The 72,089-nt window shown below is 35.0% G+C and overlaps 3 protein-coding genes and 1 long non-coding RNA gene across 5 annotated transcripts; 1 reads left to right on the forward strand and 3 right to left on the reverse strand.

Annotated features, from left to right (window-relative positions):
* Positions 1 to 12,961: 12,961 nt before the first annotated feature.
* Positions 12,962 to 37,764, reverse strand: LOC126830348 (glutamate receptor ionotropic, kainate 2). The gene is made up of 12 exons (XM_050560723.2): positions 37,429 to 37,764; positions 35,145 to 35,276; positions 31,659 to 31,898; positions 30,243 to 30,421; positions 29,791 to 29,844; positions 28,919 to 29,122; positions 28,567 to 28,671; positions 22,667 to 22,795; positions 22,109 to 22,324; positions 19,412 to 20,235; positions 18,567 to 18,732; positions 12,962 to 14,447 (listed from the first exon to the last, which is right to left on the reverse strand). The coding sequence occupies exons 1-12, from the start codon at positions 37,541 to 37,543 to the stop codon at positions 14,268 to 14,270; spliced, it is 2,544 nt and encodes an 847-aa protein (XP_050416680.2). The 5' UTR covers positions 37,544 to 37,764; the 3' UTR covers positions 12,962 to 14,267.
* A 5,334-nt stretch (positions 37,765 to 43,098) lies between these two features.
* Positions 43,099 to 49,387, forward strand: LOC126830278 (carcinoembryonic antigen-related cell adhesion molecule 1). 2 transcript variants are annotated; one of them, XM_050560638.2, is made up of 8 exons: positions 43,099 to 43,213; positions 43,838 to 43,888; positions 44,743 to 45,060; positions 45,748 to 46,056; positions 46,499 to 46,813; positions 47,214 to 47,483; positions 48,041 to 48,298; positions 48,879 to 49,387. In XM_050560638.2, the coding sequence occupies exons 1-8, from the start codon at positions 43,135 to 43,137 to the stop codon at positions 49,211 to 49,213; spliced, it is 1,935 nt and encodes a 644-aa protein (XP_050416595.2). In that variant the 5' UTR covers positions 43,099 to 43,134; the 3' UTR covers positions 49,214 to 49,387. The 2 variants fall into 2 exon arrangements, with proteins under 2 accessions (XP_050416595.2, XP_050416596.2); XM_050560639.2 differs by lacking the exon at positions 44,743 to 45,060.
* A 3,008-nt stretch (positions 49,388 to 52,395) lies between these two features.
* Positions 52,396 to 61,315, reverse strand: LOC126830059 (uncharacterized). The gene is made up of 5 exons (XR_007683685.2): positions 60,832 to 61,315; positions 60,432 to 60,707; positions 54,930 to 55,062; positions 54,164 to 54,252; positions 52,396 to 53,722 (listed from the first exon to the last, which is right to left on the reverse strand). It is a non-coding gene; the product is annotated as an uncharacterized LOC126830059 (long non-coding RNA).
* A 1,508-nt stretch (positions 61,316 to 62,823) lies between these two features.
* On the reverse strand, positions 62,824 to 65,559 carry LOC126830058 (beta-1,3-galactosyltransferase 5). Its single transcript, XM_050560272.2, has 2 exons — positions 65,431 to 65,559; positions 62,824 to 64,392 (listed from the first exon to the last, which is right to left on the reverse strand). The coding sequence occupies exon 2, from the start codon at positions 64,234 to 64,236 to the stop codon at positions 63,130 to 63,132; it is 1,107 nt and encodes a 368-aa protein (XP_050416229.2). The 5' UTR covers positions 64,237 to 64,392; positions 65,431 to 65,559; the 3' UTR covers positions 62,824 to 63,129.
* Between the last annotated feature and the right edge of the window lie 6,530 nt (positions 65,560 to 72,089).

Below are 72,089 nucleotides of genomic sequence, written 5' to 3' on the forward strand. Positions count from 1 at the left end.
CATTTAATATTTTCATTATTTTAATTCTAATATGTTAGGCATTTAAAGTGTGACAATTCAACATTCAGCAAAAAGACCGGCATACCACTTAGGCATGGTACTTTGATCAGAAGTAAAAACAAGCCAACAGTGAGGCTGATGTCCCCCGCCAAAATCCCAAAATAAATAGATAACACATATTAATTAATCGCACATTTTATTTTTTTCAAAAGTATCAAGCAATCAAACTGATAATCAACTATACACTAAGTTTTATCACTCTCTATCAGATAGAATCAAAGTTATCTTGTCCTAAAGCATCGACCAATGAAATTTCTTAGCTCTGCTTAGCTTTAGCTCGAAATGTTAATCATTGAATTCAGTCAAGACATTCACCTAATGAACATCTACATCAAGTTTAAATATTCTACCTTCACTAAAAGCAGAGCTGTTATGTTCCACAGTCTTGACCAATTAAACTGCTTATCGCTCCTTAGTCTAAGCAGAAAATTCTCATCATCGAACTTAGTCAAGGTAATGATAAAATGAATCTTAATACTCAGGAATTTCATCACTCTCACTTAATCAAAACCAAAGCTATTGTGCAACAAAGCATCAACCAATCAGATTGCTTATCTCTGCTTACCATAAGCTGACAATGTTTATCATCAAACTCCATCAAGAGAGAAATGGGGTATAATGTCCACTCAACACAAACTAGGTCATTTCGAGACAAACATATGGTTCAATTTTATTTAAACAAGGCATTGACCTAATCAACACATACACCAAGTTTGAACATTCTAGCTCAATTAGGAAGAGAGTTATCGTGCCCCAAAGTATCAACCAATCAAATTGCTTATCTCTGCTTACCCTAAGCGGAAAATGCTCATCTTCGAACTCCATCAAGGCATTGACCTAAAAAACACATACACCAAGTTTGAACATTCTAGCTCAATTAAAAGTTATCGTGTCCCAAAGCATCAACCAATCAAATTGCTTATCTCTGCTTACCCTAAGCGGAAAATGCTCATCTTCGAACTCCATCAAGGCATTGACCTAATCAACACATACACCAAGTTTGAACATTCTAGCCCAATTAGGAAGAGAGTTATCGTGTCCCAAAGCATCAACCAATCAAATTGCTTATCTCTGCTTACCCTAAGCGGAAAATGCTCATCTTCGAACTCCATCAAGGCATTGACCTAATAAACACATACACCAAGTTTGAACATTCTAGCTCAATTAGGAAGAGAGTTATTGTGTCCCAAAAAGTGTGACGGACAGACAGACGGACAGACAGACAGACGGACGAACCCATTTTAATAGTCCCCTGCTTTCTTCGAAAGGCGGGGGACAACAAATATAGTCTTATAAAGGACTGGAGAACCAATCAAAGATGGTGACTTACAAAGTCAGTTACATGACAACTAGTTTTAAAAAAGAAAATATAACAATTGATAGGCTATACAGATATGTTGTAATAAAATTGAATTTGTCAGGAGATTATTGCCATTTTCTTCTTTATTTTGAACGACAGGTCAGTGGGTGAGGCTAGTTCGCTAATCAGAAGGTCTCGTGTTCCTAAGGATTTTCCGGCGTAGTTTCGTCTTGTCAGTGGTGCAGGCCGGAGGTTGTGACAAGGAACAGCCTGGGCCCATGGGCACGTGAATAAACCGTTGAAAGTTGTTGGAATTCGAAATATGACTAGGCCGTAAAGCCGCTGTTCGACCATGCCTGTCTTCATTATCCCAGTCGGCGCATAAAGTAGGACGCTTAAACCTATTTCATTTCATTCCTTCTTTATTTGTGAATTCCACGGAATGTCTCTTTGATTCATAACTTAAATAGTAATCAAATCGACCATGATTGAATTTAATTGCTTTTAGTGACAATTATCGTGTTTATAGAATACAGATTGTTGTCGTGTGGGATGTATACTTTTACATTCCTGGACATCCTTTTAATGACACTTTCACCTTTATCAACGTCACTCATCACACATTGGCGTCAATCACGTCACGCTACTGGGCAATTTTCTACCAATTTGTGTCCAATAAAATACGTTATTTGATAGCTTATGCTAACTGGTACAACATGACTTTTATCTTTGATTACCGAAGAACCACATGTTTGCTGCTAATCTTTCATAATATGCTATATGGGAATGATTTTTTACTCGGTGGAATATTATTATTATTGTTTATAAACGCTTAACAATTATTTAATTGAACCTTTAGCGTTTGTAATTTGTTTGTTTGTAAGAAAGAAAAGGAGAGCATTACTGTTCTAGAAGCGTTATCCTCGTGAACGACGTGTACCTTTTGCGTCTGGATTCAGAAGCGGGGTTACTCGGTGGGAAATGACCGCCAAGACAAGTGACCAGTCAATTAGTTTATGGTTTGGACAAATGCAAGTAAGTAAGGCGCTGGTTCGCTAAGGAGGGGGTCTCGGGTTTGCTCCCGGTGTTGGCCTCCCCTCGGGTATTCGATGTGGTTGCCCCTTGTCAATGGTACATGATGCAGGGAGCGGCGTCTAGTGGTTTTGAATGGTACAAAGACCGAGATCTCATATACACATTGGCGTAGGAATTCGAAATGAGAGCAGGCCAGAGCGCCGTTGACAATGAACATTTTCCTTCAAAGAACATTGCAAGGCCTATGCCCGTCTTCATTAGCACAGGAAAGCATGAAGCTAAACCCATCTCATTTCATTGTGAAATTCATAAAATTATATAAAATAATTGGATAACCGCGGGATGTTTAGTGATATATAAATAGTAATGAATTCTCAGGGTTATTATATGATTAATCTAGCCTTGCACTTGGTGAGGAAATCGCGTTATACAATGTGATATTTGTATTTTGAGATAACAAATGCACCCCTCCCACCGTCAGAATTTCTTCTGTTTGAGAAAAAATTCGCATTTGGAGGTCTTCTATCACGAAAGATGTTTCATCTGGTGTTAGAATTAATTATTGTCTCTGGCTATCTGTTTGATAGCTTTAATTATTGTTCCATTAGTTTCAAAAACCATTTATATGAAATAGTCCATGCTTTGAAAACAAATGTACACCTGTTCGCGTATTGGTTTTATTTAGAAACACTGCAATTTTAACCTAGCTGTAGACATAAGAATATAAACTCTAACTATGTGCCAAAGAAGAGAATAGTTCAGGGAAAATCACTACTATTTGTTTTTAAATTTCAAATATTTATCCAAACAAACTAACTGTAGACATAAGAATGTAAACCCTAAAGAAGAGAATAGTTCAGGAAAAATCATGATTATTTGTTTTTAAATTTCAAATATTTATCCAAATAAATATAAAAATAATGCTAAGCATCATTAGCATAGTGAATTTGAGACCCCAGTTGTTTTAATGTGGCTGTATATCGTCGTAACCTATGTTCGTCCGTAGGTACGACGCTTCATACATGTAGAATCTGTTTGTAATTTTGAACAATATTCACAAATGACACCCGGTGGTAGTTCCCGTGATTTACGAACAATTAATAACACTTTAGAAATCACAATATTGTCTTTAATCGTTTTGCAATTTTAGAATTTATTTAGCCTGTTGAAAGTAATATGCATTTTGGTATTGAACGAGTTACTCCCCCTGATTATGAAGCCTTGTAAGCACTATGAAGGTCACAGAATATGAAGTATTATTGGACATTGATGTAATTTTAGTAGATTCTCAACATGCCTATCCCAACAATACCCACAAAGTTACTTCCATTTATTTTAAAGTTTGCGGTTGTGGTGGGATTTTTAGAAATTTTAAAAGGCTTTTCAACTTATTGCCTCTTAAAACACACAATAATATTTCAACTGTCCCTTTATTAAAAAGTAATTAAGAAAAAATGTTTCATTAAATTATTTTAGAACAATATTGAATCGGTAACCAATTGTTACTGTAGTAGATGTTTCGTTGACTAGCAGTTAATGTATAATACTTTAAACATAATAACGTGAGTATGTAACATATGATTAACGTCAATTTGATATTGCATTATGGTTTTAACTCTTAATAGCGTTTTCTCCTGGATTTTCGTTATCGACTTAATACAAACACAGAGGTCGTATGCAAAGGGTATTTCTCTCTTGGGTCTTTCCATCGAAACCAACGTGTCTGTTGAAAGAATGCTTTTTACAGTTAACGATATAATCGCTCATACCCAAACTGGTCTTAGCTGGAATTTCACTCAGCTGACACGCATGCCATTTGTTACAAACTTATTCTACAATGCTGTATGACGTGGTCTTAAAGACCAAGCGAGATGCGCATGCTTACACCAATGGATGTCATTAGCATGCTGACTTTCACCGTGAAAGCACGGTGTCTGATTGTTTGAGGAAAAAACCTTAGCGTGTTCTGATACTTGACAAAATTGTCACTTGATTAACATAATTTTCGATAAATAATAAGCACACTAAGGTAGTAGAAAGTTTTAAGACTAAATAGTCTTATTTCATGGAAGAAATGGTCTCCACGCATGTTGTCATAAAAATTCAAGAAATATAAATTAAATGGCGTCAGTGGCTGTTGGGCCTATTGCGGAGAATTTTGATTTGGCAAGCCAGATATTTGATGAAAACGCTTAAAGGAAGAAAGAACCTAAACCTGGTCAAAATTGTAAAAGTGCAAAAACTACTTCTTCGTTAAATGAGAAGAAAGTAAATACAGTGAAAAATAATGAAAATGGCGCCACAACCGTCGTTTATGAAAACAACGATGACGGGCATACTTTGCAAAAAAGTAATCGTGAAGAAGAATGCGTCGATTACACGAAGAGTAACATATCTTAAATGATATTTTGGGTGTTAGTATTCAATTAAATAATATTCCAGAGCAGAATTTTATACCTTATCCATATAAGTTTGCACAAGACAAATGTCAAACCATATCTGAACAAATTTCAAAATTACTGAAACAGGGAATTATTGAGGAAACTGAACATAAAGAGAGAATGAATATATTTATAATATATTTACAAGGGGTAAAAAAGATGGATCTTTACGAATCATACTTGATTTAAAGCAGTTCAATGATGAGGTTGTATAGGCATTTTAAAATGGACACCTTACAACATGCTCTAAATTTGATAACACCTAATTGTTACATGGCATCATTAGATTGGTCAGATGCTTACTTTACTGTTAATATAAAGAAATCACACAGAAAATATCTCAAATTCATATGGAATAACAAACTCTTTCAATTTACTTGTTTACCCAATGGGTTAGGTTCGGCACCAAGATAATTTACAAAGATAACAAAGGTGCTATTTTCATATTTAAGAAAATTTGGACATTTAAATACTTCCTTTATCGATGATTGATTTTTGGTTGGAGACTCTTTACAAGACTTAGAACTAATGTTACGGATACAGTTATTTCTTCCTTGTTAGCTGGGTTCACAATTCACCCTGAGAAATCAGTGATTGACTATAAAATTAATACAAGCAAAAGCATTGCGTTTAAAACTGGCTTGTACTGAATTATTGGGAGAAAATACATTAACAAGGAAGTTGGCTCAAGTGATAGGCTATATGGTTTCTACTTTCCCAGCAGTACCTTATTCTCAGTTATATTACAGGATATGTGATAATTATAAAGCCAAAGTTCTTAAATTAAATAAAGGTAATTTTGAGGCCCATGTTGAAGTTCCCTTTGATTGCAAATCTGATATCTGCTGGTGGATGGCGAACATCGAAAAAGCTGAAAAGTCGTTGATATCTAGTAATCCCTCAATAACCCTAAAATCTGATGCAATTAAAAAGGGAGGCATTTATACTAGCAGTTCAGGTCAGGCAACAAAGGCCACTGGTGGTCATTGGTCAGATAATGAACAAATTTGTCATATTAATGAACTTGAGTTGTTAGCAGCCAAGTTTACACTGTTGATAATACTACGGCAGTGTCATATGTCAACAATCAAGGGGGGGGGGGAGGTTGTATACAATGAAATCATTAGACACATTTTTGAATGGTCTATAGATAGAAATATTAGCATTACAGCAGCTTATGTTTCTGGAGTCTTAAATATTGAAGCAGATACTCAAAGTCGTATGTCACACGATAATGTAGAATGGAAATAAGATTCTAATATTTTTCAAAAAATATGCCTCAAGTTTGAGTTTACCCCTGAAGTTGATTTATTTGCTTCACGCATAGCCATTGTATTACTCTTATAAGCCTGACCCTTTTGCTAAGGTCATTGACGCCTTTTCAGTCCCATGGAACACTTCTGAATTTTATGCTTTCCCAACTGAGTAGAGTATTGGCTAAAATCGAAATTGAAAACGCTAGTAGTATTTTGGTTATTCCATGGTGGAAACCCAGCACTGGTTTTCGAAACTAATCAGATTACTAATTGATTATCCTTTTATATTACCTAGGAAAAAATAATACTGAGTCACCCAAACAAATGTCCATTGAAAGATTTGCCGAAGATGAAATTACTGGCACTCAAAATATCGGGAGATTCTTCACTAATTACAAAATTTCAAAACAAGCTAAAGAGATCATTTCGTCCTCATGGAGAAAAAGTACAGAAAAACAGTATAACACATACATCAAAATATGGATACAGTACAGTGTTGAAAGGGAGGTTGATCCCTTTTCTCCACCTTTAGAAGTGGTTATAGAGTTTTTAACTAGTCTGAACAATCAAAATCTCAAATAGAGTGCTATTAATACGGCTAGATCTGCGCTGTCAACAATAATGATTATTGATAATTATGAAAGGTGTATTTAATTTGAGACCTTCGGTGCCAAGGAATAGGATCATTTGGGACACTAGCGTTGTGCTAAGTATTTGAGAATTTTGTCTCCAGTGAAGAAAATTACTTTAAAGATGTTGACATTTAAATTAGTTACTTTATTAGCACTTTTGACAGGGCAAAGGATTCAAGCTCTACATTTAATGGATGTTCGAAATATAACTGTTAATAATATTGTGGTATTAAAATTAGGCAAGGTGATTTTTTGAATCAAACAAGACGAGGGGATCAACAAGGAGAACTTGTGATTAAAGCATATGCTCCCGATAGGAGATTATGCATTATGACAGTGATTAATGAATATTTTAAGAGAACCGAGGAAGTTCGTTCAGAGAAAAACTTTTAAAAACTGAAATATGTTCTTAAAATGTATGTTATTGATACGAGAATTTTTGACCTTATAGTATTCGCTCAGCTGCATGTGCAGTAGCCAGTAAAGAGAAGGTTCATATTATATACAGCAGGTTGGTCAAATGATTCAACATTTAGACAGTATTATGATAAACCTTTAATGGATGAGGGGGTGTTCTCAGAAACTATTTTGAATAGAGTTACTATTTAAGTGTTTAATGTATGTTGTTGGATTATCTATGAAATAATAGTACAAGTAATTACTCGTCATTATAATTGTTGTTGTTCATGGTTACAACTTTAAAAATAAGGTTTATTAAAAAAAAAGGTGGGCACTTGATCTCTAAGATACGTCAACAGCAATGGTAGAATTACAATCAAACTTCACCTTACAAGTAAGTCGTTTAATTTATAAATTCGACCATGCTGTACGACGTATCTTAGAGATCAAGTTCCCACCTTTTTTTAATAAAGCTTCCCTTACTATAGGACTGTTAATTTGGGTTGTGTTTTAGTACATTGACATGCATGTTTTTGTAACCATTCACACTTTGAAATATGACATCATCTGGTCTAAGCATGCGCATCTCACTTGATCTCTAAGATACGTCAACAGCAATGGTAAAAGTACAATCAAGTCTCGTTTAATTTATAAATTATGTTTCAATATTAACGTTTCATTATGTTCAAATTAAATTTCAAGAGTCTCTAATAAATAAATGGATAAGATTGAAGTACACCTTCAACGTCCAAACAACAAAAACTAAAAGATCCAAAGTCAGTAAAGAATGTTTATAACCTTCATTGGGATGTTTTATAACTAGTTCATAAAGAAAGTGATGTGCTGAACGGTGTAAACGAGATAAATTGCCGTCGGAAAAACCCTTATCCATGACCCACCTAGAGTGCCCCACAATTTTTATAAGTGTCATAGTCTGCCCCACAGTGCCCCACAAGTTTTATGCGGGACCCATTGGGATCCATGACCAACCTAGAGTGCCCCACTATATCTATGCGTGGCCTAGCTGGACCCATTGCCCACCTAGAGTGTCCCCCACCTAGAATTCATACAATTTTTATGCGTGATCTGGCCTATCCCATGACCCACCCAACCTCGTGGGTTTTCTCCGGGTCCTCCGGTTTCCTCCCACTGCTAAAGACCCCTATGCGCAAGCGAATTATTGAAATAAAATTAAACCATATGTTAGTCCCGAAATGACCTAGTTTGTGTGGACGTTAAACTCCATTTCTCTCTCTCTCTCTCTCTCTCTCTCTCTCTCCCATGCCCCACCTAACAAGGTGTATGTGTTGCCTAGGGCTTTTTCGGTGATTAGTGTTGTTTTTCGGTGTTTAGTTATTTTCGGTATTTAGGATTTTCCATATTTTCTCAGTACTTTCGATTTTTTATTTCGGTATTTAATACAGCCCTAGATAATGGCTCTTTAAAATCTCCAAAACAGCATGTCCCCTGTCTGTATCTACTGCCACTAAATACTGTCTGTATCAATTCAGCGTTATTTCAGGAATAATGGGCGAATCTTTGAAAAGACAAACGCCAGATATTGTACACTGTTTGCACAACTTGAATGTTGTGAACTCTTCACAATACTTTTGATTTGATGAGTTCACAAAATCGACAAATAACTACAGAACCCCTTTTTATGTTAGTGCAACCTTTTACTGTCGTTGTTTGTCAATATATAGTTAATGTTGATTACTAGATAGAAATTGTCCCCACGGGTATCATGTAACCGACATGCCCAACATTAAATAAATATTTCTTTATTATATACTTCAGAACATTGGACTACGGTGGGCCATTAGGGTCAGCTTTAACTGCAAAATTGAATAGTTTTTTTTTATTGCGAACATAAATAGTAAGTAAAACTGAATAGTTATAAACTAAAGAGGATGTCTTGTTTCGTGACGTGAAATGAAGTGAAACGAAATGGGGGTTTAACGTCCTACTTTTAGGTTCCTGTGTACTAAGGTCAGGTGCGTTGGAAGCAATTTGGAGCAAGGTGGATGAGGGAGAGCAACTTTTCAGAAAGGCTAGTAACAAGCAGTTGCTCAATGGTCGCGAACAAAGCTGCTGGGGGCCTCGTGGCGCCAGACGCTTCCCCAGTGGATTGAAGGCAGGGGTCTTGTCGGGTTTTAGGGACAACATTAGAGCTAGAGAGGCTTAAAATTGGAGTCATTTTCATAATAGACTCATTAGTGTATACCTGAATATGATATAAGTATAAAACGTCCAGGGTATAAAGTTATAATTCATCCTGTTCTCCCTGCTGCATTTGTATGAATGGGCTTTTTGGGAATACAATTCTTTGGATTGTAATGCAAAGCTTACCTCACTACAAAATAGGCGTTTCCAACAAATCGGGAACCAAAATGTTCAGGACTGGAAATGAACAGAAAGAAATGAAATGGGGTTTAACGTCCTACCTTTCGGTACAAATCAGGTTAATGCATACACAATACAGTGTGCTATGGGGGGGGGGGCAGTTTAGGACATGGGCATTAAAAATCGTCTGAGTAGGTTTTTATTTAGTCAATAGTAACTATTGATTTCACGTTTTGTATTATTCATTACAGATACACAAACACACAAAATCAATAAATAATTTGAAAAATTATCCGCGACTTTTTTTTTTAAATATTTGCCTTTGATGATCAATAATTACTACACAATTCTTAGATAAATACATCTCACGATTTTTTTATTACACGAACAGGCTTAAAGTGTAAAAAAAAACCCATAACTTTAAATTTATATACAATTGAGAAAACCCCATCAACAATTATGGTCTTACATTTTTGCTTCCGATAATTGAGAAACGGAAAAAAGAGGTTTTAATTATACCTGTTTGCTGGAAACAGTTAAACGATTTTTTTTACGAAGTTGGGTTTTGTAGTCTCAGTATGTAATGTTTAAACAAAAGTACGGATAAATCTGCACATTTGCCTTTCGTGGAAGGCTACACGTGATTGAAACTTTAAAAACATATGCTTAACCTTTACTTTTAGCATAATCATACATTTATTTCGGCAAATGGCCGCCTTTAAAGGTATATTATTATGCTAATTATACCAAACTACCGAGGGAAATAAAACATTAGACGTCGCCTGTAAATTCATTATTTTGTGCGCTTTTAAACTTTATTGGCTACTAATATCAAATGGGAAACTTTAATCAAAACAATTGGTGTTCAGTTCAAAACTGTGTAATATTTATCTAATGAACTTATTTAATATATTTCAGTGGTTCGTATGTTTTAGAAGACAATACGTCGATTGTCAGTAGATCTTTATGGAATCTGTTTTCACATTTTGTTTTGTTATTGTCGGTGTTTGTCGACGGCTGTAATTAAGTTGACAAGTTAAAGCAATATACAAAAAGTGGTGGAATTGCGTTATTTTGATTAGATTACTACTGATCTTAATCGCCTGACTATTGGTAGTAGGCACGTCGATGGACCAAATCGTCAAACAAAAGCTCATATGTATCCTTGACCCTTGTGTGTATACAAGGGATAAACATATCCCTAACCATTGTGAGGAACTGGTTCATAATTGTCTAGCGAGAATTTTATACACTGACAGCTACTTAATGTCGAGTATAATGCTGCAAATAGAAGGGAAGTGAGGCAGTGGCAACATTCATCATTTGACAAGAGACCAGGAGTATTACATTATCGGAAACAAGCGGTCTTGTGGACCCCCTCCCCTTTCCTTTAAACATTTTGCTGTGAAATCTGTTCTGCGCTCAGTGCTAGCTTTGTATTTGGAATCTTTCTTACTCATGATATTGTGTTGGCCATTCTAGTAATCTAGATCTGAAAGCAAATCTAGGTACTCTACCAAACCCATCAAAAGACGATTCTACATGGAAACGACAATTAAGTTATTTGCAGATTTGTATAGTTTCACAAATACCCCATAATTGATATCGTTACTGTTAATACCTCAAATATTTTTATTGATTATTATTCAGTCTTTACATGAAGCTGTAGTTTGGTCGTATTTGAATCGACATTTGCTTTTTAGAATAAGAAAAACACAGCCTGTACAGATTGTTAAACAGTTATAACTCAGTAACTGTTAGAAATAGGTTTGTCCAAGTCTTACCAATATGAACAGTCAGTATATATTTCAACAGATCCAATAAGAAATTTACCCACCCGGTTGGCCACACTATTTTGCAACGTAATCAAGGACAATAATTCTGAAAGTCTTTCATTTGGGGGTTTCATCTCATAGGTGTAAACAGTGCATAATACATATTTTAATGCAATCTTTATATCTTGCGCACTGGATAATAACTAGAGTGCTTAAACAAAGGCGTACATTTATCGATTTTGTTTGGAGAAGGAGTGTGTGTGGGGGGGGGGGGGTAGCAAAAATGAGACAGATTGATGCACAGGCCCGTAATGCGAGTTACGCAGCCACCAGTCGCACCACAGGAATCGAGCTTTTTAGAGTTCCTTAAATGCCATGTCCTGGACTTTGGGGACAGATTTTGCAGAATTCTGGTGTTCAGAAAACACTTATAACATGAGTAAAATTAAATACTACCCATGGGTATTTATTAAGAATTTTGTAAGAATGCAAAGCCTGCCATGTTCCTAAACAATGACCGCGAGTTTTACAACATGTAGACGTTGCTACACTGGTCTACAATTCCCAAAGTTATAGCTACGTTATTTCCCTTTAACGATAGCGTCCAATCAGAGGTTATGACACAAACACGCTCAAATCAAACATGGCGACCTCCAAGGAATCATAGACATTGAACGAACCTTGAATTCTGCAACTCGATTATCACAGGTAAACATTTTAGCTTGAAAGCGCGAGACTTGGTCAGTAGCCAATCAAAATTAGTGCCGAAATATGCTGGGTATTACGTGAAGGGCTTGATAAGATGCCAGGTCTAAGAATTATCTCGAAAATTCTGATGTCCTCGGGGTTTATGATGAATATTTCTGGTAATGTGATTTAAGTGGGTATATACAACTCTTTAGTAACAAAAGTGTATCGTGTTACACACGTGTAAGTCTGAACATACTCGGCTCAACTTTGAATATTAAAATTCGCAGTATTTTAGTTTCGTTTAGTTTTAAACCTAAGGAATATAGAAACTAAACATATAAGAAACTTCAAAGAGTATCTAAATCGGGATTTATCACATTGTGGAGTCAGGAGTATAAAGTAATTGGGATTTTTCCCTTCTTTTTTGACATTCTTTCTTTACCTCATTAATTGACGATGAATACTTTGGAGACCAAATAGATTTATTTTGAGACGGACTATTTTTTTTCTTTTCAAAGTATTGTTTAGATAACTTTTTGTTTTCAATTATTGTTTAGATGACCTTTCTGTTTCATTTATTGGGACGATTTTGATTTCGAATGATGTTTAGATGCCCCCCCCCCCTCGCCCCAAAAGTATTGTTTTGATGACGACTTTTTTTCAAGTATTGTTTAGTTGACTTTCACATAGACATAAACATACCAGAAATTCCAGAATAATCTGACCGCTAGCATATACACAAAGATATTCTCAAATAGCAATATTGCATTCTAATTTTGAAAGCCAGATATGACCAGTTACTAATAGCTGGTATAAGATAACCCGGGTAAAACACATTCGATCGAACAGAACGAAGAAAAGTGAACACGATACTATGTAGTTCATTTATTCGCATTTAATTTTTGTACATAAAGATTTCACTTTTATATATAAGAACAATTACTATAGTTTAAAAATCTATTAAAACCCAAAATATTCTGATTTTAATGTACAAACATAAACACTATGGTGCATCTAGATTTTCAAAATATGAACAAAATATGTTTTGAAAAATAATTATAATACAACAATGAAACTGTATTTGGTTACTTACACCCTCAGCAGTTTTACATGATTGCATTGCAGTCTTTGAAAATAGAAACATGAAAATATTATGTGATGATCATGGTATGTTCCACAGATATATTACAATACGTTTGTTCTCTAGGTATTTTATGTATTAAGCAATGAAAATATTTTAGTCATGCAGGATGATTTTGATGACTGTATATACACTACATATTATACGCCTTCATTGATAGGCAAATTCGATTTGAAAGTATAATAACAAGCAGAACAAATATTTCAAAATAATGCTCCAAACTATATTACAACATTTCTACATTTCAAAATGTTATGCGCCGCAATAAAAGAAAACATTCGTAATACTCATGTGATGAATAAAATTCGAAACCGACTCTCAATTAACACAAAAAATGATCTTTTGCTTTTAAACATTCTGAGAAATATGATCCATTTAAATAATAATCTATATCATCAGGAAATATTTGCTAAGACATATATAATGGTCATACTTTTGTCAGCAGATTGTTAATATCAAGTATTTGTTAATCACATGAAACAACTTTTGTCAGCAGAATGTTAATATCAGGTATTTGTTAATCACAACCAATGTTATGATCTCTGTTATGGCAATTAGTTAGTATCCAGGCATTTGCTATGACATAATATGATATTAGCATTATGTTATTTGTTCAAACATTTGTTATGACACGACATGATATCAACAGTGTGTTATTTGTTCAAACATTTATTATGCTGTCAATATTATGTTACTTGTTCAAACATTTGTTATAAAAAGATATGATACCAACATTATGTGATATGGTATCAACTGATTTTCCCAAACCACTATGTGATATTGTATCAACTGATTTTCCCAAACCACTATGTGATATTGTATCAACTGATTTTCCCAGACTATTATGTGATATTGTATCAACTGATTTTCCCAAACTATTATGTGATATGGTATCAATTGATTTACCCAAACCATTAAGATATATGGTATCATCTAATTTTCCTGACCCATTATGTCACATGTTATCAGTAGATAATTGTCGATAAGTAATAGGCATGTGTTTTCACACACGTATCAACACAGTTGTTATTGCCACAAAACACCGAAATATATCAGCACCGGAGAGTTGTTATTAACTTGATGTTGTCATATTAAACACACATGGGATATAACCTGACAATGATTTCATCTTCTGACATTATCAAATATTATTTTACATTTATTATCACAAATATTTCATCAGGATATTTTATAATCAAAGTCTAGATTCATACTCTGAGTATCTTTTATAAGCATCGTGATTTTCCTGCGCATACGTAATATGATTTGAATACACTTGTATATCGCCCAACATATCTGGTGTATTGGCCTCATTTAAGTCACTATTTCTATTGTGGGTGTTGTTGGCTGGCGGCTCTCGTTTCTTACTCGGGTTCTGAAAAATATAAGAATGCCACATTTAGAAGTTCTAACCAATGTAGAAGAAACACAATTTCACCTATAAAGTTTGAATCTGAGATTTTGAGAGGTTTTAAAAAAGCTGTTCGAAATGGAATTTACCCCTACATTAATAAAATGCTTTATCGTGTGTGTTTAGAGGCATTCTTCTAACAAAATATGCCCAATATCTCTTTGTTAATCAAAATTAAGATACAAATTTCCGTTGCTGTACATATATCATTAAACATTAATGCGTGCTTTGAAGCCTTTTCAAACATAATTAAAAGAGGTATCTTTTATACAATTTTCTTTGCGGTTAATTTCAGTATGTCATTAAGCTGCTGATCTTCATTTGAAGAATCTTGAATGTCATGAAGAATACAGTGTTGTGAAACTTGAATCTCTAAAAATGGTTCAATTTTGTTCAGAGGCTGGGTAAGACGTTGGCCCGCTAACCTGGAGGTCCCATATTAGATCCCTGTGTTGACCGAGAACGTTCATCTGGATTTTCCGGCGTGGCTCCCGCTTGTCAGTGGTATAGGACGGAGGATCTGGTAATGACGTGTACACATTGACGTGCAGGTATAAGAACCCTTGACAGCTGGAATTCGATATATGAGTAGGCCGTAGTCCCTCTGTCCGGACAAAAGTTCCCTCATATAATAATGCATGGCACCGTCTTCATTAACCCAGTCAGTGCAAAACAGTAGGGCGCTAAACTGTATTTCATTCCATTAAATGTTATTATCCATGGGTATGATTATTGTTATAAATGTAAGGCTGTTAAAGACAAAGTATCCATATATGGGGTTGCTGTATTATTAGTTTGTGTATATTTTTACAGCCTACTGATTCGATTCATTTACAGCTAACCATATATAAATACATTCTCACACCATTACATTATTGATAATGCTAAGTTTTGCCATCTTTAAGGGCCACAAATGTATTTAGTGGAAATTAACTATTTTTTATTCAGGAAGAAACATCGTGTCTGAAGACAACTTTATTTTATCATTTTTATCAACTATAGTTCTAATGACATTTCAAATACCGGTGCTAATTTTTTCTGGTTTCGTTTTAATACTTTATTAGCTCTGTAACACAATGTAGCCCCTGCGCTAGATTAGTTAACACACTAATATATCATATTAACTACCGGGCCATATGCTATCAATAGTTGTTATTTAAAATATTTTATTCACCCATTAGCTATGTTAGGTTATTAGCTACGTGGATATATATTTCAATAATCCAATAAATAATTAATTTCTATCTATGCATTTGTATAAACATGTGGGCTGATTTTTATTTATTATAAATAATTAATGTCCATCTGTGCATTTGTATTGATGGTTTTGCTCTATATAGATCGATTTTATATCCATGTAATTGATTACATATTTTTCAAAATATTTCATGCTAAAATATTCATAATTCATAACATTGTTAATAGCTTCATTTCGCATACGATATAGTTACAAGATTAAACTACAAAGGCTAGAAAACCAATGCGTATACATTCCTTGATTACGTATTGACTAGATAAAGTAATCGATCTATTAAATTAAGTGATAAACTGAAACTCGACTTTGATAAATAATAAATATGTAATCACTGTTAGGGAGTATTAGAAGGTCACATACAAATATATAAATATATATATATTGGTGGTCCATAATGACGTATGTGTTAACAACTGCCCAAAAACCTAGTCTAGTTAGTCAGTGTTTCTTTCTAACATTGGTTTTGGCACCACCGGTTAATTCCAGCTAGGAAAAATGTCTTTACAATACAAAACTTTTCGACAAACTTCAGAATCATAAAAATTTATCCAAGTTATTGTAGTTTTTGAATACCCTCTATTTAATATAGATCAGTTTTTCGATCTAAGAATAGAACGATTAAATGATTAAATCGATTTATTATATGTAAAGGTGATGTACCACCCATGAAAGTCGTCACCATTGCAAACCCTCAAACGCTTATAGATAAAAGACAAAAGATGTAGGATATACTCGGTTTAGTTATAATTAGAATTTTAGATTAAACAATTGAGCCATCAGCTGGTATTGGTAATCAATATAACATGTATTGTATGTGGTTCACTTTAACCTTTCATATACAATCTGAGTATTTATCCAGAACGGATATTGCAATAATTGTCGTGTTAAATTTAGAGATGTGGTTGGACTTATCAAGGAATCGTTGACGTGACCAAATTAAGGTGGTCTTGGATACAAAGTAATACGCACATAGTATTTGTTTTAATGTAATGGAACCCTTTACATACTATTATTATTATAATACCATAAAGAGCTATTAAATTCAAAATTCACTGGTACAAAATACGAATTCAGTGTAATCATGGGTGAACAAAATCGAATTAGGAAATGGAATTATATGGGGTTAAACGTCCTACATGTCTGGACCCAAAGGTATATAGACGACCGGAATACAGTTTCCTCTTACTCTTCATCGAATTAAAACTGCCAGTTTGCTTACATGTGAACGACAACTTGTATACGGAGGCTCGAGATTTTGTATCACACGAAAAACTAGACTCAACTGACAAGGGTAAGCTAGGTTGGAAAATCCAGAGGAACTTTTTCGAACACCAATAGGATCATATCCGGGACCTACTAGTTTGTTAGTTAGTGCCTTACTTACTAAGCCACCGTGGTACAGTAGACACATATATTCCAGAAAGGTTAAACATAGCATACTAAAGTTCTATCGCTACATTGCCTTTCAAACAAGCCAACAGTGAGGCTGATGCCCCCCGCCGAAATCCCAAAATAAATCGATGACACATGCACACTTATCTTTTTCAAAAGTACTGAGCAACCAAACTGATTATCTATACTTACTCTAAGCATAAATTTTTCACGATCAAACTAAGTCAAGGTTTTTAAGTACCTGGCTGTGAAACTATACACTAAGTTTCATCACTCTCCATTAGTTAGAATCAAAGTTATCTTGTCCCAAAGCATCGACCAGGAAATTGCTTAGCTGTGCTTAGCTCTAGTGGAAATGTTAATCATTGAACTCGGTCATTCACATCTACATCAAGTTTAAACATTCTACCTCAATTACAAGCAGAGTTGTTATGTTCCAAAGTCTTGGCCAATCAAATTGCTTATTCTAAGCAGAAAATGCCCATTATCAAACTTAGTTGGTGTATTAATGTAATGACACTATACACCAAGTTTCATCACTCTCACTTAATTAGAAATAAAGTTATCGCGTCCCAAATCATCAACCAATCAAATTGCTTATTTCTGCTTACCCTAAGCAGAAAATGCTCATCTTCGCACTCCGTCAAGGCATGTACCTAATGATCGCCTACGCCAAGTTTGAACATTCTACCTCAATTAAAAGGAGAGATTTTGTGTTCCAAAGTCTCGACCAATCAAATTGCTTATCGCTCTGTTTACGCTGAGCAGAAAATGCTCATTATCGAACTTAATCAACCAATCAAATTGCTTATCTCTGCTTACCCTAAGCCGAAAATGCCCATCTTCGCACTTCATCAACGAATTCGCCGAATGAACGCCTACGCCAAGTATGAACATTGTACCTCAATTAAAAGGAGAGTTATTGTGTTCCAAAGTCTCGACCAATCAAACTGCTTATTGCTCTGCTTACGCTGAGCAGAAAATGCTTATTATCGAACTTGGTCAAGATATTGATGTACTGAAACTATATATCAAGTTTGATCACTCTCACTTACCGGTAATTAGAACTAAAGTTATCGTGTCCCAAGGCATCAACCAATCAAATTGCTTATCTCTGTTTACCCTGAGCAGAACATGTTCATCTTCGAATACTAAGTTTGAATATTCTAGATTATTTAGAAGGAGGGTTATAGTGTCCCAAAAAGTGTAACGGACAGACACAGGCGGGCGGACAGACAGGCAGGTGGACGGACAGATAGAAATACAGGCAGACACACCCATTTTAATAGTTCCCTGCTTTCTCCGAAAGGCGGGGGACCAAAAATGTACACAAAATGTATTATTTACTTTAGGAGAAACTAGAAGTTGTTAGTACAGACAGGCGTTCAGGAACACCCAATACTTACTAAAACACGATTGAACATTTTTGTACTTACTACTTTTGCTCGAAGTTTACCAACGATGTATTCTACAGCACATACTACCAGTGCTAAAATAATTCCTGCTGCTAAAATAATAAACATCCCTGCTACATTTTCAAAGTCAAGTGATTCTGTTTTGGCTTTTTGTCGTGGATCTGGACAATACTGTCGACGCCACCATCTGAAATTTGTAAATGTCATTCATCATGCTGAATTCTAGAAGGGTATATTATCCTAATCTCTCAAACAATAAAAAGTAATCTGGCAACAATCATTTTGCACCATATACGAATTTCTAACTTGAGTCTTTAAGAGTGTATTTTGGGTTAATAAAATAATTAGCGTCCTTATGTAGTTAAATATATGAACAGTATTTCTTCTATTCATGAAAAATAATTTGGGGGAGGGGGCAGAGACCTACATTACTACTTTTGCGCTCGACATATTTTCGTAAAACATGATGTCGGCGGTAATTGAAATTATATTAAGAGATATTCACGTATCTAGAAGAAACTAAATTTATAGATAATATACATACACAATCGTCCTTATTCAACCTAATATATTTTTCTCAAGTTTAAATGATTAGCCTAAACTAGATTCTAATGATAGACATATTTGTCTGTTTTTCATATTTACCGTTTTTTACAGGTTTTGATTACATGACCTAAACATAAAAGCATAGTGATATTAACGGGTGGCGGTAATTAATGGAATCTCAAGAAAACTAACAAGAATAGGAATTCCTGATTTTATGTTTAAGACTGACGATGGCAAAGGACATTAACACTATTTATACTGTTTTTCTCTTTAATGTAGGTGATAAGTGAGACCTATAAATTATGGTAATAGTGACTTACTTTCCCTCTAAACGGTATACCACCCCTTCATCAATAAGCTTCAGAATTGCCAGAGATATCTTCTCAAGATAAGGTGCATTCTTTCTGACTGCTAAACCGTAACCTTTTAAATCAAACGGTGTTCCTATCTCCATCAAACTGCAATCGGAAGCCACCAAATGTCTGATAGTTGGTGAGTCCCATATGAATGCATATCCTCCTTGCATAACCCTTTCAAACCCAATTTTGACAGTCCGTACCATCCAGCCGGGCTGGACAGACATCATGGCTTTCATTTTTTGAAAATGGTCCATTTTTGTATGATTAAAGAAGTACTCGATCTGACTACCATCTACGGTGCCATATTGTAAAATGTCTTGCTGTGCTAAATCCGCAGCTGAATTAATCCCTATAGATGAAATTGTTATTGTCAAAAAGGCGGCTAAGTTTGCCGTATATATAGATATTATAATTAAAGAGAAAAACCACCACGTACTACTTATTGTGCGGCTTGAAATAGCTTTTGGGGCTCCGCATAAGCTTCCGCGTAAAAGAGTTCCCCATATATACCAGAAACTGGCTCTTAAATTATGCGTGTATTTTGCTTGTCTATCTGTGTTAACACGACTCACTCCGAACAACACTAAACTAACTATCACAAACGCCACAAATATAGCTATCCACACATATTTGGAAAGAGGTCGAAGGAACTGGAAGTGACCAACTTTAAATTCTGGTCTTCGGACCATCACCGTGGTGCCTTTAGTCATGAAAGGCTTGGTAAAATCAACAACAGCAGATCTACCAGGTGTTATCTGGAATGGTGCTAATGCTACATCGGCTTTCTGAAAACAGAAATGAATCAAATGTGAAAAAACCGGCATCAAACATACAAGTACTTTGTACTAAAAAATTAAAGCGTAATCTCTGATTTATTTCTTTATAACGCAATGAGCAAAAAAAAACAAACTTAAAGCGTTTGCCTTATCTACACGTGTATTAGTCTTACCAGCATTCGTTGACCCTAATTAGGTTCTGGAAATAGGTCAATAGCGAACAAAGTTATCGTGTATCTTTGATTGAACCTATGAATTATAAGCACATACAGATTAATGTTTGAAGGCATTCTAGACCCACCATGACTCCAATCAGAAATAGTTAGTTCCTTTCTATGACATACATATCATAGTAGATTGGATTTAGAGATATATTAATGGAATAGCATTTTCGTATCTTCAGACAAATTAAAGAACCTTTGAACGTTATACATCTCTTAAATGGTTATCATTTTATATAAAATAAAATTAATCCATAGTTACAATATTTCCTCAAAGTGTGTCAGTAATATCTAGTGATTGAAAATTTAATGTCAGAGGGGGTTTTTCGGTAAACAATTTTCTCCCCATTGCTAATTTCCAAGAGTCAAGAGTCAATCATAGTGGTATAATATTAACATTCTCTAATTCTTAATGTTTCTTTAGTTTACCTACAGATAAACGACTCAGGTGTTTTGTACAAGAGAATACTAAATGTGATATTTGTAATTCACTGGTACAATTTATTCATTCCCTATTTCATCAAATTGAAATCATGGACTTCTGATATCCAACATTTATGTCAACATGACAATTTTTAAATTGGCACATGAATCACGTGCCAGAATGCTTTCGAGCCCCGTTTGTAATAAGGCGACTAGATGAACAAGGCTAAACATACCCCACAGGAGATAACTACCGGTGTAGACTGGAATAACCAAACGCCAAAGACTGTCATTCAATTTGCACGCTTCGCGGATTTCACCCAACATAACTGATTAAAAATTGCAGTAGAAATAGAAACGATTGAATGTAAATCAGTTTATATACACTCATATTACATTATTAAATGTGTTGAGACCTAGTTGTGTCAATTTCTAGGTGCCAAAGAATAGGGATATAGCTCCTTTAAACTAGATATTTTCTAGTAGTTTAGCATGTTTGTGTGTGTGTGTGTGTGTGTGTGAAATAGCTTTATTTAACGTCCACTTCCATGTCGTTACAAAAGTAGTTCGCAACAAGGGTCATGCGATGACAGTATATGTCAGTTAGTGATCAGAGAGTTTAATGTTGTCAGTTGCATTATAAGTAGATCAGCCATCAAAATGTTACTTTTTCAGACACCAGGTTTTGTTTTTCATATTGTAGATAATTTTAACGAAGCTACAAAATGAACTGATAACGTAAGAATTTTAATGGTTCATATTACAAACCATTTTAAGTTATCTCTTGTCTTTTATCATATGCGATTTGAACCGTTATATCAAGTGCACTTTCAATTGCATTTTAGTTTGCATTGATATTGTTATTAAGAACCACCCACACTTGAATTGAATTTCAATCAGCAGACGTTGGTTTCAGCCAATATTAAGTATGTGATAGAACTGGTTAAACATATTCCAAATATAATTTTAACACAGAAATCTTTGCTACGGTAAATGCGTAACGAAGATTTGAAGAAACGAGAAGTGACACAAAACTGACTGAAGTAGAGAGCGATAACAGATACACGGTCCATTTTTAGCTTCAATTCCTTTGAAGACGAAAAGTTGTTATATTAGACTGATCTGTTGGTAATGTAACAGACAATATTAAACCCTCTGACTAACTGGCATACTGTCTACGCATATCCCTTGTCCTTTAAGTATAAACGTAACAAGGAATACCATCACAGTTTACTTACGTCGTCTTTTAAGACGCGGACCATACCAGTCCAGCCGCGGGGTGGCGGTTTCAAACTACCGAACTTTCCATCCGGAACAAGCGTAATGTTGTAACGGAAATCTAAAACCTTTGCTAATTGCTCTAATATATCTATTAATAATCCTTCAAACGGGTGGACCGATGCGTCACCGGATTGGTAGTTAGATTCGTTTTTATATTGTACAAAGGGTGGTTCCTATAAAAATAATAACAGTTACAAGTTAATTGTGGTCATGAATAAAACAAATCCCGTATATATTGTTCATTATAATTATATACAATCTAATTTATTTTAGATTACAATTTCATTTCCTTAAAATTACAGCGGTACAACAACAAAAATAAACGAAACGTAATTGTCATCTGTTTTTTGTTATCAGATTGAACGACACATCGTCGATCGATATGATAGTTTCATTTTTAGGTAGTCAACAATAATATCAGAAAAAGTTAAACAATCTTTAATGCGGCACCTTTTCAGTCAAGAAGGAAAATTAACTTCTGGATATTAATAAAAAAAATAACCTTAATATCTTACTATTTTAGTTGTTATTCTGATTGGCCTGTCAAATACATTGCCACTAACCATACCTCTAGAAATACTATAAGACTGAGAGGGCTTTACTCGTCTCTTGAAACTGTCTTCAACGCTTGTCCAGGAACCAGCCTAAAATAGACATAAACTAAAGATATATATAAAGACCCTTGTTCCACAACCATTAACTGGAAAATATATCAAATGCTAAAATCACGATATCTTTTTAGCGGCAAATGGGACTCCCCCAATCAATGTTTATACCGCCATTTACGATTACAGTCGTCACTTTGCGATATACGAAATGGGAAACAGTCCTCTGGCAAACTTGCAGTTGACATTTAAGGAATGTATTCTTATTTTATTTTTTCTGAATTTACTAGTCACGCACTGTCTTTAATTATATTTTCATAGGTCTTAAAAAATATCATACTTTTAGTTAAAACTATGTTTTCTGTCTCAATAAATGATCTAATTAAACTGGAGGAGGGGGACATATCTTTAATTATAACCCGTTAATAAATTATCTCATTTTCCAGTTCAGTGCGATCTGACATAATATCTAATAGTCTGTTATAGGAAAAGGGTATGGGTGTCATAGTGTCACACCTGTTACGCAAAATATTTATATTAAAATATAAATTTTGTGGTTAATTTCTTCTCGTACAAAAAACACGTCCGAGATATGAACAAATGGTTGTTTGTCTACTTTTGGTTTTGGGTGGGATGTAAGCGTAATTTTTCAATATAACGTTATCTATATTTATAAAATATATTTATTCTGACTTGCCATACATTTCAGTAATGTAATTGAGTTTATGTGTGGTTATTGGTGCCATAGTTGGGGTGGGGGCGAGGGTATAAATGCGCCCCTTACAGTTTTACCAGGCACGTCCGGTGAGTGAATTAACCATTTAATATCATTTTAAGTAATTCGCCCCTTTTCTGCACATTCCACTCTATTGGGTGCCGAACAGAAATTTAGTAGGATGAGTGAACGTGACTACAATTTGTACCTCGGTTATCCTGGTGGTTATTTGCAAGAAAATTGCAACAGTCTTCTGATGTATCAGTGTATTTCATCATCGTTTCTACACTCCCCATTGAGGCAGTTACACAGACACAGAATGAAATGATAAGTTAATTTCATGTTCGTAAGTAATATGATACGCCATAATGAACATATTGTTTCCAATTTGGCTACTATTAACGCATTCCTAATTTTAGAACGGTGCTCGGGCTTTTGTGGTCAATTAACACTATATTATCTATAGTATAATTAATAAGTCTCAGAAAACGAAAAGTTGGAATTACAAATTACTTTATCCACATCATACATCAATCATTGGCAGTTGCGTAATATTTCTGGAAAATCTGATGCCACTTCGCATTTAAGAAACATATTTAACGTCTTTTTATGTTTGTTTATTTTAAATGTAACTATAAAGCAGTATAACAAAGAGATACGTGGTATAGATTATTTTACAGTGCCTCATAACCGGTAGTTTGAACCCCGATTTCAGAAGATACAGTACTACGTTTTCTTCGTTTACGCTTACGACCAATTTAGATTCTCTTCTATTTGCGAAGAAGAAATATTATAGGTAATATCACACCATGAAGCACCATATGTTACCCCTTGCACCTGATGTGTGTGTACTTGTTATAGTTTTAAGTCAAGGTGTGTTAGAATACTATTATAGTTTATTAGCTTTACACACTTTACGTCAAAGTGCACCCTTTAAATCTATACACTATTAATATAATTCAGACATCACATACACTGTATACATACGTTTAATTAACGACCTCTGTTTGTTATTAGTTATCATGTTGTTCTTAATGTGCCACATGTATAGTACACCGTCCCCTATATGTGTCTTAATACAGATGTGCCGATGTTTTCGATAACGCCTTCTTTATGATCTTTAATTAGATCTAAAGAAATTAAACTAAACGATCAAGCGGATCAAATTCATCTCTCTCTATGTACTATATGCATGTAAATGTTAAAAGGAATATGAAAATGAATATATGTAGATAAAGCCATGGCAATTATATGCTTATCGCCTTGTTTCCGTTCTAACGAATGTCGATAAATCAGAAACTAAAAAGCTGTTTCATCGATCTACTCCACAGTAGAAGATTATATGCGCCCCATTATTCATCTCCATCTTTCTAGATTAGAGTCTTCGCCTAAAAATGACAATGGTCAAGGATGTGCTAAAGCCATTTGTGTCAATGGTTCCTATTGGCAAATACCTATTGACTATGGAGGGCCTGACAAGGACAGCTGTCTAGTCTTTCGAATGAGACGAAAAACCAAGGTTCCGTGTACACATTAGCGTGCACGTAAAAGATCCCTTGACAGTTGGAATTCGATATAAGAGTAGGCCGTAGTGCCGCTGTCCGGGCAAAACGTCCCTCATAGCACACTGTATGGCGTATGCCTGTCTTCATCAGCCCAGGTCGGAGCAGAACAGTAGGACGCTAAAGTCCATTTTATTTCCTATTGACTATGGAAGGCCAAATAGTTGTTCATTCAGTGTTCTTAATTTTTAATCATAGTCCTTAATTCTTATTTCTTCATTTGTTGTCGTATTTGTACACTTAAATTAAAATGTGTATCTTATAAATAATCTTTGTTTTACAAATCAGACATTTGTCAAATCAAATTTGTAAAATGTATTTTTCTTTAATCTAATTGTATTTTAATATAAAGATAAAATTTATTTTTTGAAAATAAAAATAATAGCCTACATTTACATTTCTTCATAGAGAGACAACGAAAGACTGATCTCGAACAACAAATTTCCAAATATAGTTTTTCAAATACAAATCATGCAAAACATATCTCTAATTTCACCGAACTGGAACACTATGACATGAGCGGAAATCACTCTGGCATACACTAAGTCACCATACAATAATGGGGAATCGAGAAAGCATACAAAAATCACTCGATGACCGTGACTTAAAGGAGCTAAATCGCTAACATTTGGCACCTAGAAATTGACACAAGTGGGTCGCAACTCATATAATACTGTAATATGAATGTATATAAACTGATATACATTCAATGGTTTCCGTTTTTACTCTAATTTCAAATCAGTTATGTTCCGCGAAATAAGCCCGCAGTCTCAATCGAATGCAAATTTCTAGCGCCTGGTTATTCCAGTCTACATACGCCGTTTGGTTTGGTGCAATATGTCTAGCCTCGTTCCTCGAGTCTCTTGCTAGAACTGGGGCTGAAACGCATTATGGTACACGATTCGTGTACCAATGGCAAATGTTTATTTTGTCTTAAATATTGGATATCAGAAGCCCATCTTTTTTCGGTAAGATCACAGCATCAATGTTGATTTAAATTGACAAATAATTTGTGTTTTCAATGTTGAAGATTTTGGATGATATTGAGTTAGAGACTTAGCTACTTTAAGTGAAATCACGAGCGTTGAATGGCTAATCCGTAGAATTATGTTTATCTATAAAATAAACGTAAAGTAGTCTATTTTAAGTAATTAGGTTATTTTTTCTTAGCGACATATTTCTTTGCACAAACGAAAGAGGATTTTATCTCTTCTAAATCATGTAATCATGAATGTGCCCGGACATAACAAATACTATATTCAAAGAGCGATAGAAAAATACTTTCCGGTAATAACTGAAATTTCGTATTAAGAGCCCCTTACTAAATAGAGTTCAGACGATCTCGATGAACTTTCTCAAACATGAGACTTCCAGATTAGATAACCAATGTCTTAAACTTTGACTCCCTTGTCAAATATGAGTATATATTCCTTTTGAAGGCAGATAATCCAAGTAAAGACGTTGTATACTATTTATGATATTTATGTATTAGCCCTTATACCCTATTGACTTCTCAAAATATTCGCCTTAATCCCGACATAGGGCAAAATGTTGACTGCAGTTTTAAAGCTAGAATTGTTCACTGAACTTAGGAAATTCCAAAATGCAAGAACACTTTGCTTGATAACTGGCGGGAGAGTGGGACACTGGCGCACTCACCATCACTGTAGAGTTCTACAGTCCCGGATTTGACCCCGATTACATGCCGAGGATACCCTGAGAGTGATGGTAGCCTCAAACGTAACGTGGAAGGGCCAGTGCCCCACGGCCCAGTCAGATGGCTTAAAGTTTTTAAATTCACCCATATTCGTATGGGCTCGATGAATGTTACGGGGCAGAACCTGAAATACCTGAAAAGAATTCGGGTTACAAACGGCGGCGCCGGTCGTTTGCGAGAGGGGAAGGCCCCCCCCCCCCCAAGGAAATTTGGAGGACGCAAACGCGTTTTCCTACTATTCTAGCCCGTGAATACAGCAACTTCAAAATGGTCTAATATAGCTTAGCCGACTCAAATTTCAATCAACTAATCAATTTTTTACAGTTCACGGGGGCTTGGCTCTTCCCGAGAAAATTTTGAAAATTTAACCGCCGCAAATGCGTTTTTCTGCTATTCTAGCCCATGAGTTAAGCAACGTCAAGTTTCAGATCGTTTTGCAACCGAAATCCCTCTATATGCCGATCTGAATTCCAACCATCCAATCGGCCTGTTGCAGCTGAATTCACAGTCCGAAAAATGAAGCACAAAGTAGAGTGGCTCCAGACAAGATGTTTTAATCCATAGTCAAATCAGTACAAATTCGTAGTATTCAACTAACAGAAAAGTAAAATTAATGTTTTATTAGATTTCGGGAACTTTATTTTGCCAATTAGATGAAATAATAATTTCTGTTTTCACATTACCCGTCTGCTCGAAAAGTCAAATTGTCCGATAGTAAGGCCTACAAGTGATGGGGGATGGGGGTCGAAACGTCAAAAAAAGGGTCATACTTCAAAATTCCAGATATCACACTAAATACCACTGAAAACAAAGTTCATTTATGGTTTCACTATAGTCACGGTCATCGAGCGATATTTCTTATTGTATATATGCTTGCTCGATTCCCCATTATTGTATGTTTTACAAGATTTGTATTTTGAGTTTTGTATTTAGAAATTTGTTGTTTGAGATTGGTTTTTAGTTGTATGCCTCCGATAAAATGTAAACGTAGGCTAATCTTTTGATTTTCGAAAATAAATTATAGCTGTATATTAAACTAGAATTAAATTTATCACAAATACAGTTTACATATCTGATATGACAAATGTCTCATTTGTAAAACAAATAATGGTTTTAAGATACCAATGTTAATTTCAGTGTACACATGTCGCAACAAATGAAGAAATAAAAATTTATGACTATGAATTAAGAACAAAGAGTTAAGAACACTGAATAAAGAGCTGTTTGGTCTTCCATAATTGACTGTCCCAATTCTTTTATATAATACATTCAGCTATGTCCTGTCATTTCGTCTTTCGCATTCAATTCTTTAAACACTAATATCAATTGGTTAAACCATTGAAAACCGAAAAGGAGTACTCGCCATCGAAATTTATACTACTAGATTGGCTAATTCATTTAAAAATAACTCAAATCACATAATCTATTGTAAATTAAAACCATTATTTCTAGCATTGCAGCGCACCATGGTAACAGAGATAGGATCTCATTTTAGGAAATATAAAAGGTCAAGACTGCACTGACCTAAATCAAAGTGGTAAAGGCATTGTCCTAAACACAAAACGAAAAAATAATGTTAATCATAAATATGTTTAAAAGAACTATATCAATAAACTATTAAATAAAGTTGATATTATGGGTTATTTAGATTGGTGATTTGACAGCTTGTTTGTTTACTGGCATTTTAGTCGTGACATTTTTATCCCACAAAACAAATCAACATAATCCTTATTGTTTATTTCTATGACCCGATATTCTGTAAACACATCTTTGATAATCGCTGACTGAATTATCATCCATATATGTATGTCCTTACCTTTCCAGATCTGTAATTACGTAATTCCAACAGTCGTAACGAAAATTCTGATCTCTTACCAAATTCTGTAAAATTCAGATGACCCGTACATCCTTGAAGGTCAAGCTATAAAATATATAAAAGCACAATTACCAATAAAAGACTGTTGATCTTTAAACTATTTTACCGAATTAATGGAAATGTATGAATTCATTTATAAACCACTTCATGTGACTGTTTGCAAACCAGAAGCAAGTGCAGTTAACATCTAGACAGAATAATTTCGATCAAATCATACATTTAATAATAATATGGATACTCTATAATTTCTATAATTTATGATTCCCATTAATTAAAATGTAAAGATAATTACATTTCCCACTGCACTTCTCATTGAAACGTTCAAATTTCGTTGTAGGTTAACATAAACCTGTAGGGCATCTGATAATACAGCACGTTTTAAACTTATATCTTCACCAAGAATACAAGATGGAGATCCTGGGTCAGCAGTAATGGCAACAATAGTCATGTTGACCCTTGAATCAACATATTTCTCAAGGTCGTATTCTTCCAAGCCCTGGAAAATTAAAAAATGATAAAACAGGTAAGCTGGCGAACAAATAGTTTAATTAATTTTCAAGTAGAACCGTATGCTTTAAAAAATATTTAGAGTACCGAGTTCACATGGGTCACAGTGACGTAGGAAAACTCAATAGAATGGAATGTCTCTAATAGAATGCAATAATGCATTATTCTGCTGCTTGCGGTTTTTAATGAATAGATTATTTGTACAATTTGAAAGGTGTTCTTTAAGGATGAAAGTTTCTGGTGGGACCAAACGAGCAAACGGGAGTGGTAGATTTGAATAAATGGTCGTTTCTAAAACATGGAATGCTATTTGTGATGTGACTTCTGGGAAAGGCTGTTACTATAATTGGAATTTTTTAATTAATGGGATGTGACTAAACTATAAAAGAATGTTCCTGACAATGAAGAAATGTATCTAGCAGAATGGAATGCTTAATGTGAATAAAACATTATCGGAATATATGAAAGTGAATAAACTATTAATTAGATAATGTGCTTGAAAAAATACAGATAATAAAGTAGAATGTTAAACCCAAATTCAATACATTTCATTTTATAACTAATATTTGGTTAAATTTTAATGTATAAATTTTTGAAATGTTTAAAGGTCCATTTCTTTGTTTTTATGTAAGGATTTCTCACAATACATAGACTTACCATGTTCACAAGCAACCAGGTATATGGACGGGAAAACATACTCAATCGTAGTCCCTATAGATAATGAAATAAAGATTATATTTAATTATTTACGATATGTCCATTAGAGGTAATATAGTAATATTTGTACCCAAACGCAGTGGCGTTAACAAGCTGGGACACTTTGATGTGAGTCGAACGAAATTGTTGTTTTAATTGAAGTTTACGTGTCGCCCCAACTCCCACTCCGCCCGCCCCTGTGTTCCAATCTGTACGTATATACTATAATTTAACCTCAATCAAAGAGGTTTAGTGCCTATGAAATAAGAATAGACCAAGAACAGATACCACATAAAGATTTAATTGAAATTATACCGAAGGAGTTGTCTCTGGATTCTGATGTGTCTTATTATATGACATTGTATTAATAAACTTTTAATTTCAAGTTTCAATAAGTCCGGGTAATATCTCACCTCGGTTAGAACCAGGTCAGCAATGGTCCTGTTTTTACATATGATAATAAAATTGGTAAATCTATTGTCTCTGATTGCCTTTAGTTCTTGTTTCACTTGGCTTGTAACTGAATCATTAATTTTAATGGATGTTACTTCTTTTGATGGTTGCATTAGAAGTTTTTCTAAGACGACGGCGCCTGAAATTTAAAATTTAATTTTAAATTTTACGAAACAGAGATCTCTTGGATATCACATACCAGATTCAAGCAAAGGGAATAAAAATGTACAAATTTATATATAATGCTTTAAGAAACGTGTGGTTTGAATTCCAGTAAAATCTAATATCGATAAACATAATCAGAAGTGTGCAGATCAAAGCATACTTGCCAATACTAATTTAAAGAAAAGTTTACCAATTTAACAATCAAACGGAGTTTCTTGCTAAATGTATGTAACATAAAACAAACAAATACAAGTTAAAATATGAACTCTATGTGTTTATCATCAGAATTATTATTACTTTATTTCATTGATCTGAAGAATTTTTGGACAAACATGTTGTTTTTTACTGTTGTTTTTAAAGATAACACTGACCCTTTATACTGGCATGTTGGAGATTCAATGTTTAGCACGAACAGATGCATGATAGGAACACCATTATTTGGATGATTTATTAATCATTTTGTGCTGCCATTAGTCAGATAATGATTGAAGTGTATAATGTTTTAACACGTAGGTCATCATAACAGGATATCTTTATCCAGTGATATCCAGTGATTTATAGCTAGCTCTACTAATATCTCAAATCACAATCAAATACCTCGATGATTATAACTAATTGTCTTTTACTCTTATTACAAATCGTAACATCAGCGTCTGCAAACAAACCCGACCTATTGTTTCGTTTCAATCCAAAACAGTCACTTCAGAATTGTAAAAAGTTTCTTTCTAGTTGGGATATCGTATAGAATGATTAGGGACATTGGTTAAAATCCTTTGCATGAATCCAGGGTTTGTAAGCTGAAATACTCTCAAATGTGAAATAATCTATTCCGGTGTATACGTAAAAGAACACTTGACCGTTGGAATTCAGTTGCTCTCTGGACAAAATGTCCCCCCATAGCACTGCATCGAGTATGCCCGTCTTCAGTAGTCGGTTGGGGCCGGAAAGTAGGAGGTATGATATAATATCTAGCAACGAATTTGTGAAGTAGATATGAATCAAGATGTTGAGTGACAACATTACCACAACCCCTTAATGTATCATCCACAAAGCAAACTCGAATAATTACTACAATCCTTTAAGTAGATGTTCAGGAAATACTACATTGAAATCTTGTAGTTGATTGATGCCAGGAAATTGAAAACGTGGACGGAAATGTGAAAATCCCTGAATTTTGTGAACTAGAGGCCTGTTAAAGAGCTTTTTCTTACCTTCTATGGAGTCATAGATAACAGCTATAGAGGTGTACTGATAGTAATTAACAATATCTAGAACCGCATCAGCGAACACGGTGGCATCAGGAAAAAGTTGAATTAAAAATGGCGTCTCGCGTTGTTGTGCTGGAGTTATCGATGTTACGAGGAATGGAATTTTAGATTTTTCGGTTGCTATAGCATACGCTTTCTTGTAAGGACCCAATACAGTATCTAGACTCTTGGTTGCAGAAAACACTGAAATATAAAGAAATATAAAATAAAATTAATTACAAGAAAGCCAATGGGTTAATATGGTATCATGGGAGATAAGCTTGAAACTGAAGTGCCAGAATGCTGAATATCGATAGGGCTCGTCTTCTGATTGCCACATCTATAGCCTCTATTGTGCTCAAAAGGTTTTTGGGTGAGGCAACTCTTGAACTGAGTATTGAAGAAGACCGAATATCAACAGGGTTCTAATTTTAAAAGAATCTGTAAAAAGTTATAGCCTCTATCGCGTTCACCGGGTTTTTGGAAAAAGGGGAATAACTCCGTAACGCAAAATCGCGGAACATTAACAATCGATAAGGTTCTATCTCTCATGATCATCATTATTCCCAACAAATTTGAACACATCCGTTAAAAGCATAAATCACTATTAATGATTCATTTTATATTCTACCCAAGAGAATTTAAAATATTTATGTTGACTTCGGCCAAAACAGGTTGATTCATACAGCTAATTTAAATTAGGCAAATTTCGTTTAATCGTCCTGGTAAATTGCGAGTGACATACGCAGCAAAGCGATCGTTTTGATGTTTCTATGGAAGTCTTTCAGCTTCCAATTGCTTTGTGTGCAAATTGTGTTGACAGTAACAGTTTAGGATATCATTTAGATTTTAACGACAATAAAGAGATTCAGATGATATAACAGCATCTGATAAGAGCCAATACCCTCTTTGAATTTAATAGGAATGTGTTGATGTAGAGAATTATATAACATGTGGATATTATTGTAAAATGAAACAAATAGAACATAATTTTATTTAGTAATTATATCAACCAAATACTAGAAACGAAGCACTTTTTTCAGGGAAAAAAAAGAAAGAAAAGAAGAATATTTTTTATACATTTCAAAGGTAATTTTAACAGATCCAAATTACCCTGATAGTATTTGATTTTTGATTAATATATTTGATTTTACTAGCAACCTAATTAAATCATAAAATGAGATGTTCGATGGCTTTGAAAACGTTAGTATGTGAAGATATTAATAATCAGTAGTATGCCTATTCCGAAAATCAGAGCGACAATTTACAGTTTGTATTTACAAATAGTACAGAGCCATACCATGGACAAGTGGTGAAAGAAATACACAAATTCGTTGAAACACACAGTCGGAGTAAGGCCAAGTGGACACAGCCCTTTCTTGAAAAGGGCACTTGAACTAGACCTTATTGATCGGCAAGCCGATAGAGTTCGTTCCTTCGAATTCAGATTCCCATCCAATAATACATCCACGTGCTTGATACTACGTGCGTTAGGAAGTGACTCTCCACATAGTTTAACCGTAAGAGCGGACCATTGTTCTGGGCTATTCTGGCGAGATTAATTCGGTGCGAATGCTAGCACTACACTCTAAAGCAAGGCTGACACTTGCACGATTCCGTGGCACGCATTGGCACGACTCGAGTCGTGCCAGTGCGCAAACTAGTCGTAAACTGGCGTGAAGTGTGCGTAAACCCGTCGTGACTGCGTGCCATGTCGGGACGAGAATTTTGAAATGTTCAAAACTAGTCGTAAACTGGCGTGAAGTGTGCGTAAACCCGTCGTGACTGCGTGCCATGTCGGGACGAGAATTTTGAAATGTTCAAAATTTTGGTCACGACAAAATTTAGCGACCGGGTCGTGAACTTTGCGCAAACTGTTCGTGAACTCGTCGGGAAGATGCGCGGGAGGATGCGTGACAGTGCGCGCCATGCCACGACTGTCACGAAGTGCCACGAATAGTTCACGACTAGTTCACGACTAGTTCACGACTACTGCGGCACGACACCGTCCGAATTGCTCAAACTCGTCGTGCCAATGCGAGAAGTGCGTAAACAATGCGCAAACTATGCGTGAACTCGTCGTGTCAACGTGGACACTGATGGGCACGCATTCGTGAACTCGTCGTGAACTATGCGTGAACTAGTCGTGAACAGTGCGGGAGCCTCCCAGTTCGTGTCCCAAAATGGGCACGACTTGCCACGACAAAATCGTGGCCAAAAGTCGTGCAAGTGTCAGCCTGGCTTTAGTCGTAGTGAATTGAAATCTCCAATGATAACTGGACTAGCAACAGTGATATCGTTAGCTTACGGACAACATATCTCGACTCAGAGATATAATTCAATAAACTGTTCATATATTCCCGTAGTTCCCCATAAAAAGTAAAATTCATTGACTAATTGCCATATGTTAAATAGATAAGCTAACAATTATTTATATATTAGTATAGATTAGTTTAAAACAATCATTTATATATTAGCATATATAAGAATAAAATCTTTTGCATATTAACATGGTAAAGAAGGGAGCCATTCATCCTATTATGATCCTGTAACTACAGAGATAAACACAGATAAGGAACTCTTAAATAATTAATTACTTTATTACGTAGAACCATTACACGTAAAATATCCTTAGAGCTTTGATTATTAACCATATGATTGAGAAATCATTATTAACGATTTCCATTTAACAAAACAACAAATATATTTATTTAATCGATTTTATGACACATGACAATATGAATTGTTACCGAACAGAAATGATTAACAATATTTTCAATATTGCTAAGTATATTTAGATTTTACGGATATTTTCTGTTTTTACTATATTCTAACTTCTCTATTCCAAATATCACATGTTTAAACCACTTAAAAGCGTTATAAATATAAAATGCAGAATTGGCACAAGCCCAACCGAACAAAATAATTGGCCAATCTCTGAGCAAAGTCATATCAAGTAGCTATGTCCAAGACCTACATTAGACCCGTCCATTTCATTTCATTTCCAGAGTTATCTCGATTTCAAAACTTTTGTAATCCGGTGAAACTGAGGATAAGTTTATGAATATGTGTTTTTAAACATATCGCTGATGAGCTAGAACAAAAGAGAACATTTTTAAAACCTTAATGGTAGCAACATATTTTGTTAACGCATCCGGTAACTATTAATTGTCGGGGCATTCCAGCCAAAAAGAACAGCATAGAAGTCTTTGGTCAAAGATTGAGAATAAGTGGCTCTGGATTGTTTTGAGTATTCTTCCGTCCTTGTTATCGTCTTCCGAATGCTAATTTATTTTTTAATTCGTCATATCTTTGTAAATGCCGATATTTAACTTTCACAATATTGTAGCTGGCAAGAGGTTCAAAACTTAAAAACGCATTCACATGACTATAGAGATTTGCGATTATCATTAAATTGGGCTTCAAAGTCAATTCTATTTGTGATCTTACCTTTTCTGTATCCACGATAGTTTTCCCTGACATTATCTAACACTTGTATTCGGTTAAGGGTTTGACCCGATGAATTCTCTACCTTTTCAAAAACAACATCCATCAAATCAAATAAGGATGGCTGCAAAATTCCTGAAATAAGAAAGTAATAACCGGTTTAATTAATCACGATAACATTATTTCATCATCAGCCAGTCTATCAATTTATACTGCTTTAGCTGCTCCTTTTGATTGCCCAGGCAAACTGGAGAAGATATAATGAAGCTATTAGCTATTTATAATCCATATTCTTGAAAACATTGTTCCAAATTAATTTAGAGAAGATACATTTTTAAAGACCAGTAAAGGCATCTCAAAAAATCACGCATAGGAATATCAAAGAAATATCTTTGTCAGACTTTTGTAAAGTGACACAAAAGAAAACTTTTTAAAAATCCCTTTGAAGACAGATAAATTTCTGTCGGGTCTTTTCTTCACAATGCTGCACAACCCGATTATACCTGCCCATAGGTCTCTAATCATACCTAGTTCACCATGGTATTTTGAAACAATTTCCGCAACAAAAGGTCGCCCAGTGTGCACATATGATAACACTTCTGAAAGGGACTTTTCAAACCTTGTCAGATCAGCAAAAGCAACAGCAACCTATCTACGTTTCTCTTATTTGAAGACCAGAAAATACTTTCCTGATTATTATTCAAGTGCACAATACATGTATTGCCATTTATATTATTGTTCCCTTTTAAATGTCCGATAGATTTACTCGCCAAACTTGTCTATTTATTGAATTAAATTACAGTTTCCCACCCCCACCCCACCATTTGAGTTTTTGCTTGTGTGTAATTATAAAATGTTTATGTTATCCGATCAGAATTGGGCTACCATCTGTCACCAGTATCATCATTAAGAACCTTCTTAACGGTACAGTTCCTTAACTCGGAAAACAACGCTTTTATCCAAATACTCTCAAAGATGTGCAATCTGTCATTTTTATCTAAGATTCTGAGAAAGCCGGCTAAAACAAAGATGTGTGTCTATAAGGGGCATGTTTCATAGTTTTCGACACGACAGACCACCAAAGAACTGCTATCCCGGCTTCAAAAAGACATTAGTCTCATATGCCAACTCGCCACAAGTGTGCTAATGTCAACTTAAAATATCAGAATGTCTTCCCCTAGTGTGCGCGGTGTTCCCAAAGGTTTCTTTTTTTATGAACAATTGTATTTACTATGTATACAAATCAGTTCTGAAATGTTCTAAAAATATATATCTATACTTCTGTTTTAGATTCTTTTAATCCCGTGTCATATCAAACTGGCGTTCTTTCAAAAAAGTCTTCAAGTATCGGAGAAATTGCATTCAGGATGATAAGAATTGCTGGTAGAGGGATACGGATTAGACTGAAGTCACCCTTTTCGGGTCGATTATCAAACCTCACTAGCCTTCGGAAGCCGATATCATATGGTAGTAGGTCAAATATGAGCAGATGACACCAACAAATCGAATGTCTTTATCACAAGTTTTAGCTTTAACGTCCACTCGACATAAACTAGGTCATTTTGGGACTAACATGTAGTTCAATTTTATTTCAATAATTCGCTTCCACATAGGGGTCTTTAGCAGTGGGAGGAAATCGGAGAACCCGGGGAAACCCCACGAGGTTGGACAGGTGACCCTACTCGTTGTCACGTACAAACGAAATTCAAACTTGAAACTAGTTTGTTGAATCATTGTGACTGAAACTAATCTTATCAACAGGAGTAATCTGTTGCATGTTTAAAGTGCATATACACTATATCATGTTTTGTACATGATACTCGTCAATACTAATGTTAAATATATGTTTGAGGAGAGGAGGGGGCAAATTCCTTGGTTTGTGGTTGTTTGAAGTCGATGTTACTTTGGTACAGATCACCTTGGGTTAACACTAGTAAGATGGAGTCAGTCTTTGAATAGGAATTATCATTAATTTGTATTGTAAGACTACACACGCAGCACTCTGTGTACGATACTCGTCACTCATTTACTTATTCATACGAACCCATGTCACATGCATGAAAGGCCACATCAATAAGTAAATAATTATTACGCCGACAAAAATAGAAAATGATATCCCACACCTATAGAATATCATCAAAAGATACCTCTTACCGTGAAGTTGTCTTCATAATTAACAATTCTCTTCAGAAAGAAGAAATCTACTTGACAAGCATTCATATATCTAAGAACCCCCACCATTTAGTTTTTAATTATTTCGTTCGGTAAAGTAACATACTTAACTTACCTATATTATAAGCTCGTCTATCACTAGAAATTGTCATTGAAGAAGGCAGAATTGTCCAGACTAGTATTATACATGTCAAACAAGGAAGTTTAATCCAAAATAAATCACTCGCCATTTTCACCCTTTCGCATCACTAAATCCCAGTTTTCTACTACTTTTGATCTTATTTGATCATTTTTATTTTCCACGATATGGCGACAATATAAGAAACACAAACGCACGTGAAATAATCCTCAATAATACATATATGTTATCCATTAAACAGCGGGAAGTAAACGCACACAGGCAGACAGTTTCTATGTTACAAAAAACGATTAGTAATGTACTAGGCGATGACTAAAAAAAAATATTTAGTCTCTTACGCTTACACGTGTTTGAAAATTGGAACCTAAATAACACCTCCTAACAACAGATTCAGCTATCGTCGTGCAGGCTCCTGCAGACAGGCACATTACACAGTAACGGCAAACTTTGTTATTCCCTCGAGTAACGTCTGTTCATTGATCCACGATCGTGATTGCGGTTATAGCGATCCCACCATTTTCTCCCTACAGTGTATATTACTCACGTATTAATAAGGAGCGATTGGAACGTGAAAATAGGTATAATATCCATCGCATAATGGACAATGGATTTGATTATAATGTTTGCAGTGTAACGGAAACTAATTTTAAGAGTGAGTTCGGTTTAATACTGGTGATATATAGATCCGGGGTATAAAGTCGTGGGTGTAGGGTGTAAAACTCACGAATTCCATTTGGTTCCAGGTGTCATGTAAGAAAAACATGATATTTTGAAACAGAGATCGGGATTGGGCACTCCCAAAACCAACACTAATTACAACTGACTAATGCGTATATTCTATGCATGTACAAGATCATGAATCAGGTACATTATATCTCGCATTGCACACCAAAGACATATAACCGCATGTCTGTTTATCCAATATCCGCATATTGTATTTGTGGGGAAATTTGTGTCTTCTTTCTTTTTAAAATCAGACAAAGATGTAATACAGGAAGTTTAAATTGCATACCATTACAATAGCACAACAAAATTAATTTGCATAGTTCATCAAATTTGGATTGAAAATACAATAAAATTGGTGCCAAGAATTAAAGTAAATTGGAGCAATGGGAAGACGAATCTCAAATTTGTAACATAGCAAGTGAGGAACTTGTCATATTGTTGAATACAGGCCATCTGTAACTTTCGCTGCTGATGTATTGTTTTATAATATACAAGATCGTGTCAAAAGTATGGCTTCAATTTAGTAATGTCACTGTCATTCACTGACTAGTCATGTGGATAGGGTGTCACCTACTAAAGATAATACCAGAGGCGTACCCAGCAACCGCTTAACCTGCCCTCATAAAGGCAAAATAAAAATAATCCGGACATGGTTGATAACGCTCGAATCCGTTGAGATTTCCCATCAGGGTATAGGGGTATGTTTGCCATGTACCCTCGCTTCCGAAAAAGTGCGATCATTTCTGAAAAGGTCCCATCGAATTTCGAAAGAGTTACCTAAAATACTCATGTAAAGGCCCGCGTCAATGTCACTATATTACCATTGCACTAATAAAAATATTGTGCTCTCTTTTCCTGCTGCCCTTCCATTGTTTCAAACAGAACAAGAGATACTCAAAACTAATCACGCTCTCTAACTGATTGTGGCTGGTATCCAATTTTCTCTGATGTCGAATTTGAAAAAGTTCGAAGTTTGCCCAGCATTTAAACTGTCATGGGCGGGTAGCTCTGGACTCATTGGGTCCCCATTAGCGATATGACGAGAAAACTAGTTTGATTCACTATTTCTGCACCTCACCCGTAGATCATGTTCTACCCGGGTTGAGGCCATTACATGTTTCAGTGGATACGATGATGAATTTGAGTTATTTTAGAATAAATATGTCAAATTATGTTTGTCCAATACGGACCGATGAGTAGTAGGAGAGAGAGAGGGAGAGAGAGAGAGAGAGAGAGAGAGATGGGTTTAACGTCCACGCGACACAAACTAGGTAATTTCGGGACTAACATATGGTTCAATTTTATTTCAATAATTCGCTTGTGCGTTGGGGTCTTTAGTAGTGGGAGGAAACCGGGGAACCCGGATAAAACCCACGAGGCTGGACAGGCGACCCTACTCCTTGTCACGTACAGCCGGGGAATCAAAAGCACGTCAGCTGACTCAATGACAGACCTTATGATCATACACCGTGCAATTGCTAACCATGCGGCCTTCCACCCCCTCTCTCCCATGCCGTTTAGTTATTCATTGGGAACTTAATCATAATCACCCAACCAAGTGTCAATGTATGGTATGGCATGGCTCATGTATATATAAAATCTATTCTAGTTTGGGTATTTATCCCGGCCCCTCCCCCTCCCCAATAAGGGCTTGAGGCAAAAAATAATTAAGAAATATGAATATTGCGCTATCTATATTAGCATCAGCAATTATGCTTATATTGAAATCGTACCCAGTTTCTGTGGTTTAAACAAAATCTGATATCAAGCATGACCACTTGTCAAGAAAACATAACGATAAATACAGGGAAATTCATTGCCAATGATAGTGCCGCTGCGGGTTAGAAGTTTGGCCTTTGATTGGCCTATATACATTTTTACATTCCAGTAGACGTTAGCTCGGTCTGATAGATATCGCGGTGTTTAAGAAAGCATCCGGTTCGAATCCCGGCGTGAGATTTGTGAAGAAAGATCACGAGTTGTCTGTACTTATAAGTGTGTCTGTGTGTTAGCATATGTGTAGACATTGACAGTGCACGTAAATGCATTCGGTTAATATTGACCTTGCTCCAACAATCTGTACAAATAACCATAAAATACATGTTAGTCTCGTATTAACGTCGAGATATACTGACTATACGTTGAACTCCATTATTTTCTATACCATGCTTTGTCACCATTTTGGCAACCATAGCTTACAAGATATATAAAGGGAAATAACCACACAATTGTTGAGTAAGTGGCCTGGACTTCTAGGCTATTTTCTTCGTTGTTCTAGCGTTTTGTTGTCTTGTTGATGCGTGGCTGGAGTAATACAATTTTGCACCTTTTGCATTTTGCGTCTGTGGGTTGATTAAGATTAGTAATTGACACTCGGTGCTGTTCTCATGATGGTTAGTGCCTCTATTTTAGTGGGTATCGTGCATGATCCATTAAATGATTACTTATACCAGATCACGCGTATCTAACATATCTAACAAATTGTAACTGTACTGTTGTATTCATATAGATGCTGTTCGGTCTCACTGATGCTCCTCGTTGTTCTCGAAATAAATTTCAATACTCTTTCAGTGAAATGGAATAGGCCATTTTGGGACTAAACATTGGGAATATGTTTAATGTTTCTGGTTGTTGGTGCTATACTATTTTATTGGAATGGAAAAGGCCATTTTGGCACTAATTAGCATTGGGAATATGTTTGATTTTTATGGTAATTTGTGCTATACGAGAGTTAGGGATTTTTCCCAGACAACAACGTTTTACGCCTACCCTTTCTCAAACTTACCTGCCTATCAATCTACTCAGGTGTTCTGAACCAAGCAGCCCACCCAATCCAATGTTTTTGAATATGGACTATTTTTAAAATCACTCCTGCATTTGTGCCATTACGTTGGTATTTCTAGATTATACAAGTTCTCTTTATATATTTTACACACGCCTTCCTAGAATCGACACAGAAAAGAACAAAAACATGAAGGTTGATTGGAGATGAGTTAGGATTGGGGGAACATCTGAATTATCTATATTTCTTATACCTGGTCCCCTCCTAGATTTACACGGTATCGTCAATGACCTAATGGAATAGATTTTGGACCAGGCAAAATGACATTGGCTTACCGTCCACATTAGCCATTGACAACATCACAGCACTAGACTACGGCTATTATAAGATTATAAGGTCGATGTTCAGAATTGGTATGGCGTTCGGTCATGTTGATTTGAGCTAATACCCGCGCCTTACAATAACGTTTTTAAGAATTAAAGTACAAAATATGCATATTCATCTACTTATGTCGGGAAGCGAGACTTTAGGCATACTTTTGAGACTCTTAATAATTATTGTTCCTCAAGTTAACCATATTATAAGTATAACAACTCTTTTATTTCAAATTAGAACCTTTAGTGGTGCTGTATAGTTATATCATTATATCATGTAATAAGGCGCTGATGACAATTTGAAATGCATTGAACACACCAATGGCATATAATTCCAGAACCACACAGATTAACATCTTACATGGGGTGAGGCACGGATTCAACGAAGAAAGTTATTTGTGTAGAAATAACTTGTCAGCAAGGAATGGGCCAGAAAGATGTCTCTAAGGGTTTGTTATCGGTCCATTCGCGAATCAGCCTTTTCACACGTATCGTATTAACCCATCAGAAACACAGGAAGGGAACTATGGAAGAAAGGGATCCATACAAAAATTCTGAACATTCCAGAGTGGACGAAAGAATTAACAAGGAAGAATTTTCGATGAAGGCATTTCCAGTTTTCTTTCTGATATATGTAAATATCTTTTTCCACTTCCACCTGGCCTCCCCCGGTAATCTGTTGTTGTGGAGTAAGGTATTTCGAAGGATATTCTTTTTGCTATTTGCATTCACGTTTGTGATATAGCGACAGCGGATACTACTGGAGTGGTGGAGAGGGTTATATAATGCGTTAGATTTTAAATTTCTTTCACGTGTAAGAAACCAATTACAAGGTCAAGACTCACTCCCCTATTAATTACACTTAACTAATATAATCTAATTTGACCATTTCAGTGGTCGAACGAGGGCATTTTAGTTCATGGTGTCAAGTGTTATGGTTTCAACTCCAGACGGTACGTCGCTGGGAATTGCGTGCAATAGAGTATATTTTTCTAGAAATGTTTGTATTAACGAAATGTATTTCCAACCAAACAATTTGATCCCTTAGCAATATGTTGCATAAATAGAATTCTGTAATTAATGCATATATATATATATATATATATATATATATATATAAATGAGGTTTTTAGAAAGGAAAAACTAATTTCATCTTAGCTAGCGCTTTCACCCACTACGGATCATCAGGCATTTCTTTCTAAAAACCTCATTTTTCTCTATACTTTTACCTGAGAGTAGAATCTTTTATTTATTTTATATATATATATATATATATATATCCTAAAACAGCCCACCTTCATTTCACAGTACTCGTCTACGAATGTTTTCTACTAATTCTTTAAAAAATGGGGCTCGATCTGATATTTTCTGGATCTTCAGTACTATGTACTACTATGTCTGATATATCTCTGTAACATCAGTACCATTATCATACAGTACCTATAACATCAATAATCGCAATTAACAAATAGTATCTTCTTTTTTTACTGTACCTACAACTTTCCTAAAGAACTGGAAGCAGTTTTCTTAAGTTCATAAGAAAGTTATGAATCGGCCAGGACTATATATGTCGACCACCAATGGTTTATTTAAAACAAATTATTTTAATGTGTCGACCAGATAATGTTGAACGCGTCAGATGGTAAAGAAACCTTAAAGAAAGGTTGAGTGTACGGAAAAGTACACGTGTCAAGAAATAAGAGAAGACAATTAACTTTTATTCTAGATAAGGTTTGCTGTTTTTAATTACTGTCCTCGTTGTTAAGTATAAGAAAGCATCAAGTTATAGTATGTGTTAATATGATCATGATGATGTCTTGTGTTGAGATACGAGTTGCTTCAATTCTACTATTGTGTGCATATTTAAATACACAGGGCGGTAAGTCAAAAATCTTCAGTCGATGTAAATATGTTGTCATAAAGGGGCATGTAGATATGTTCAGCTGTGCAATTTGCCATACCAACAAGCACGAAATGATATGGGAGTTAACGTCCTAGCTACCAGTTTTCGGCCCTAACGTCCTAGCCACCAGTTTTCGGCACTGTCCAGCCCATTAGATGCATTTCCTTTTGGATTCGCGGTGACAGTGAACGAGTTGCCGGTTTTATCCCGGGGTTGGCCAACAAACATCCTCGTGATTTTCTGACGTTTTCTCCCCTTGACAGTGGTGCAGGACTTAGAGCCTGGCAAGGAAAGGGCGTCTAGTCTTTAGAAAAACCAAAATAACGTATAGACGTTGGGGTGCACGTAAGCAAAACCAAAGCGCCACTTTCCTAACAATATTTTCCCTCATAGCACAATGCATGGCGTATATCCGTCTTCATCAGCCCTATTTCTTTTCATTCAGGATTACATTAAGATCTAACCTATGTCTGTTCTTTGTTTTATTTGTGACTGATAAGTTTATAGGTATACATGTAAAGGGGTTATAGTGCAAATGTTTATCATTTTTGGTATTACTTTACTGATATCTCTAAAACTTCATCTTCCTTTATGCTTCAGCACTAGCGCAACCCCTACCCGTCGAACAAGATGTGGGGATCAAACTATCCAGTAAGTAACACATACATACATTTTTTTTGTTTTTCATTCGGGTCCATTATGATTTAATTGGCTCGTTACCCGGTGTGACTCAGTACCCGTTTTGAAGTGTGCAAGACGTTTAACCGTAGTGACAATACACTCGGTTGAGGTTGACGTGGGCAAGAAGTTTAACCACAGTAAAAATACACTCTGAAGTGATAACAAGACTCTAAAAGAAATCTGTTGGTTTAATAAAACATTCTATAAGTACCAGTTGACGTGTTCACGAAATTTGACTGGGGTGATAAATATAATATGCTGAAGTGTGCAAGAAGTTTAAGTTAAATGATAAATATACGCTGTAGAAATGAATGGGAAGTGTGGGTCTCCTCTATTTGCTATGGACGTGTGGTAATAGTGACCACTTCTCATATCAAAGTTATCACTTCAAACACACCTCAATGAGGTATCATAAACACTTTATACGGGTGGGACTTTAGTCGTGTAAAATGGTATAGATATACATAGTATGCACACCAGGCACAATGTAACCAGTCAAACCGAATACCGGGTCAAACCGTAACAAACACGGGACATCATTTGAAAGCTCCTTTCTCTATAACAGTTATGTTATTGATACACAATTGTGGTAGTATAATACGCCTACCTTGCCTTGCATTGCCTTACCGATAGTAGTAGTAGTAATAGAAATGAAAAAAGTGTACAATATAATGGACGTTAAAGAAATTTGTTGTAAACGTGAATGGTGATGTGGGCAAGTGTTACTGTGTAGAGTGGGCTTTAGTTCTCTATATTAATTTTTCCGTGTCGTAAGACAAGAAAATAAGTTCTCTGGTTCAAAAAAATGTATCTGGAATTTACAGGGCAAGATTTTAAAAGATTTCGACTTCTTCCAGCAAAAAGGATGCCAGTAGAAAATTACACGCTAATATGTGATACATATGGAAGTAGATATCCAAGTACCTTCGACTTTATTAACAATGGAGTGTCGTTTTGTACGATGAACCGCACGAGAGGCAAATGGGGGGGCGAGACTCAGCTTCTCAGCGCATATGATTGGTTAAGAAACAAATGTGGGACTAACGGCTATAATAACAGATTTTTGTACCTCAATACGGACAAGGATACAAGCAAAATGATATGTAAGAGGTCGGAAGATAATGTTCAACTTCCTCTATATTGTAAGTTTATTGTACAGTAATTGGTAATGTATTTTCGTTTGATTCAATTAAAATGCCTGCAATAAATACTCAGGAATTAGAAAGCAGTTTCTACAACTGTGTGAGTTCCCAGAGCTGTAAACCATTGTCATGCTTAGTCATTTCAATATAGACCCTTTTAATACAAGTGGTTAGACTCCCGATAACTTTAAAAATGAAATGAACATTTCTACAATTGGAGAGAGAGTTAGAAATGGGTTTTAACATCCACTCGAGACACACTAGATCATTTCGGGACTAATATATGGTTCAAATTTATTTCAATAATTCACTTGTGCGTAGGTGTCTTTAGCAGTGGGGGAAAACCGAAAGACCCAGAGAAAACCCACTGACAGTCACAATGAGAAAGTAGGTTGTAAAATCCCGGGTTGCTGTCTTGGCCAACACCGAGTTGGGCGCCGAGATCGCCACGGAACCACCGTGTCTTCCTATAACGGAACTAATGAATAACTTGGTAGTTAGTTCCTATTCTATGAGGCAACATATAACCAAGTGGCATTACCAATATCTTTCAATATACATTTGTCCTGTTAACATTTATTTATCTAAACCAACCAATTCAGCACGTTTTTCAAAATATGACTACAGTGATAACATTTAGAATGTAATCTGTGAACATATTATTTATATGCCTCTTATGTGTTACAGCCCAACGAATAAACCCAAGACCATTGGAACATGGCGGGCGTCGGAAAGTAATGTGCGATACAAATGAGAGTCAATATCCCCAATGGTTTACATTTTATAAAGTTGATAAAAATGGAAACACAACTATAATTTGTATAATTGATCATCAGATCGATAATTGTATAACCAGAAATAAACCCTTACTTTATGGATCGACGTATATGTGTGGATGTTTAAATAACACACGATTTATCTATTTGAACATCACGGATGGTACTGACAAGATCATATGTAAAAGGCAAAGTGACGATAAACAACTTCCTGTATATTGTAAGTGAAATATTTAGAAGTTTAAGTGATAGTCGGAATAATTCTTGTGATTAATCTATCATTAATCATACTAGCTACTGATTTTACACATCAGAAGATCTAGTAATTTAAGCTCCATAACAATAACATAAACACTCTTAAATAGTAATCCTTCTTTATCACTCGATAACATCGTTAGATATCTAAAACATGTTATTTTGGTTTCCAGATGATTTGAAAGTTTCCAGTCGCTTATTTAAGAAAGTGCAATAATCTGTAAATGGCTTTGTCATTAATGATTGTGTTGTATTGTAACTGTACGCGCCATATTGTTATTCTATTCTGTCTTTGTTTTGTGTTTTGTCTATGGATCATTTTTTATTATTTAGGACAATCGGTAACAGGGATTGGGGAACAGACTGGGCATATGTCATCTAATCTACCCGTGTCACTTCTTTTACAGATGGTCCAGATGATGTCCAACTAGTAGCTCACCGCAGTATGGATTTCGGCATCCGGTACTACACGGGTAGTTCAAAGTTGGAGGCAATTGAAGGGGAAACCGTGTTAGTGACGTGTAGAGCCAATTGTAACCCAGCTTGTAGTGTAAACCTCTACTTAGGGGCTATTGAAGATGAACGACTCTTGTCCACCGATGGTAACTACCCCTTTATCAATGTCACTAGAGATTTAGATGGGACTCGTATTTTCTGTAAAGTTAAACGTCGTGATGAGAGTGCTTACTCGGTGACAAAGGAGATGAACGTGACTATCGCATGTAAGTATAACATTAGTCTTTTTATACGCCCACACAGTAACTAGGTCGGCCCATCTGTCCACATTTTCTTATACTTACTCTAGTATGAGAGTCATTTACTTTGGAATTTTCGATAAAAGTAGTTGTTGCTCCCAACTAATTGATTAATAATCGATGCATTAACCGGTTTTCACAGTATTTTATTAAAAGTTATTTAGTCTAATTTTCTTTTACAATGACCAATAGTTTTAAGGGATTCGGAACAAAGTCTAAAATAGTAATGTAATATAAATACTTTAAACATACCAATGTACTTGGATAATTTAATGCTGATCACAATGATAGAAAGGACTGATTTGTGAATGAAACCAAACTCTGATATGTTATATAAATCGTATCTTATTATTTGTGGTATTCTTAGATGGACCCAAGTTTATAAAATTGAACACGGAAAAGATTACAACGGTTATTGAAGGCAAGGATTTAAGTGTTACCTGTACCAGTGATTGTAACCCGCCATGCAACTTTAAATGGTTTGATATAACCAGAGGACCTAGATATAACACCCGTCTGACTAGTGGTGGAACCCTTACTATGCTGAATATCAGCACAAATATGACGGGGAAATATGTCTGTCGAGCTAGAAATGCCGTTTATCACAATTCCAACATGATGCTCTTGATAGTTAATCGTGAGTTATTATGAGATCTATTTCATATATAAATGAATTTTTCAAAAGAGCATTTACCTATATAATAACATTATGTTACTTTTCGAAATAATCTTTTGAAAGATACAAACCTCTTTACAATAACTTAAAGATATGCTGCCACATATTCGACTCTCTAAACATTTGTTTAATTTGAATGGAATGAAATTTCTCGTGACCTCGAAACTTAAAAAAATCACATACCTAATAAGACTACAATGAATTGATCGAATAAGTTAATTACCACGGATCGCCAATCATTGTCTACCATTGTCTTCTTAGCGCATGCACCACTTACACTGTTACCCGTTACGCAAGTGCTCAGCTATTCAGTATCTTGTAAATCTACTACATGAAGATAGCATTTGTTTAGAATGTCCAAAACGTTTCCTAAGAGGTATCACGAAAGATATATTATGTTTTTGACACCAAATGTATTTCCCAGTTAGGTTGTTTATGTTTTTTTTTAATCTATGGCTATGGATACAAAATATCTCCTAAAATATATTTTCGTTAAACGGATAAACAAAACCTTTCAGATGCACCGATAGTCTCTATAACATCTGATGCCATCAACAATATAGTTTCGGAAAATTCGAGCGTTACTTTGACTTGCTCTGTTGACAGTTCACTATCTTCCAACATATCCTGGTCCAGATCTCAACAAGGATACCTTTCATCTGAGGCTTCACTATTTATACCCGTAGCAACTTGTGCACATACAGATAATTATACATGTACTGTTAAAAATGGAATTGGTTCATCTGTATCCAGAACAATCTCTTTAAATATTAAATGTGAGTATTTTCCCCAGCTCTTTTCTTACAATTTGACACCATGGCTCTGCTGGTGGGTTGTGGGCCCGAGGTTGTCGTAAACCAAAGAATTATAATACTAATTGAATGCACTGCTTCTGAAATCGAGACCCAACCATCGTTCCAGTTAGCTAAAATTATTTACTTAGGTGATGGATGAGGTAGGATATGCTTAGTATTTCCAGAAGAGCCGATATGACATAGCTAAAAAAAAAGACGAGTAGTTCTTTGGAACGCAGACCGAACCTTTTGCTCCAAGTGTTGGTTGCTATCTTGGATTTGCTTATTGTTTAAGTTATCTATGTACTTCATATATGGTAAGGGCTCACTGTGGGTGTGGGAATTTTAATCTGACAGCCAACCCATCCCCGAATTCCAGCTAATTTACATAAACTACGAACCAATTTTGGCGTTCCGATACAAATTGCCACCCATGCCATGGAGAAGGTTGCAGCTAATGAAAGAAAAGGGAGTGATAATCGTTACTAGATTTTTCAAGATCACCCCTTCTCCTGCATCTCTACCCTTGTCTATTATAGTTCTCTTTATATATTCCATACAGGCCTTCCTAGAATGGACAAGGAAAAGAACAAAGATACAAAGGTTGACAAGATAACTGCTAGGATCGGACAAACAGCTGAATTATCAATACATCTTCTTGTTGGTCCCCCTGCTAGATTTACATGGTATCGCCAATATTCTAATAGAATAAAGGAACAGGTTACAGATTTTTGGACCAAACAAAATGACACGGCCTTTTCGTCCATATTAAGGATCGAAGAGGTTACAGCACTAGACTTCGGCTATTATAAGGTATATGTTCGGAATTGTTTTGGTGTTCGATCACGTTTGTTTGAGCTCAATCCCGCGCGGCATAGTTCAGTATTGGAAAATTAAAATACAAGATGTACATAGGCCATCTATTAATATCGCTACTGGAAATTTTAGGGATAATACGGTCGTGGCTCTCTTACAGAGCTGCTTTCATCCATTTCCAATCTATTACTAGTGATATTTAATTTAGTTGTTATTAATTTGTATTTATGGGGAAATAAAATATATAAATTTTCATTTTTTATCTCTTGGATATCGGGCTAATATCACAGTAATCTGTAAATCAAAAGCCAAAATGTGAAGAAAAAGTATCTTTGCCTTGTCTGAATAAGACTAAATATACAACTCATTATTTCGTGTAATATCTGTTTGATGCCATTTTGAAATGAACCCAAAAAAGGATTGTGGATATCTATTTAAAAAAAAAAATTGCTGTATGGAACTCATTTGATGGCCTATCAGGGTTTACCTTACCGGGGAAATAATTGGGGTGGGGCACACAATTAGCTTACCATATTGGTTTCAAAACAATTTAAATCGGCCAATCCTTAAGTAAGTTGTGTCAATGGTTACAGACCGCCGTCAATAGGACTGGTGACTATGGGAAACAAATGTTAAAAATGAAAGAAAACAGAAATCCTTAAGAAAATGCCCAACGTGTATAATGACAAGGATAAACCTATGGTACCTGATGAAGAATTTTATACTTGATTATCGGGTATCACAGTCTAGATACTTCAATTGCAAAAGGTTCTGAAGAGCATGAATAAATGTTGCCCAATTCCCACTGCCGAATACTTTTAAAGGATTATCTCGTGCATACCCAACTTGATTCCAAAGAGACAGTGGCCAATTTCAACTGCTGTGTTTAAACACAGCAATCTTATTTACTCAAATATCCTAATACCATTAATCTTTTTATCTGATTATCTGAGAACGAGCATTCCATTTATAATAGATGCAAACCAATGTAATTAATAATTAATGGAGAAAAAAACAGTGTTTGCCCTTTTTAATATTAAAGAAATGATTATTATACATATAAAATTAATGTTCTGAAAACATCGTTGTAACTATTTATAAAGCTTAATTAATGATGTATCTTTATTTTGTGTAAATATTTATTGAGAAAAAGTGTTCAAACTTTGTCAGTGCCTACAGAAAAAGGAGCAGACTGAAAATCTGGCTTTAAGGTTTCATTCGTTTCAATAAACAAATTCTGACAAACGCATCCACCACACGATCCGCCACATCTTCCATTTACAACTTGATTATTTGAAGAAAAATTAATATCAAGCACTGCCTCGTCATCAGATATTGTCCAAATACTGGTAGGCAGTACAGAAAAACCCCGTATCTCAAAGATCCACTACAAAGGTTCTAAGATCAAGACACGGTTGTGTGACTGATCTGCTACAATCTTGGGTTGTGCCAAACTTAGTGAACTATGTAAAGTTTGCAAACGTTGATATGCGCCTCGTTACTCTTAAAGTTAACAGAACCGCTTCAATTTTATTGAATGTTGTTTATCCTAGTCCCTTCAGTGTGATTTTTAACTGACTATTATAGGTAGATACGCTGTAACTTTCATTGTTCGCATATGTACATGTATATATCGACTGCGAAGCAATATTTGGATAGTGAAGGGTGATAAATTTCGAAGGACTTATTTTTTCTTAATTCATAACAATACGTTTTTACTCTGTCTTGATACCGTCATTATGCAGCATTATGTAATAATCAATATTTGCCGTCTTCGTAGGAGCTGTTACATTCTTTCAGTTCGGCACAACTACGTGGATACGATAAACATAATCACTTTGACATTTTACTGACGAATTAGAATAATATCCTTCCGTGCAGCCATTTTCCAAGGTATGACCGACAGGACAATCTGAACGACACAGTGAAGTAAATGACACAGTGAATAGCCATGATATCCATATGACGTTATCTAAACGTCACAGGTCATGAGGTCACATCAACAAACAAATGTAAACACCATCATTATGATCATTATCAACATTACAAGACACAATGTTACATTGTAAACAATAGCCTTCTTGCAGCCTTTAGGACTTGTAATCCGTACAGAACGTCTTATCGTTTCTTCCAATGAATTTTCACAACTCTAGATTTGACGTCGGCATTTTGGCACTATTTTGTGCTTCGGTCGTGTCTATTTCAGATATACACAATCAATTCTGTTAATGTTTTTAGCGTGGGGATTGACTAAAAGTTAATTTATTTCAGTTCCCCCCAAAAATTTAAAACTTTAACGCAATTTTAAAAAAAATAGCCAAATTCTGGCTGGGATTACTGAGCAAAATGGTCATTCATTGTATACGTGCGAAAAAAATATTGGTTGGACAAACATCCTGCATGCAGTCATGTAAGAATTTAAAAAAAGAAATCATTCTCAAAGCCATACGAATGGTCCTAACTAACAACAGTTGTACATTTGGCGAAACAACTTACGATTAAATTCTTGATATAGCGATAGGTACCAAGGCGGCACCACAGGTAAGTCATTTAACAATAGGATTTATAGAGGAAAAACTATAGACAGTTGAAGAAATTACTTAGAAAATCAACTGAAAAGGTTCTCTATTTCGAAGAACGAATTGGCGACATTGCAGATTTGCAAGAAATAATGAATTATTTAGATCTAAATATCAAATTCACAATTGAAACGAGCGATTGGCAAATCGCATTGTTGGGCATTCTAAATGAACTCCTTATATCGGATATGCATTTTAAAGAAATAGATATCAAAAACTATCTCCCGTATAGATATTACCATCCAAGTGCATGCATCATGTAAGATTTAAATAAAGATCTGACCGCTCTCGCTATAATAGTTCACTGAAAAAAAACTTGTGTTAAAACAACACAAACTTGTGTTGTTTTCAACACAAGTTAGGTGTCTCTATTTAACAACACAAACTTGTGTTGAAACAACACAAACTTGTGTTAAATGTTGAAACAACACAAGACTTGTGTTAAAATTTACCAAACAACACAAACTTGTGTTGAAACTTGTGTGAAAATCTACACAATACTTCTGTCGAAACTTGTGTTGAAATTTCTGAAACTTGTGTTGAAATTTCTGAAACTTGTGTTGAAATTTCTGAAACTTGTGTGGTTTCATAAAAACTTGTGTATAACCACCAACAAAAACTTGTGTTTTATTTTCCCTCAATTTAGCAATCTTTCCCATGCAGCCCCTCACCCCTTTTGCTCTGTTTAACCTGTAAAGTTTGATAAATGAGGTAACAATAATTTTATTTGTTAAATTATCATTTATTCATAAAATGATAGGAAAAAGTAAATTAACACCACCAAATCAAAACTAAATAGACATCATTTGAAATGTTAACAGAAAAACAGAGATATAATTCTAATACTAATAAAAATTTTGTTATACTTTGCCCCCCTCCCCCCCACATCACAAAATACAAAATAGCTATTTAATTTTTTCTTTACCCGAAAACAAGAACTGAGAAAAGAAAGATCCCTACCCCATACCCCAAAAATATATAATTCAAATATATCTAAATTTAATAACATCCAAACCAAGCCCTAATTAGATTAATTATGCACTAAATTGAAATACTTTCAGAAACTGAAAAGTGCTACAAAGTCATATTACAAGTGATTTGTGAGGCATCTAGAAATAACTAGCATACACAGAAAACTAACAAAAGAAAAATGCACTATTTTGCAGGAGTAATAAAATGATGTAGAACCTTTTCCTCAAACAAAATGAATATTTTGTACATAAAAGGAGCAAAGCATCAAGATTACAGGATTGAAAAATAAAAAAATATCAGAGAAAATCGCAAACATTAAATAATATGTACAAAATATATATAAATAATCACAAGTCAAAAGCAAGGAGGAGCCACTGTGGTTCAGTGAGTGCATTGGCCGAGAAATTTCAACTGGATTTTCCGACATAGTTCCCATACGTCAGTAGTGTAGGACATGGCAAGGGATAATTGGGTATAAGCCCAGAATTGAAACTACCCCCACTGCGTTTACTTTAAGGAACCCTTGACAATTGAATTATCTGACTCAATGACAGACCCTTCTGATCCAATGTGCGTGTGTTAACCATTCGGCCCTCCTGGGTTCCCTTTAAACAACCCTTGACAGTTGAAATATTTGATATAAGAGTAGGTTGTAGTGCAGAATCACCATAATAACACAGAAAAGTAGGATATTAAACCCTATTTCATTTCATAAGCAAGGGAAAGTCACCTTAATGTAGGTCAAGGTTTTTTGTAATTCTGGGTATATTTGATCTACATTTGGTTTCTAGACTATGCCTATTAAATACTTTATGATTTCCGACCAAATTCTAAGTGATTTATATGTCACTTTACATTCTATATTATACATAAATTTCTGTAGAGAATTAAAATCTAATTGTGTTTGGGATGAATATTTAACAGTAAAAACAAAAAAAAATATTCAAAAATTGGGTCAAATGCATTCTTTTCCAGAATTATAAAATAAATTGATGCTTGGGATCTCTTGTTGTTATCATACATCAAATAATCTTCCAGCCTAAAAAATAAAAAGTAGGCAATAAGAATACTTTCTTACTATTTATGGTTCACAATGTTTAAATAAACAATTTATTTTGCCACATCGAGACTGAGTCTCTATTTTGTTTCATCTTTGGGTAACACTTATTGTGTCTTGTCCAGTAACAGACCCAGGCAGATTATTATATTTTATTTCCATCGACAACAAATTGGATATTACCTATTAAAATCTATTTGAAAAGTAAAATATTGTCCATTTTTATACTGCTATTTACTGTAAAAATACACATAGGGTCTATCACAACTTGAAGAAAATCAATGGATGTGATTGTCAAAAATCAAGAATACCAAGACTTGAATAGGAGTGTCCTAGGCATTGCCCCAAGAAGAATAACTAGATTACCAATCAATTGTATAGAACTAGTTGATGATTAAAAATACAAATATGTATGTTACTTACATTTTACCTGATTATCAAGCTCTGTGAGAAAAAGTTTCCATAATATGAATAGCCATTTCCAACTGTCTTGATCTTTCTGATGTAGTTAACTGAGAAAAAAAACATACTATGTTTTAGTTGACTTAAATCGATTCAATATTTAAATAGACGAAAGTTTTAATTTAATTAAATTGTATTGTAATGTGTTGGTTTGCTTTGTCACAGATGAGACAAAATGAAAAAAATGAAATGAAATGGGGTTTGGCGTCCTACTGTTCAGCTTCGACTGGGCTAATGAGGTTGGGCATATGCCATACAGTGTGCCACGAGAGAAATTTTGCCGGGTACCGTGACCCTAAGGCCTACTCTTGTATCAAATTCTAACTGCCAGGGTCTCTTTTACATGCACGCCAATGTGTACACGGGACCACGTTTTTTTGTTCAATCTGAACGACTAGACAGCTGTCCTTGTAAGGCCCCCCGTACTGCATCGTCTTACTGCAAACCCGCGACCTTAAAATATGCAAACCAGTGTCTAACCCACTTGGTCACCATGGGTCCCCACAGATGAGATAGTCATATCTACATGTATCTGGACATAAGTAAGATTCTGTCTGTGCACATACAGTTTTACTATACTAAACTGAATTTTAAATTTCAAAATATTAAAATGAAATCGAGGTTTATGTCACATCAGCTCCAACCGGGCTATATTGTGCCAAACACATTATGGTGAGATTCTAAAATACCACAACAACAATCTTTTCTATTAGAATTGAACACTCACCCTCCAAAAACACCTATGAGAAATCAAAGGTGCTCAAATCACCATTTCTTCAGCTCTTTCTTTTCCCATATTTGGGTTTTTTGACTTATTTTATTATATGATCTTTGATTTGCTATGGCATCTAATATGGAAACTGAAAAATATGAATATGTGACATGTAATTAACTGTTTAAGATACCTTACCATATACAAACTGTGTGATATCTAAAACCATTTTAATCCCGAAGATCTTACCCAAGCCTTGAAAATCTGTTTTAATAACCCTTGTTTGTCATGTGACTGGAGAGTCACAGTAATTAAAAGAGAGCCATGTGGCTCAGTGTGTAAGGCACTGGCTTGGTACCCGGGAGGTTGCGGGGTCGCTCCCAGTGTTGACCGAGAAAGCTCATTTGGATTTTTCAGCATGGATTCCCTGTCTAGTCGTCATGGTGGCTAAGTGGGTAAGACGCTGGCTCGCTAGCCTGGAGGTCGGGTGTTCGATCCCTGCATTGGCCGAGAAAGTTCACCCAGATTTTCCGGCGTGGTTTCCTCTTGTTAGTGATGCAGGACGGAGGGCCTGACAAGGACAGCTGTCTAGTCATTCGGATGAAATGAAAAAACGTGGTCCCGTTTACACATTGGTGTGCATGTAAAAGATCCCCTGGCAGTTGGAATTCGATACACCGCAGTGCCGCTGTCCGGGCAAAATTTCCCTCATAGCACACTGTGTGGTGTATGCCTGTCTTCATTAGCCCAGTTCGGAGCAAAACAGTAGGACGTTAAACCCCATTTCATTTCATTTCTAGTCGTTTCAATGGAACACAAAACCTGAGGTCCCATTGGCGTGCATTTAAGCCGATAGTATGGTAGTTGGAATTTGTTGGCTGTAGCACCCGTGTCACAGTTCGACTGCTAGTTTGCGATACCCACTCGATATGAATGAGTGGTGATTGGCTAATGAATTCTAAAATCAGACGAATGCTTCGGCGAAGCGGACACACCACTCAAATACAATTCGGCCAAATATATCAAACATGTTTGATTCGGGCGTATGTCAGTGGATAAACTAGGTGAAGTTTAGCGCCAATTGATTCAGCCAAATCCTTTGGCTAGTTTATCCAGCACTGACGATTTAAGTTTGTACTTTCTTTATATGCAAATATCACATTTGAAAGAGGCTGTAAGCCTACTTTCTTTATATGCAAATATCTTATTTGAAATAGGCCATTATTATGTGATTCCCCACTTGAATGTGACTAGGAATAGGGTCGCCTGTCCAGCCTTGTGGGTTTTCTCCGGGTCCTCCGGTTTCCTCCCTTTCCTAAATACCCCTAGGGTGTATTCGAAACAGTGTTCCGGTGCAGAGAACGGACGGAGAATGGGTTCTTGTCGGACTTGAGCAGTCTGGAATGCGTTCACGAACACATTCCCGTTCTCAAATCCCACACTACCTCATAGCTGGTGTGAGGGAGAACAAACATGGTCGACGTATCGATAACTGCTGAGAAAACAGCATCATGGGTGCATTTATTAATTTAAAAGTTTAATACCGTTCGAAAATTAGATGTAGTATGTGGCCAGTATAACATCAAGTAAGTTAGGTTGCCAGGCAACGAAACATATGCCCACAGCAGTTTAATCGTTTGCGCAGTCAACAGGGATTGTCGCATATTCATTCTTTTGTAGGTAATGTGAGCATTTACAAGAAAATTTCATACAAGATTATAATTTTCGTCGTTTGTGGGTTTACAAAGGTCGACCCATCGATAACTGCTGAGAAAACAGCATCATGGGTGCATTTATTAATTTAGAAGTTTAATACCGTTCGAAAATTGGATGTAGTATGTGGCCAGTATAACATGAAGTAAGTTAGGTTGCCAGGCAACGAAACATATGCCCACAGCAGTTTAATCGTTTGCGCAGTCAACAGGGATTGTCGCATATTCATTCTTTTGTAGGTAATGTGGGAATTTACAAGAAAATTTCATACAAGATTATAATTTTTGTCGTTTGTGGGTTTACAAAGGTTCTACAAACTGAAACAAGGGCCTTAATTGTTGAAATTTGACAGATTTTTTTGTTTTGTGTTTTACTAATTTAAATAATGCATACAATTTTCATACAAATCGGATGATAATTTTTTTGTTCGTGCGTTCACAAGGTTCGAAAATGTGAAACAAGGGCCACAACTCTAGACATAATTCACAGAAATCGCAGAAATTTAATAGACGTCTTCGTTTCACTTATTTAAAAGATTCAAATGAATTTCACAAAGTGAAACAAGGGCCATAACTCCAGAAGAAACTAACAGAAATTATTGAAATTAAATAGAATTCATCTCATTAAAATAAACAACATATCAATTTTAAAATAATCAGTTCTGTAGACGACGGACAAACCTACGGACGAGGGCGTATCAAAAGGTGATGTAATCGTCATCCAAAGAATTGAAAAGGAGTAAAACGGTGTCATAATTTATCAAAATTATGCTTAATAGCGAAGTAAAAACTAAACAAGTTATCGTAACAGATTGTATGAATTTAATTCATCTTGTTACCATGGATACCGTTCTCTCATGTTCGAGACTCATGAAAGTGTTTTCATGTTCTTCAGCCGTTCTCGAACCTGCGCAAACACTGTTTCTAATACACTCCTACGGTACGCGCAAGCAAATCATTCAAATAAAATTGAACAATATTAGCCTCGAAATTACCTAGCGCCAGTAAGTATAAAGGATCTATCCGACAAACACTAACAACAACTCTAGGTTGATTACATGTCATTTGGGACTCGCATCATTTGGGACTCGCGTCATTTGGGACTCAAGAAAATATTTATTAACATGAAACACGTGGTTAGTAAAAGGCTCAACCAAACGATAAAACATTACACAAAAAACACATACTTATGGAAACATTAGTTGCACTTACGGTTCTTTGATAATCATCGTTTCTCATAAAAGTTTTATATTTATTTAAAACGAATAATATGCTGATGAATTTATTTGAAAATGACCTACACAAAAAACAAAATAAATATTTACACGACATGCAATCTTTTTTTTACAAGCCCCTAGAAATTGTTAACGATAATCCGTGAGCTGCACGTTGACATGCTTGTCGTAGATGGCAATACCAATTGATAAATTAGTGCGTACAAGGCAAAGTTTTTTTGTGGAAAATATAAGAAATGGCAACGATCAAAGCGGGATAATTAAAGCTGATTAACTGATAATCCCAATGTTATTACAGTATGTTCAAAGAAACCTAAGGGTTCTTTGGTGGATGAGGAAAAATGTGAGTTGTCAATCATCGAGAATGGCGGCCGTGTGTTGATTGCAGTTTTTCCGTTTCACGAAAAAACATTAGCAGTGGTCTGTCAATCAAGCTCGTTTACTATTTATAACGCAAATTTTTCGTTTCGGTTAAAACAAAATATACGTCCATTTTAATTGGCCGAAGGATGTGTGACTAATAGAAATATGGCGGGCGGACAAACTGACCAAACAGTATATTTCGAGGTATTTGAGGTAAGCTAATTTAATATTATATCATAACTGCATGTGCATACTTGTGTTTCTGTGTGATTAAATATTCAAAAAATCATTCTTAGGATACAGCCTCGACACCAGTCAGCCCTGAATTGCAATGTTTGTTTTGTGTTCTGGGCGCCATTTTGAAAAAAACTGACATGACCTATATAATACAATCCAGCAATAGTGCAGTCAATTTCCTTTAAAAGGGAATCCGAATTTGTTAATTTTCTGCAATATCACTTCGGTGGTAGCGGACGTTAAATAAAGCTATTTCACGTACAAAGACCTACAATAAAATCCAGGTGAATTGGGAAAAATATTCATGTATTTTCTTATTGAAGAGTAGCTATTTCAATTTGTAAATGCCCAGTCATCTTAGACAAATAATAATTCCAACTTCAAATCAGTTGTATTTATTCAAATCATACTATGAATAATTGTATTTTTCCACTTGCATAATAATAAAAACATGACTTTTATTATTTTATTTCTTCAGGCCAAGAACATGGAAAATTGGTAATTGCCTTGTATCACTGCTAACTATAAGGCACAGGGAGCCTTGGGCAGAAATGATAATAATATGGTTCTCAGATATGTTACTGTGTACAGACTGAACAAAAAATATATATACACTTGCTATTACATGTACATTATATCATTGGCAATAATAAAGATCCAATTTTAGTTTTTAGTTACACACTGTTAACCACCAATAGATGAAAATAAATCATAAAATGTATTCAGCTCGACGTAAGACTTAAATAAATAGATACAGGTTTAACTTGAATAGAAGTTTTCATTATCTATGCTGCATATATGCTGAATCACATTAAATATCTTTTTAGTTGATGTTCATATCGTCTTACGTATTTGTCAACATCAATGTGACCTTGTTCTATGTCACATTAGCCTATTCACGTTACCAAGAATTTACTCACCACACCCTCGCATAGTTATGAATTTATTGTTTCACTTCACTAAAGAAACATTTTGTAGGAATGTATGCTTTTATAGATTGGACACTTGTTTGCAATATCATTGTCGGTGGAAACTGGCACTATACCTAAAGAATGACTGTACAAATAGCGGAGACAGGGTTTCAGCCGGCTGATTTAAATTATTTCTTTAAATACAGTAAAACTTGAAATATGTCAGTTTTCCCTCTTTAGAATGTTTTTGTAAATAAGTTTTTATTGTAGTTTCCGTGGCGTATTCCCAATAAGCGTTAGAAACAAAGATATACACCCTTAATCCCGGTGCCGATAAATGTTGGGTTGTGTGGAACATGCTAACAAATCTCAGGTACGATATATGTTTGATTCTGGTTGAGAACAGCATGAGAGCAACATGATTGTTTTCATTGGAGATGAGACGCAAATATTCAAAGGGGTCAGACAAACTCTAAACCAACCGCGTTCCCTTCACTGAGTCCCTTCAAAGGAGACCCTGTCTGTCTACCTGTGGAATAACATGCATTTGTATCTGTTAAATTTTGTGTGGTAGACAGATTGATATTATTTATATAACGTCTTACCCCAAACAAATTGCAAAAGTAACCATGAAGTTTCTGAGAGCGATATTTCGTAATTAGTGTGCTTTAATGGTGGGAGAATAAATAATTAAATTTTTCAAACACAAACTGGTCATATATAAAATAGCATTTTCTGACAAGACCAGCGATAATCTCGTAAGATATGACTTTTACTATGTCTATTAAATGGTTTTCGACGTCTCTTCAAGGTCACCGTCTTGCGCCAAAGTCGTGAAACGCACCGTCGGGGGATTTGTTGGGGCCTGTCTCCCCCAGAAAAATTTCTAGAAATTTCAAGTCGGTCTTGCCTGGCCGTGAATACGGCAACCTGAAAGTGGTCGATTTTAATGTAGACATCTGAACTCCAATCAACAAATCCATTTGTGACAATTTCAAGGTCCCAAATAATAGTCCTTTTTTACTATTAATAGTAATTCAATCAGTAAGTGCTATTTACCTTATAATAGTCGTCTTGGCTTTTACCCGACATTACACAAAACACCAATGGTAACTGTCGGGTGGTCTCTCCAGTCTTAATGAAGGCGTGTATGGAAAACAGCCGAGACCATGGCTTGTTCACCACCCGAAAAGTTGCATCCATATACCAAGTTTTTGCGCGTGCGAGTAGTTGCATCTGTCTATCAGTACAAAAAATGTGATGGCGCCTTTCCCCAACTTTTACTCATTTTTGATAAAATCCCGGTGCACTATGATCGATGAAATCTTCGTCAAGCTAAAACAAAAAATAAATAAAAAAGTACATTTAAGTACATGTTAATAAATAAATAAAATTGTACATTTAATTACATGTTAATAAATTCTTATATACATGGGTATTTAATTGCATGAGTACTTACGCTTGACGACACGTCAGTGGGATCTTTTGGTCGCAGAGTCTGTCGGGTTCTTTATAGCGACCTTTACAGGTGCTGCAATGGGTGGTCTGCTATGAATGGGTTCTTCTGCAGAACCGACACTGGATAAAACTCTCTCTCCGCTATTGAGGAACATGCCTTGGTAAAAACATTTCCTTTGGCTTCATGCTTTGCCTGTAATGATAAGATAAAACATATTAAACTACAAATATATTATTGGTTTATTTATATTTTATTTATTTATTTATATATTAAATTCATTTATTATTATAGAGTTAACTAGGTTAACTAGAGTTAATTATGCAGAATTAATATAACACAACATACACAGATGGCAATAGAATGAGACAGTGTTCAGAAAAAGGGCGGAAGAAGACTACCTGTCCTACTTGATTCTAGGACATATATATATAGCATGGACCTACTTGATTCGACCAATTTAATACAAGGAAATGAATGGCATAAATACTTTTCGTGTTACATACAATAACAATTATTGGCCATTATTAAAAAAAATATATTAAAAGGAAATGAAATTCTGTTAACTGTTTTTCTTTGTGTAGTACATGCTAACATCAATGACTGGAAAAAAAAATAACGAAACTGTAGAGAAACTTCTGAATCATTGAAAGTCTAATATTAGGCCTACACATTGATGACATTGATATAAAAAAAGGCTGATTTGTTTGTTGTTGTTTTTTTCTTTTACAGAAATAAGCTTACATTTCAACTAAACAACTAACACAAAAGTTAGTATCTAGCTATAGTCCATGTCTGGATATACATTTCTCCTTTTGCCCGAACGTCTATAAAAATCAAAGATGGCGGCCAATAATTGCAACCGGGTATTACTATAAAATCAAGACAGATTCTTACCTGCTGGTCCTAGTCGGGGGTTTCTTGCAATTATAAGTATTTGAACAACGGTATAGCGCCTATTAGCTAATAATAATTAAGCACGATTTCAGAAAAATTAAGACAGATTCATTAGATTGCTGAATTAGCGGAACACTTTTAGAACACATCAAAAAAATTTTCTTTGTGGCGCCATGACATAAATAGACTACCGGTGCAGTCAGTGGCAGTAGTTCTAAATCTGACTGTTTTAAACGAAACGAATTATTATATACATAGAAGCAATATATACATGCTAAATTAAATACACGGTTTTATTTTTTGTAAAAATTTACAAACCTGCGGTCTGGTATTCTATGTGACCATTATAATTTTTTTTAAAATATCACGTCTAAAGCACCCTGTTGATGCTAACTTCACTACATCTATCTAACTGAATGTCGCTGATATAATATCAAAGAAAGAATTTGTCGCAATGACTAAAGTATAGATACTTCTTCTTAGTTAGTTGTATTTTACGTCCGCTTCCACCGAAGTGATATCGCAGACAAAAAGTATAGATAACTTGGAGAACCATTATATCAATAAGTCGATTATGAGATACACGTGGATGATCAATTAAATTTGATTGGTTACTTTTCAGTTAACCAATACTGTCCAATTTCGATTACATCAACCAATTACATTGTTAAGAGTTTTACTCATTTTTTTTGTTCATTGTACATTGAATCAATTTTCGAAAACACCAGGGTGCTGAAAATCACATGTACACTATATATTCATTTGATCTATCAGTTTATTGGGTCAATAAAAAAAGACAGACATTTTAACTTTACAGACAACTTAACATCAATTAACATTCAAGTCTGTCTGGCAATTGTCTGATTAATTGGTACTCACACCCTTCCAGTGAAGAACAGCATGTGATTTTCGAGATGTGAATTAAGCCCTTTATTACTTTTCTTAAAACTTGACGACTCCCGAATTCAGACTTTGTATGGAGTTTTTTTTTTAAAAAGAAAACAAATCTTGGAAGGTACACATTACTTGTGTTAATGATATGAAAAAAACACAAGATTTTATAAATCGACACAAGTTTGTGTTAATGCAATGCAAAACAACACATAACTTGTGTAGATTGGTTTTAACACAAGTACTTGTGTTGAGATCCAACACAAGTGTTTTTTCAGTGTTCAAAAATAGATAATGAAAATTTCAGTCAAATTACTTCATTCTGAGCGGAGTTATAACCGTTAGAAGAACAATTTAATCTCGATTTTCATTTTCATTATTTTAATTAAATAATTAATTAGAAATAGCGTTGTTTAAATCCGTTGAAAATCAAAAGCCATCCGTTGATTCTCCATGAACCATTACACTATTTTCGAAGTGAATATATCCAAGTTATAATCATGTACTCTTGAATTAACATTTTGCTTCCCATATTGCCTTTAAAGATTTGGGAGGAACTCTATGAGAAGTTATTACTTTATCCGATTTTAACACACATGTGTTATTACGCTTCCGGGGTATTACAAATCCACGTAAACGTATCAGTTTAAAACCCAATTTTCGCGCACATAAAGCCACATAAACATCTTCCAAATGATAGAACGGTACGTCTTTAGATATCTCAAAAACCTTTTGAGCAACATTAACGCTTAAAACATATCCAGTCCCTGAACAAAACCCGGGATAGGTTTTACCTGGGTATCTCGAATAGGAAGCGTACCATTTTGACGATTTTTTACGTATTGGATTAGAGGACTGGCGACACGCACCGCCCACAGCCGTTTCTAATTTATGTCCATCCGTTTTTAATAATCTCTGTAAAGCAGGTATGTTAATCCACATATCATCATCAGTTTTAAAAACGTATTTTGTTTGTTTACAATAATTAGAAACATATTTTAATCCCATTATTGTTTTGTATGTTAAATTTTGATAGGAATCTTTAAAATCCTCCATTATAATATCATTAAAAATTGCCGCTTCTTCGATAGCCTTCCGGTTCATTGCTTCATGCATTGATTTGCCTAACAAGAACACATATCTTACATCTGAAGTATTATTTTTTGATATTGATAACCACGTATTTCTAATCATAGTCCGTTGTTTAATATTTTGATGGATGGTGAGAATAAATAAGAAAAGTTCCACAGATGTATCCCTCTTTACGTCGCATATCTTCTTGTTGAGAATGATATATTGAAAGTTGTGCTTGAAGCAATCTGAACAGTTATAGGGTCTCTTTATATCACTTGATTCCGATCTTAATTTTGGAAGTTTCGAACTGGATACGTCAACCTCAGATTGGGAACTATGGGCCAAATTGTCGTTCTTAGTGTTGTATTCTTGAAAATCTTTGATATAATAAACATTAGTCATGGGTTCAAATTTCTGGATACTTCCATAACTTTCACGGATGTACTTTAATGATGTGAACATATTAACCACAGCAAAAATAGTCATTATAAAAAACACTAATAAATAGAATTTTAAGTAGATCGAATTAATTGTTGAATAAGACATGGTCCGATTTACAATGATATGATGCACTCTGATGTAAGTTGTTATAACCAATTAATCTTTATATCATCACGGATAGTCCAAATAACAGATGGTGACTGTGGTAGATAACATGTGTTCTCTGGCCGATTCCTCGAGCTAAAAGTTATTCTACGTCATCTGAAAAAAATAAATATGTTCTTAATAATTGTTTGATTGGTTATTTTACTAATGAAGCTGCATTGAACTCGGATCATTTATCCCATTCAGATCAGGGCCGTATGCAGGATTTTAAAAGTGGGGGTGCAGCAGAGTAGTGGGGCGCCAAAATAATGTGAGCGCCCTTAAAAAAAGACCAACTGATCAGTGCCTTAAGAGCATCACTGTGTGATCATAATCAAGTGTATTATTTTATGATTGAAAGGTTATCAAATTTTATTTTATTTTTTATTTTTATTTGGGGGGGGGGGGCGCCATATTTTTCTGGGGGTACCCCCTGCACCCCCGCTAGATACGGCCCTGATTCAGATATAACAAAAATAAGGGTTTTAGATTAATCTAGACGATTAAACGAAAGACAACATAAGTTAGATGTCACCTTGACCCGCGGTGTTCATTGAGAAGGTAACCGACGCTCTTAGAATTCTGATCTGGTATCGGGGTTTGACTCTCTGTTTTAATTATAAAAAGGGTACGTATGATACAGCTATATCCGTAAATAATGCTGTTTCACTCGAGTCAAGGAACCCATTTAGCCAAACCGGGGTTATTATAGGGTTGATATTTCCAAATTTGGTGTGCACATTTTATCCAAATCGGGTTTATTATAGGGTTGGTATTTTTAAATTTGATGTATTTTATCTGGAAGGTTTAATACTGAATACACCATAGAAATACATAAAACACGTAATTTGGGGAAACATTCACAAGTTTAACATATTTTCTCAAAAAAAACCCAACAAAACAAACAAAACAATCGATAGAATAATAGAATAACAGAATTAAATAATTACAGTGCACAATTCATTTGAGTGCTATGAATTTATAGTTAAGTACCTCCTAATACTTTATCATTAACAAGTAAAATTATTAAGAAATGGCACACTTTATTAGAAAATATTTGTATCGTTATAGTAAATTAAATACCGTGGAAACAGTGTTTTTATTCAAATCCAATATTTAAAAGTAAATCGTACAATTGACCGAACTCTAACCTACCATTAATGTCAGCTCCTTTTTACTCTTTCGTCCATACCTCTATCATGTTGTTACTGTAACAAACGGTTGCAATTTAACGATTCTGAACGTAATCCCGTGAACATAGTTGGACCAAATCACGTGTTATCACCAATCCGATAATACGAAAAAAGTAGTAGCTTGGTAATGTTTTGTTATGATAGGATTGAATAGCCACACCGACTCACATATGGTGTAAGCATGTATCTGTAGCAAGTTTTATTAGAAAGCCAAGTTTCAATATTTGCGCCAGGCATGGGCGTCACACATGGGGGAGGTGCCCGGGGGGGGGGGGGGTGTCCGCCCCCCCCAATTGTTTTCGGGGGGGGGGGGGGTCTGAATATACTTGCCCCCCCCCCCCAAAAAAAAAAAAAATTAAAAAAAATTACAAAGTAGGCCCAAACTCCTATTTATTTACAACAAATATTAGGATAAGTTAAGATTCTATCTGTATAAAACCTGTACATATCCCAATATGGTTTACATTGCTTAATAAAACACAGAGAAAATCATCCTGGAAACATGTGTGAAGTGAAAAGTAACTGTGTTCCATAAAATTGTGTCTAGTTAGCCAGTCAGTAATATTTTGTTATTTTTTTTCTGCCACTTATAAGAGTGAATCGCATGTAGGTACCCAAAAACATTACCCAGCAACGTAACCATAATGCTTTTGCACGCGGTGTCTTGGTAGACAGCATGGCCACATGGTGTTTGTTTGTGAGGTTTTAAAAATGAGTTAGGGTTAGGGTTAGGGTTGCGGACTCCCCCAATATATATTTCACGGCTACGCCTCTGGCGCCAGGGTAATGCAAAATAATTTCAAATCCCGGTAAAGGTAATAAATTATTTTTTATTATAATTAGCATAGATTTATATAGCGGCATTTACATAAAATGTCCCATAAAATAATTACGTATATAATATAAAATTGAACCATAACATCGAACATAAGATAAAAACAAATATTAGCATAGGTCTATAAAAAACAGTTATTGAAATGCAATATTAAAAAAATAATGTCTTTAAGCTTGGTTTAAAATATACAATGAAGAGCTGCTTCTGATGAAATGGAAGTCACGATTATTCAAATAGTCCTGCATTGCTTTTTTAAAGGGGGGGGGGGGGGCGGGGGGGGGGGCGAATACGTGCGCGCTGTAACATAAGGTCTGTCATTGAGTCATCTGGCGTGATTTTGATTCCCCGGTTGTACGTGATAAGGAGTAGGGCCGCCTATCCAACCTCGCGGGTTTTCTCTGGGTCCTCCGGTTTCCTCCCACTGCTAAATACCCCTACGCGCAAGTGAATTATTGAAAAAATATTGAACCATGTGTTAGTCCTGAAATGACCTAGTTTGTGTCGGTTGGGCGTTACCCCCCCCCCCCCCCCACACACACACACACGCTAGGTTCACCAAGAACACGAAAGCTTTTAAACCGGGGACAATCGATGTAACTCCAGGAAGGAAATTTAAAGATATTAAGAATAATCGATAGGTCGGTTGAATATCATTAAGGTTATCTGTTTATAATAGATCCTTCTAGGCCGTGATAACATTCAGTAGAGTGGTCCCGTATACAACGCATATTTTTGAAAGTGATATAGAGGACATCAGTTTAAAGAACGGTAAAGCAGATTGTCGTTTACTTATTTATAGGCCGATTTAATTATTTATAAATATCCCCCTCTGGGCCGTAATAATATTGAATTAGGTGCACGTATACATGTAAGTATACACAACATATTCGGGGAGAGATTATCTGCCCTTTGCACATGGCAGCCGAATATAAATTCATTTGTAAAATTAAGTTGTCAGAAAATGCAATCAAATCACGTTATACATTCCTAGCTTTTTGTGGCAAATTGTGATGGTTGACAGTAACAATCACAAGTCATTATTTCCTACTTACAGATCTGTTCAACATGTTTCAAAAATTTAAGATTAATGATTACATATACCCGAATCAACTTTTAGAACATTGTGAGGTGCCAACATTCAAGCGTTACTCAAAAAAATCAACCAAATCTTAAAAGAATACAGCCTTTAGTGCAAATATTTGTAACAAATGGGATTATAGTTTTTCCATGGACAGTTTTCAAACAAGATATTATCATAGCTATGAATTAAATTGTGATTATCTCAGGGATATTAAAACTCATATGAATCATTCATAACCATACACCCTTTATTAGGACACATTGCGTTCCCCTGTAGGCATAAATGAAGTGTTTATATCACAGAAAGATAAATAATATTATGAATATATGAAAGGCCCATCCCTCTTTTCACTCTTCACACCACTATTGATTTAAATAGACTAGTTCACCGCCCTTATATCAATAATGTTCTATTAAAATTAATACAACGAATATGGTGGGAAATGAATTATTCTATTATTCTTTAATAATATCGACTGTATCCACACTTTATAAAACGTTTTATTGTTTTGTTTAATGAAAATAGGTATTCGGAAAACTTCTAATAATTTTCGAACGTTAACAACACAGCCGTCGCACTTAATATTTTATTAGTTTTGTGTGATTTAAACATACAAGAAGAATTTGTGTTTCTTAACACCTTTGGCGGAATGTGTACTTGTTTTCATTCGACTACAGTAAATAACGTTCTCATTCATTGTAGAAATTGAGGTTTGCTGAGATTATTTCACCAGCCATTCTAAATTTAGAATCATGCATCGATTTTACTGAGATTTGTTGTAATTTTCATCCAATCCCCAAACGCTCTACTGGACAGGGCTTTTGGGATTAAATTTATTTTCATGTGTTGGGATTAGCAAGTTATAAGTGGGAATCTTGTCCCAAATTTAAGTCAAACATCCATTCCACTGATGTTTGTTTTTAAAGATTTTAATATATTTAATCGGGTAATGTTTAAAAGGAATCCTATCTTAGAGAAAGAGAGAGAGAGAGAAATGGGGTTTAACGTCCACTCGACACAAACCTTAGAGAAAGACATTGGGATTATTTTTTTTTATTGTGTTTATTTTCTTTACAGCGTTGGTCATAAGAAATAATTTTATAAAACCAGTAGCATTAGGTCAAACACATTTAATTTTCATGTGGAAGTTGTTTTCTTTAAAATTGCAAAACTTATAAATTCGGAACTATAATGCTTTTGAACCGTACAAACAATTACTTTTGCTTTTTTCAGCAATCTTGCATTTTTGCTCAATATCATTCTTTACATCAAACGTTGAACGTCCACACGATAAAAACAACAGGTAATTTCGGATTAACGTATGGTACAACTATATTGCTTGTGTGCCTGAGATAGTATTATGTTTTAATATGGAATGTTTAGTTCAATAAGTTAACTTAAGAAGAAATGCACAATGGTTTAGATCTTGGATTTACCCATATACTTGCCGCAGAACTGTAGATAGACTTTAAATCATACAACAATGGACGTCTATCAAAGAATACCTGTCAAATTACATATAATCATAATTTACCCGAAAGAGCTTTAATGATTTAATTTGATTTTTAATACTTGAATTGAATTGAATTTAACTTTCAAACACCAATCCGTCTAAATTAAATTAAATTAAATTAAATTGGAATATAAATTAATTTAAATTAATTTAATTTAGACGGATTGGTCTTTTAGGCCCGTATTTTTGAAAGTGGATTAGTGCTAATCATAGATTTAATCTCTGATTTTCAGACCAGTCATATTCTGAAAAGCTGATTAAATTTTAAGCTAAGATTTTTATAAACTTTGATTAGCTTAGTCAGTGAGTAAATCATTGTTCGAGAATACCATAAAATGTGGTGTTCTGGAACGTTGACTTGTACTTAATCATTGACTAAATCACTCCAATATTTAGTCATCTCAGGGGGGTAGTTTAAGGATGGATTAAGTACATGGATATGCAATTACAACGTATAGAATGTTATAGAAATGATTATTTTTCATTGAATTCAGACACACTGCACTTATATTTTGCTACGAAAGCAAACAAATTCACATTCACAGTAAAGTCTGTTAAAAAGTATTTTTGAAATATTCAACATTCTCTATAATATAAAACGTAAATAATTATGTGTACTTTAGTCAAAATGAATAAACTACAAAATATAAATAATTTTTAGAAGTGTCAAAGAACCTTTTAACCAAAGGAATTGCAAAGAACGGAGCAAATCAAGCTATTAGGACAAAAGGGAACCCATAGCAGCTAAGTCATCCCGGCAGTCAACAAGGGTTTCCACATTTCTTTGGTCAGTAATGAAAACATTTACGACTCTAAAATCTGAGTACGAGTAACAACCCATTAAGTAATTATCAGAAATCAGTAGAATTTGTTTGGTTTCTAGTTCTGCCCTCTGCGAACGTTTACTATACAAAACATTTAGTATCAAGGGCCATAATTCTGGAAGTAATTATCGGAAAGCATTGACAATCAATAGGCTCCTCCTCTCATGAAGTTAAACACTGTGTATAAATTTCAAGTCAATGGGATATTAATTTTAGAGCATCCACAAGATTTTTCAAAGTTATCAAGGGCCATACCTCTGGCAGTAATTATCGGAAATCGTTGGAAATCAAAAGGCTTCCCCATCTCATGACCCTAAACATTGTATATAAATCTAAAGTCAATCGATACCAACTTTAGTCCCTAGAGCGTCCACAAGATTTTTCAAAGTGATCAAAGGCAATAACACTGGCAGTAATTATCGGATATCGCTGGAAATCAATAACCTTAAACACTTTGTATAAAATTAAAGTCAATCAGATATTAACTTTAGTCTCTAGAGCGTCCACAAGATTTTTCAAAGTGATCAAGGACCATAACTCGAACAGTAATTATCGTAAATCGTTGGAAATCAAAAGGCTTCCTCATCTCTTGACCTTAAACATTGTGTATAAGTCAATCGGATACCAACTTTAGCCTCTAGAGCGTCCACAAGATTTTTCAAAGAGATCAAGGGCCATAAAAATTGAACCATGTGTTAGTCCCAAAATAACCTGGTTTGTGTTGAATGGACGTTAAACTCCATCACTCTCTCTCATTTCTATTTCAATGGTGTGTGCAGACTTGTAGTAATTGTCTTGTCGGGGTTAAAGATATTTATATATATATGGTCAATATTTATATAATCATTTAATATCAACCGTCTTGTCTAGAATAATTAATATAACTTATTTTTATTCTTTAAAATTCACTCATTATTTCTTTTTTAATTAAGAAATATTTCAGAAATGAGTCAATGCATGTCTCACTTTTAATATTTTTTCATCTTGTTGGATTAAAATGTCTGTTATTGATAAGTTTATTAAATCTAGATATGCTTGTCAGGTTGAAATCTATACAAGTTATATATTAAGGTCAAGGTCAATACGATGCACAAAGATTTATGTTTTATTAAAACGGGCCAAACGGCCTGCCATATCACTAAACAAACAATCAAAATGATATTTGATGAACCATGTTCGACACTTTATTGTGGGACCCAAGTGTATTAAGTAAACATAACGCGTAAAATTATGGATAGGCACAGAGCTTTACACTCAAAAAATTAATTTACATGTTGTTAATGGTTACGTTCACTGGGGCTTTATTTATCAAATCTTAAACTAAGAATAGAGCTGTTTCATTGGCTGAAAGCTAAATTCTGCGCTATGAATGGAAATGATGGATTCTTGAAATATTTAGTATAAGTACTAACGAATAAAACCCGTGCTTTGTTAAAGATACATTATGGGAGATTAGATAAAGAGCTGACAGTTCTTGCTATAACAGTTAAAAGATAGATCACGTAAAGAGAATATGCTGAAAATTTCAGTCAAGTTGCTCCACTCTGAACCGAGATATTAGCGATTGAATATTAGGCCTAGTCTTGATCATCTTTACTAAAGTCGGTACAATAAAAAACATAGTCTCGAATATCCATTTTGACATTAAATCAACCATCAAAAAATATACAGTATTCAAATCCAGTAAATATCGCAGGCTTGCGATTGTATTGAGAGTTGATTATGGTCTGGATACGTTAATTAATGTCTAATTAATAGTTTATATAACATTTCAGGCCTAAAGAAGATCTGCAATAGGCAGATTTAGCTCTTGCATAATATATGTTTAATTGTTTCTTTAATTTTGTGCAACCTCGTGGGTTTTCTCCGGGTCCTCCAGTTTCCTCCCACTGCCAAAGACACGGCTACGCGCAATTGAATTATTGAAATAAAGTTGAACCATATGTCAGTGCTGAAATGACCTAGTTTGTGTCGAGTGGGCATTAAACCCCCTCTTTTGTTAAATTTAAATCAGAGTTATTACAAACTGTGATGTGACATTTGTAAAGCGCTTAGAAATAACATTGGATATAATGAAGCGCTATAGAAGATGAATAATAATAATAATAATAATAATAATGCTGGCAGTAATTATCGGAAATCGTTGAAAATCAATAGGATTCCTCATCTCGTGACCCTAAACACTGTGTATAAATCTATAATCAATCGGATATTAACTTTAGCTTTCAATGTGATCAAGGGCAATAACTCTAGTAGTAAAGATCAGAAATCAATAGGATCCTCCGTCTCGTGGCCTTAAATACTGTGTATAAATTTAAAGTCAATCGGATATAATCTTTAGCCTATGGAGCGTCCATAAGATTTTTCA

This window comes from Patella vulgata, chromosome 8 (genome assembly GCF_932274485.2).
Source record: "Patella vulgata chromosome 8, xgPatVulg1.2, whole genome shotgun sequence".
Classification (NCBI taxonomy): domain Eukaryota; kingdom Metazoa; phylum Mollusca; class Gastropoda; family Patellidae; genus Patella; species Patella vulgata.

What these genes read in the sequence shown, in the direction of transcription:
- LOC126830348 (XM_050560723.2), bottom strand. Translation starts at nt 37,543, where the DNA reads ATGGCGAGTGATTTATTTTGGATTAAACTTCCTTGTTTGACATGTATA. An exon ending in CTATCGTGGATACAGAAAAG is followed by an intron (nt 31,899 to 35,144) that starts GTAAGATCACAA and finishes TTTATATTTCAG; the next exon opens with TGTTTTCTGCAACCAAGAGT. An exon ending in GTAAACTTCGAGCAAAAGTA is followed by an intron (nt 14,448 to 18,566) that starts GTAAGTACAAAA and finishes TATATTTTTCAG; the next exon opens with AACCCGAGTAAGAAACGAGA.
- LOC126830278 (XM_050560638.2), top strand. Translation starts at nt 43,135, where the DNA reads ATGATCATGATGATGTCTTGTGTTGAGATACGAGTTGCTTCAATTCTA. An exon ending in TGTTCAACTTCCTCTATATT is followed by an intron (nt 45,061 to 45,747) that starts GTAAGTTTATTG and finishes TATGTGTTACAG; the next exon opens with CCCAACGAATAAACCCAAGA. An exon ending in GATGAACGTGACTATCGCAT is followed by an intron (nt 46,814 to 47,213) that starts GTAAGTATAACA and finishes TGGTATTCTTAG; the next exon opens with ATGGACCCAAGTTTATAAAA.
- LOC126830058 (XM_050560272.2), bottom strand. Translation starts at nt 64,236, where the DNA reads ATGTCTTATTCAACAATTAATTCGATCTACTTAAAATTCTATTTATTA.